The 72,089-nt window shown below is 39.4% G+C and overlaps 1 protein-coding gene and 2 pseudogenes across 1 annotated transcript; 1 reads left to right on the top strand and 2 right to left on the bottom strand.

Moving 5' to 3' along the window:
* The first annotated feature begins 11,937 nt into the window (after positions 1-11,937).
* RSL1D1 (ribosomal L1 domain containing 1) lies at positions 11,938-26,258 on the top strand. The gene is given in 10 exon segments (XM_069086318.1): positions 11,938-12,092; positions 13,629-13,768; positions 16,719-16,857; positions 19,215-19,363; positions 19,458-19,559; positions 22,883-22,976; positions 23,066-23,167; positions 23,926-24,111; positions 25,120-25,300; positions 25,303-26,258. Coding segments are annotated over 10 exon segments (1,239 nt in total). The 5' UTR covers positions 11,938-12,041; the 3' UTR covers positions 25,398-26,258.
* A 39,140-nt stretch (positions 26,259-65,398) lies between these two features.
* Positions 65,399-66,458, bottom strand: LOC138160997 (cyclin-dependent kinase 11B-like; annotated as a pseudogene).
* On the bottom strand, positions 66,455-67,186 carry LOC138161006 (cyclin-dependent kinase 11B-like; annotated as a pseudogene).
* Between the last annotated feature and the right edge of the window lie 4,903 nt (positions 67,187-72,089).

Raw genomic sequence — 72,089 nt, forward strand, 5'->3', positions numbered from 1 at the left:
TGAGAAGCTAATCAATTTTATATACGTTGAACATATGCAGTCATGCAAAATATGCTTCCATATTAATTACATTGTGAAAGAAAACAGACAAAATCTACCCCAAGAAAAATGAAATTTTTAAAATTATGCTTTCGGGTGGCTAGGTGACACAGTGAGTAAAGCTGCCAGCCCCAGTCAGGAGGACCTGAGTTCGGTTCTGGCCTCAGACACTTAACACCCACACAAAAAAACTAGCCATGTAACCTTGGGCAAGTTACTTAACCCCAGTTGCCCTCCAAAAGCAAAAGCAAAAAAAATAAAATTATGCTTTGGTCCACATTCAGACTCAAACAGTTTTTTCTCTGGAGTTCGATAGCATTTTTCATCATAAATCCATCAGAACTGTTTTGGATCATTGTATTGCTGAGAATAGCTAAGTCATTCACAATTGATTATTGTACAGTATAGCAATGCTATTACTGTGTATTGCTATTATTCACTTTGCATCCATTCCTGTAAGTCTTTCCAGGCTTTTCTGAGAGCATCCTGCTCATCAATTTTTTTTTTTGGCTTTTTGAAGTTAAAGTTTTGGGGTTAAGTGACTTGCCCAAAGTCACATGGCTAGTATGTGTGTCAAGTGTCTGAGGCCGCATTTGAACTCAGGTCCTCCTGACTCCAGGGCCAGTGATCTATTCACTGTGCCTAGCCACCCCTCATCATTTCTTATAGTAGAGTATTATTCCATCATAGTCATATATCAGAACTGGTTCAGCCTTTTCCCATTTGATAGGCATCCCCTCAATTTCCAATTCTCAGCTACCACTAAAAGAGTTGCTACAAATATTTGTGTACATATAGGTCACATATATATATATATATATGGATACATAGATCTGTCTTTGGGATACAGACCTAAGCAGTGGTATTCTGGGACAAATGACATGCATGGTTTTTAGTGCTTTGGGCATAGTTCTAAGTTGTTCTCTACAATGGTTGAATCAGTTCACAACTCCCCAGACAATGCATCAGTATCTCAATTTTCCCACATCCCTTCCAATATCTGTCATTTTCCTTCTTGGTCATATTAAGTCTGCCTGAGAGGTGTGGGGTGGTACCTCAGATTTGTTTTAATTTGCATTTCTCAATAATTATTTGGAGCATTTTTTCATATGACTATAGATAACTTTGATTACTTTATCTGAAAACTGTCTGTTCATATCCTTTGACCATAGGTCAACTGGGGAATGGCTCTTATTTGACTCAATTCCCTGTATAATTGAGAAATGATACCTTTGTAAGAGGAACTTTATGTAAATTTTTTTTCAGTTATTATAACTGTGTATTTACCTCCATCCTGTTTTCCTCATTTGTCCTACTCTTTCACCCTATCGATCCTTAAAAGTGTTTTCCTTCTGACTTACCTCCTCCCCCAATCTGCCTTCTCTTCTATCAGTTCCAACCTCCCTTCTATTCTATTTTCCCCTTACTTTCCTGTAGGGCAATACAGATTTATATACCAACTGAGAGTGTATGCTGTTCCTTCTTTGAGCCAATTCCGATGCCTCCCCCACCTTCCCTTTCACTATAAAAGCTTTTTTGTGCCTCTTTTATGTAAGATAATTTACCACAATCTACCTCTCCTTTTCCCCTTCTCCTAGTGCATTCCTCTTTCTTATCCCTTAATTTTATTTTTTTAGATATCATTCCATCATATTCAACTCACACCTGTGTCCTCTGTCTACATATACTCCTAATTGTTCTAGTAATGATACAATTTTTAGGAATTACATGTCTCATTTAAATGTAAACCATTTACTGAATCCTTATTGAATCCCTTATGAGTTCTTTTCCCTGTTAACCTTTTTATGCTTCTCTTGTATCTGAAAGTCAAATTTTATATTCAGCTCTGGTCTTTTCATCAGGAATGCTTAAAAGTCCTCTGTTTCATTGGATATCCATTTTTTCCACTTACGGATTATGCTCAATTTTGCTGGGTAGGTTATTTTTTGTTATAATCCTAGTTCATTTGCTTTCTGCGATATCAAATTCTAAGCTCTCTACTCCTTCAATGTGAATCCACTAATTCTGTGATCCTGAATGTGGATCCACGATATATGAATTATTTCTTTCTGGTGGCTTGCAATATTTTCTTCTTGACCTGGGAGCTCTATAATTTGGCTACAATATTCCTGGAAGTTTTTATTTTGGGATCTGTTTCAGGAGGTGATTCGTAGAGTCTTTCAATTTCTATTTTATACTCTGGTACTAGAATATCAGGGCAGTTTTCCTTGATAATTTCTTGAAAAAAGGTATCTGGGCTCTTTTTTTTTTTATCATGACTTTTAGGTAATTGAATAATTTTAAAATTATCTCTCCTGGATCTATTTTCCAGGTTAGTTGTTTTTCCAATGAGATAGTTTACACTTTTTTTCATTCTTTTGACTCTGTTTTATTGGGTTTTTGTTTTTTTTTTTGACATCTCATGGAATCATTAGCTTCCACCTGCCCAATTCTAATTTTTAAGTAATTATTTTCTTCAGTGAGCTTTTGTACCTCTTTTTCCATACAGCCAATTCTGCTTTTTAAGAAGTTCTTCTCTTCAGTCAATTTGTATATATCTTTTTCCATTTGGCCAATTCTGCTTTTTAAGGAGTTATTCTCTTCAGTGTACTATGTAAGTTGTGTGTATTGTTGATATATTTTAGTATGAATGCAACCTTAAGGTTCCTGGGACACTGGGTTAAACATCCTTGTTTAAGAAGTGCAGATATTTATTTTAATCTTGTGATGTGTAATTCTAGGTGTCAAGTCTACTACAACTGCAAAATTCCAAACAATGAGAAGGAATGACACCAGGCTCTGAGGCCAACAGACCTCCCAGCACACAGAAAGAGGCTTCCAGGCCTGCATAGACTTCTGAGAATCACTGCCAAAAGAGACAATGGAAGTTCCTTCTACCTGGAGCAGATGGGACGTAAGAACTTCCAAAGGAAAGGCTCAGTATGGTAGATTCTGTTTTGATTTTAGAGAAAGGCAAGCACAGTGACAGCAGTGCAATGGCAGTCAGACAAAGAAGTCCTTGTGGTTATTTTGTGATCAGAGTTCAGAGACTAGACTCTGGGTAAGGTAGGTTTAATTCCAGTACCCATGACCTACATGTATTAGGGAAAAAAACTGATGAGTATGGCTGGAATGACTGAAGTTGTTGACTGTTGTCAATCTTTGAAGGTAAAGATTTCAACAAAGAAGTACAGAAATTTGAATATGAAACAATGAACTTGTTATGTAGGTTTTTAAAAAAATATGAACAAAATTTCCCTTTTTGTGAACCTTTTGTTTTATTCTGTGTATTTTTAAATGTTTTGCTGATGCTTTTGTTCTTTTTAAAATCTGTCACTATCCACTAACACTTCCCACCTCAAAGTAGAAACCCTCTTTTATTGTAATTATTGTCAAGCAATGAATTGGCTATATCTAAAAATGTATATCTCTTCTGTATCTCTGGATAACTAGGTAGTGTAGTAGATACAATTCTGGGCTTGGAGTCAGGAAGACTTCTCCTGAGTTCAAATTTAGCCTCAGACACTTACTAGCTATATGACTGTAATGCCAAGCAAAGACAACTTCCCAAGGTTCAAAATACCAGCATAGCTGCTCTCCATTTTATTCAGTGAAAAATTAAGAACAGAGAAGATCAAAATATAGCATCATTCAAAATACAGCATTCACCAAGTATAATTCAATAATCTCCAAGTACTACTCCACCCCTGGACATTATAATTCATTTAGTCAATCCCAAAGACCCTCTTCTAAGTACTACTCCACCCCTAGGCTGTAATTCATTTAGTAAACCACAAAGCCCCTCTTCTCAAATGGAGATTAGTTTCCAATCATAAGTAAAGTACATTCATTTGTTCAATCACAGAGCACAAAAAGTCAAAAGTTCCCCACTCTTGGATTACAACTGAATAGGCCATCTACCCCAGAGTTACAACAAGCTTAAGCACAGCATTTAATACCCAAAGAGAGGTCTTTTCTTCATCTTGACCCGAGGCAAGTTCTCAGCAATCTTTGTTCCTGGGGAGACAAAGCCTAGCAAGCCACAAGATACATTGCCAGTATCTTCATTAATTCATTCTCTGTCTGCAGAACAGTCTCAGGAGCTCTGAACCAACAGCAAGGTTCCAGGACCTCTGGAACAACAGCACTGTCCTTCACCAGTGGACAGAATTCACTGTCTGCAGAACAGTCTCAGGAGCTCTGAACCAACAGCAAGGATCCAGGACCTCTGCAACAACAGGACTGTCTTTCACCAGTGGACAAATCTGGCAAAACAACATCAAAACAGATAGACAAAGTACCAGCATAACAGCCATGTCTTCTCAGTCCTTGGCAGCTCTGGGTGGCAGCTCTCAAAAGTCCCGGGCAATTGAAACTGGCTCTCAGCAATCCTCTCAGTCTTTCTCTGCCTCCAAGATGCTGCTTCCAAAAAGTTCTTCTGCCTCTCTCTTTTCTTGTGTCTCTCTAAATTTATGTCACCAGCTCCTCCCAGTTCAGCACTCTCTTTTCACATCAACAAATCTATCCCACAAGTGGGATTCACAAGCTCTGGATTTTAACACAATCAATCCAAAAACCAAGCCAATACAGGGGGATCTTTAAATTCCATTACTATTACATTGACCCTGGGCAAGTAATTTCACCCTGTTTGCCTCAGTTTCTCATCTGTAAAAAGAGCTAGAGAAGGAAATGGCAAACTACTCTAGTATCTTTGCAAGAAAATCCCAAATGGAGTCATGAAGAATTGAACACTACTGAAAAACAACTTAACAACAATGGTATATTGCTGCCATCACTTCTTTGCCAAAAAACGAGAGGCATATTCCATTCATTATCAGATTTTTAAAGTCATGACTGATTACTGCATTGATGAGAGTCCTTAAATCTTTCATCGTTGTTTTCCTTTTTATTATTTTGATTCGGTGACATTATGGTTCTGCTCACTTCTCTCTATATGAGTTCATTCATATCTTCACAAGTTTCTCTAAGTCCTTCATATTCATAAATTCTTTTTTTTTTTCTGAAGACCATTTGGTATTCTTTATTTCATGGGTTTTTATGGCCAGATAATATATTACCAAATGGCCAAATGGTTGATGATTAATCAATCCATCCTTAAGTAGGCTTCTCCTTAAAAAACATATGTGGTCTCTTTCCAAAGCCTTTCCAACATGGTAGCATATTCCACAGTTGCTTTCTGTAGGCATAGTATTTGAGAATTAAGGGTCACCTCTGTGACACCATGAGACATCCAAGTAGGAATTTATAAAGCCTTCCATCGTTGCAACGTCATGCCAAATTTTAGAAAGACATTAATCATAGCTGGATGATTGAAACATTCTCTTTATCAAGGAGAATGTGATGATGGCACAGGAACAACTGCTTGACCTTTCTAACTTCTCTGAGTCGCAGGTTCCTGAGGGTCATCATAAAATGATGAGGTTTAGGTGTGTGAGACCCCAAAATACCAACACACTTGGTCCTGCTGAATGAATTAGATTCAAGTCTTCTCTCAGCCAAAGAAAAGCGAAGTTTATTAAAAGTTTGCCATATTGGGTAGACTCTTAAGGAGCCTTGGTATCTGTGACACTTACATTGGGCAAGCAGGCCAGAATCATCTGACACAGAGTGAGTATGAGCTAAATCATTCTCTGGCCTTCCTCCCATATTCATAATTTCTTAAGGGCTAATAATATTTCACTATATTCACATATCACAATTTATTCAGCTCTTTTCGAGGCATCCACTTTTTACCCCCAGTTCTTTGCTACCATAAAAAGTGATGCTATAAACAAATTTCTGCATGTGGATCCTTTCAGTTTTTTATTTTTTTAGCATATATTATTAGGACTGGGTCAAAGGGTATATACAGTTTAGTTACTCAAGATATAGTTCCATATTGTTTTCCACAATGGTTGGGCCAGTTCATATCTACAGCTGTGAATTAATGTTCTTGACTTCCCACAGCTCCTGCAATAAATTCCATTGTCATATTTTGTTATCTTTTGCCATCTTCCTCCTTGGCTTCTTGCATGCGGATGAACTAAGCTATAAGAAATCATGTAGCTGAGCTGAGAGAGTCTACTACAAATTTCTGTTATCTAATCTCCACTTGGTTTTCACTATAACAAAGCAAATCTTTTACTCTGCCTTGATCCTCTATCACACTCCCTACAGACACTGTTCTAAACAGTCTCTTCTGTCAAGTCTCCCAGATCAAACCTCTTTGTGCTCTCTCAGTTGAAGACTTCAACTTGAACTTTAGTGGAAAAAAAATTGGAAACCATTTTCTTGGAGCTCCATTTTCTCTTCTCTATATCTCAAAACTTCCTGATGCCATCTTCCATTTTCTCCTATTTTACTCCAATCTATAATAAATAGGTCCCCTTCTCCTCACCAAGATCAGCTCTTCTGTGTGTACCTTTGATCCTACTCGCCTTATCTTCTTTAGCAGATTGCCCCTAGAGTCACCTGTTCTCTCTTCTTAAACTTCAAACTCTCCCTATCTACTGGTTCCTTCCTTCCTATCAGCACCATCATCTTTACAGTCTTAAAAAAAAAACTTTACTAGACCCTACCATTCTCTCAGGCTATTGTGCTGTTTCTCCTCCCTTTCACAGCCAAACTCCTAGAAAAAGCTGTCAACATTTCTTGTCTTCTCATTTGCTTTTCAACTCTCTGCAATCTGGTTTCATCACTGAACTGAAACTGCCCTCACCAAAGTTTCTAATGATCTCTTAACTGCCAGCTGTGATAGCTTTTTTTTTTTTCAATCCTCATCCTTCTGCTAGTCAAGTCAATAAACATTTATTGAGAATCTACTATGTGCCAGCCCCTCTGCCAAGGGCTGGGGATGCAAAAGGCAAAAGATAGTCTTTGTCCTTGAGAAACTCAGTCTAATAGGAAAGACAGCAGATACACATGAGCTGTATTTGAGATAATTATGAAATAAGTAAAAAAGGAAAAGCACTAGAATAAAGAGGGGTTAGGAAAGGCTTCTTACAGAATGGAGGTGCTCAAAACACACCCTGCATCACAAGTGTGGCCTGAATCATTCTAAAATGTAATTGGGATGTTTAACAAAATAAAAGTACAATAAAATGTAAAAAATGTTCTTATGTGGTTTTCTAAGTCAATATGCACCTGTAAGGATCTTTATGTAGGGCTTCCTGGCCATATCTGACTGTTTCTATTTGACTTTAACACCACTGCTTTAGAATACAAGTTTTGGTTGCGAATTAAAGGAAGCCAGAGAAGCTAAGAGGCAGAGATGGCAAAGAACATGGCATACAGGAGAGCCAGAGAAAACTACCAGAGCTGACATATGGAGTGTCTTGTTCATGTAACAATAAGGAAGCCATCATCACCAGATTGAAGAGAACATGTCAGAGAGTGAGGTGTAAAGAGGCTGGAAAGGTAGGAGGGATATAGGTTATGAAGAGCTTTGAACATCAAACAGAGGATTTTATATTTGACACTGGATGCAACTTAATTGCTAGAAAATTTTGTTTGATCCTGTAGGAAATAGAGAGCTGCTGGAGTTTATTGAGTGGGGGGGGGGGGGGGTGATCTGGTTAGACCTACACTTACTCAAGAATTGTTTACAGCCGGGATCCTGGGAAATTATATCTAGGATCCTTAACACTACAATCTAAAAAGAATAACAGGGGGCGGCTAGGTGGCACAGTGAATAAAGCACCAGCCCTGGAGTCAGGAGGACCTGAGTTCAAATCCGGCCTCAGACACTTAACACAAAAACTAGCCGTGTGACCTTGGGCAAGTCTCTTAACCCCAATTGCCCTGCCTTCCCCCCTCCAAAAACCAAAAAAAAAACCAAAAAAACCAAAATCCTCCATACTTACTTCTCTCCCTTTATGTAAACGTTTTCTACCTAGCCAATGCTGTGAAAGTATTTTGTTCCTTTCTTCTCTAATTCTCATTATGTGACTTTTTATATTTACTCCTCATATTCATTTCTTCCTTTCCCTTCTTGAGTGCTCCTGATCCTTAATAACCTCACACTTCCAATCAGCACCTGATATGTCATTTTTATGGTTCCTTATGGCCAGGCAAGCTCATGCCTTCTAGCATGAAGGCACATCGATTCACTACTGGTGAAGTTGTGAATTGGGCCAACTATCTCAGAAAATGATTTTAATTATGGGAAAAAAAAATTGCAAAAGTTTTCAAACTCTTTGGTCCAGCAATCTCACTATTTGGCTTATGCTCCAAGGAAATTCCTTACAATATGAAAAGCCCATTTGGTACAAAATATTCATGGTACTATGTGCCCAACAACAGTGGAATCCCTGAACAAACTGTGATTTATGAATGTAAAAAAGGAACATTCCTTTGCCTTAAGGAATGAAATATGGGGGCGACTATGTGGCGCAGTGAATAGAGCACCAGCCCTGGAGTCAGGAGGACCTGAGTTCAAATTCAGCCTCAGACACTTAACACTTACTAGCCATGTGACCTTGGGCAAGTCACTTAACTCCAAATGCCCCGCCTTCCCCCCTCCAAAAAGGAATGAAATATGGGAAGAACTGTATGAAGTGAACAAAGAAGAACCAGAAAAACAATATACAATTATTGCATCAATGCAATTGCATTTTTAAATGGCAAAAATCTTCAATCAAAATCATTGGTTAGTATTGGTAATAACTTGTAAAGCGCACACTTCTTTTTTTTTTAACAGAGAAAAATAGTAATGTTAGGGACATAACATTATCAGCCACAATCATTCTCTTATTGTTTTGGGGAGAGAAGACTGTAGTAGCCACAAAGAATGTAAAATAAAGCATCCAAATTATGAACATTTTTTTTTCCAGATTCCCTCCTGTCCCTGACTTTTCTTTCACTATCTAAGTATAGGATATGTTCCCTCTAATGTACTCCTACCCTTAAAGTCTCCCTGTGCCACTAGGCTTTTAATTGCATATTTTGTTTTCTAGCATACTTGTTATATTTCTGTTATTTATTACTATATTTCAACTACAACCTTAATTTTTTTTTGACATCCCTTTGCCTCAGGTAACAAAACTTGTGGGAACTTATTTTAGAATTCTTATCAAAGTAGCGAAAAATGACTTCAAGAGATTGATGATGAAACATACCTCCCACCTTTTGACAGTGAAGATGGAAAAGAGATGCACAAGAAGATAGGCATTTTCAGACATGGCCAATGTGTTGACTTGCTTTTTTTCTGGACTATTTATATTTGTTATAAGGGAGGGATTCTACTGAGGGGACAAGGTAAGATAGTAGGTAGCACTATTTACACTCAAAAAAAGTATCCCAAAACATTTTTAAATGTATGGAAGAAAAACTGCAGAAGGGGGATACAAATAGAGCAACTATGTTATTAATTTGTTAAATTATATATTTTCTTAGTATGTGTGGATATTTTCATATATATAAATATGCATATACATATATATGTGTGTGTGTATATGTATATATGATACCCTACTCAAATGGATCTGATTTCATCAATTTGGGAGTTCTTTACAATAATGAAAATTGCATCCCATCGATGCCTGTTCATCCTGTGCAAATTATCCATATCTTCCCATAGGTTCCCCACAAGGTCCACCCAATGTACAGGAGCCTTTCTTGTCCTTTGCCTGATACTGCAAAGATATCAGTGGAATAATTTGTTCCTTCACATGACCAGTGTATTTGTTCTTCCCATCTAATTCCTTGATGGTATTTTTTACTCCAGTTCTTTAGAGTTCCTCATTGCTTACATAGCATATCCTGCTCACACCCACCATTATTCTCTCCAATTCCCTCTATGTTCAGTTCTTGAAAGGCAGTTGTATTCCGTGTCTTGCTACCATATAGTAATACCCTGAGCCTCTGGGGTGAAAGGAAAGGACAATACCCCAAACAACTATGATAAAGTGAGAACAAGATGAATGCAAAGGAAATATCCAGGCAAAAATGCGAAGAAAAATTTGAAGGGGGCTCGATTGGTTGCACTTATTATTATTACTAAGGATAGTAATATTTTCATAGTAGCATTCCTTCAGTCAGGTGGAGTGATTTTATTTCTTCATGGAAGAATCTGAGTTGAGTCTTCCCCAAATAGGAGGCCAAAAGGAATATATTCATGCACAGGAAAAGCATAAGCAAAGGCATAAAGATCCAGATGGCAGGACAGGAATTAATAATGAGTCATCCAGTTTGACTAAAATAAGGAATATGTGAAGGTGACTGTGAATATGTGAAGTCAATACTCCTTGAGGTCAGGTTTTCACTTTGCTTGTGTTATCCTTTATCCCTAGTTCAGTGCTTTTTTTTTTTTTAAGCAATTGGGGTTAAGTAACTTGCTCAAGGTTAAACGGCCAGTTATTTCTGGGTGTGGTGCTAAGTATCTGAGCCTGGATTCGATCCCAGGTCATCCCGACTCTGGGGCCAGTGCTCTTACTCACTGTGCCACCTGCCCCCTCCCCCCCTCAGTGCTTTCAATACAGTAGGTGCTTAATAAATGCCTGCTGGATTGAATTGATTGGGTATAGTGTGAATTAAGGTTAGACAGATAGAAAGTGGACTTGGATTGTGAAAAGCCTTAAAACATCAGGCAGCTCATACTTTATTTTGGAGACAAATGAGGAGTCATTGACAAGATTAGTGCCACTTCATAGCTGTATACTGGCTATGGGGCTCTAGGCAAGTCACTTAGCTTCTCAGTGCTCTAGGTAACTCTGGAAGGCTATAAACTATGAAGGTGCTAAGCTAAATATAGGGAGCTTCCTCAAAAGGAATTCCTTACACCAGTGAAATCACAGGTCCAATCCTTATTCTTATCTGTGGCAGAAGTGTCAAGGACACATTCAGGTTGCTTCAGGGGCAGCAAAACCTGTAAGGAGGCTATTTCAACAGTCCAGGTGAAAAGTTTTGAGGTTTTGTACCCGAATGATTTCAAGGGGAGTGAAATGACGGGATGGTTGCAAGACACTTTAAGAGTACTAAGAGGCTGGCAATTGTTTGGATGTATAGAGTGAGAGAGGAATCAGGGGTGTCTCCAAGATTAGGAGCCTGAGATTCTGGGATGCTGGTATTGCCCTTAACAGAAATAACAGGGAGGGATCGCCTTTGGTCGTTTCGAAGAAACCTAGAACCACTTCAGTTCATGCTGCACTTAGCCAGTATGGCTCTCCACTCCTCCCGCCCCCAATTTAAGAGGAAAATGCAATTACAACAGAGCCACAGTCCCAACATCACCAGAAGGGAGAAGAAAAACTTCATATTAAGCCTTGTTAGCATCCCAAGATGACAGAGTCGTGACGAGGCTAGCGAACACGAGACATAGTCGGAAGAGAGCTTAAAAGCCCTCTTGTGCAGTACCTTAACCGCCTTCCCTAAGGCCCCACAGACACTAAGCGTAAGATCTGAGATCGGGCCCACGTCTGGGCAGGATCACGTGGCCGATAGGGCCCAGGACTCGGAAGCTGGAAGACGGGTTCCAACCCTCTCCCAGAACATGGCGTGACCCTAAACGAGTCACTTAATGTCCCTGGACCACAGTTTCGCCTTTAAATGAAGGCAGTTAGCCTCGATAACCTAAAGGCCAGCTCTAAATCTTTGACCAGTTACCGTTCTTTCCCAACGGTCCCAGGGAGAAAGAAAAGCCCGAAGAGATGAGATGACGGCCCCCTCTCCGCCCTCGGGGTGAGGCTTCGGCCTTCTTTTGGGCTAAAGGATAAGTGCCGCGTAAGCAGAGCTCAACAACTAAACGGCTGAAGACCTAAGACCATAGGCCGGGGTGCGGGATACCAATTTTGGCGAGTGCCGGACTCATAACCTGAAGAAAACTAAGTGAACTCTTGCGCAAGCGCAGGCAACGGGAAGCAACGTCGCGTGGCGCGGCGTGTGACCTCATTTCCGGCGCTCTTTGGGAAAACGGAAGTCAGGCGTTGCTCCTGCGCATAGGGGCATTTCCGCCTCCCTCTTGCACTTCTCTTTCCTGCACCTTCCGACACGTGCCCCCGGAGAAAATGGGTGTTGTGACTGAGGAGAAGGAGCCTCAGATCGTGTCGCACGAGCGGGTAGGACTGGGACGGGCGGCCCAGGACGTGTGTGCTTCTGGGCGCGCGGTTGGGCGACCACGGGGTGGGCGTGGATTCCGGGTCTGATCACAGCCGCCGGGCCAGGCTGGCGGGGCCGGCCCGGGCCTGGACTCAGGGAGGGTGGGAGCCCGCGTTGCTCTCTCGAGTTCCCTCTGTAAGAAGCTCGTTTCCCGGAAACTCCCCCCCGGGCGGGCGGGCGTCCCTCGTGGGCCCCCGAGATTGTCGCTCGTCCTCTTCACCGTCTTCGCTGCGGCAACACCGGGCCCGGAGCGCCGGCCTGCGACTTGCTCTCTGCCCACGCGTGTTGTCCGTGGCCTGAGTAAAGCTGTCTCTCACTCCGCGGAGGTAGCAGGGTTAGGGTAGAGTTTGGGGCCGGGGCTGACTGGCCCGGCCCGAATATGCACATTTGACGCTTTTTTTTCCCTTTATGTGTTCCCCTTCCCCCCACTAAATGACGCCCCCCACGTAGAAGGTGCAGGAGGCTGTTAGCTGGCGCCTCGGATAAGAGCATTTGTCTTGGAATCCAGAAAACCTGAGTACAGATCCTGCCTCAGACAGCGCAGTAGCTGTGTGACCTTGGGCACGTCACTTAAGCTTGCTACCTCAGTTTCCTCATCAGTAGAATAAACTGGAGAGGGAAACGGTAAACCCCTCCAATGCCTCTGCCAAGAAAACCCCAAGTGGGGTCTTGACTGAATAGCAAACGTGGATGATGTTCAACTGTATCTGTATTCATTCTCCCTGAGTTCTACTCTTGGACCTCCCAGCTGCTTGATAGACATTTCTGTCTGGGGACAGATCAAGTTCTGTAGTGACAGAGACTACGTATGCCATTATGTATGATCCCTTCCCAGATCAGTTTTTTTTAGTCTTTGCCTTTTCCAAATTCTACTTCATATTTGCTTATTTTGCATATTTATCAGTATGATATAATTTTTCATTATTGTACCTGTGTGCCTGGTATTGAGCTTGCCAGAGACTTCGTAAATATTGGGTTAAACTTGTTAGTTGGTGTTACTATTTAGTTACTACCTTATTGTGGTGGTGTTGGGGAGAATTACTATTGTAAGCTACATTTAAAGACTTGCTGAGTGGAAGGTTTCACTATTTTAACAGTCATTCATTGGTAGATTGCTTTTACATGCAGTTAGCCAGGGCTGTGCATATCTGAACAGATGCAGTCCATAAGTTTTCTTCTATACAGGATTTATAGAAGGGCATGGACAAAAATTGCTAAGTATGAGAGGATATGGATGAGTTGTATGTTGTCTGTGGTAATTAAGGAATACTTAATGCTAAATGCTTAGGTGCTTTGGGGATGTAAAATGGGTGCTTACTATTAATTGAACTGAGTAAAATGGCTATAAGGTTTTTGTCAATTCTCAGATTATACAACAAACGTTAAAATGTAGGACCTACCCCGAAGAAAAGGCATATATATTGGAAGAAAAATTAATCTGATGCTGAATCATATAAGTGGACAAAATTTAAGCTTTTTTCTCCTTTGCTTTGTAGATTAAAAAGGCTATAGAAGCTTTGTTGGGATACAGAAAGAACAAAGAAACTGCTAATACACTTCTTTTGAATGAGAATGAGAATTTATTTTTAATGGTGACATTATGGAAAATTCCCCCAAATGGAAAAGAAATCAGAATGTAAGTTATTTTAAAGTAATGATAATAATAGCTTATACATATATAGTGCTTTATAGTTAACAGAGATATTTCTATCTGGGGACAGATAGAAACAGATATTTACATTATCTCACTTGTTCCTCACATCATTTCTGTCCCATTGTGGAAACTTTATGACAAAGAGGTTAAGTGACTGACTCAAGTTCATTCTTCTTTTACTTGACCAAGCCAGAACTTCACAGTCCAGTTTGCTTTATTTTAACCATTCAGTCTTCATTGCAGTGAATTTTCTTAGGCTTCCAGTAGCCTCATCCCACTTCTACTTAAAATCCAAGATTTTATGTATATCTGAGTGATAGGAAGGGCGAGTGTTAGAGGAAGGGGCCCTCTTCTCTTTTCTGTTCTGTCTCACTTGGTGAACTCATCACCTCCCTTGGGTTCAGGTATCCTCTCTATATAGGTGATTCTCAGATATAGTCTCCTAAATGTCTCTTGTGTCACCAACATCAACTTTGATCATCTGAGTTGTGTTTTAGGCATTTCAGAATCAACATGTGCAAAACAGAATCTTCTCTTTCCCCTCAACCCACCTGTCTTTTGAGTTACCCTGTTACAGTCAGTTCTGCTGTAATGCTTGTTTTGAAAACATGAATTTGTTCCAATGGGATTGCTATATTAAGGAAACAAGTTGAGGATAATTCACATTTTATTGGCTCATACCCAATTTCATCTGGGAGCAACAATGAGAAAACAGAAATTGGTACTACTTCACAGTAACTCACCAGCTGGAACCCCCCCTTACATCCTGGCATTGTGGCTGCCTGCTGAGATACCCTTTTACCGGTAGCTCTTGACTTTTCCCTGGGGTATCCAAATCCCTTTTTCTCTTAATAAATGAACTCAGGTAAGATAGATGGGATGTCAAGATTCAAGCAAGGAGGTACTTAGTGGACCCCCAAGATGGAGAGGACAAGCTGCACATCACAGAGTCAGAGGCAGTACCAAAGCTCCTGGATCATTTCCCCAGTGGTTGTGAAGAAGCTTCTCACCATGATGCATCCCACTTTTGACACCAGAAATGTCAATTGGGTGAAGCCCACCCAACAAAATGCAGAGAAGTCCAAGTTGGGTTGAAAGCACAAAAGTTTTATTAGGAGGAAAATCAGACAATAGTCCTGAGGCACAAAGTACAAAGGAGCCCAGGAGAGTCAGGGGAGATTTTGCTTGAAAACCACAAAAGGGAGGTTGAGGGAGGGGTAGAAAAAGAATAGTCTTTTTTTTTTTTAAATAAGCAATCTTAAGTTAAGTAACTTGCTCAAGGTTATACAGCCAGTTATTTCTGGGTGTGGTACTGAGTGTCTGAGCCTGGGATTCGATCTCCAGGTCATCCCAACACTGGAGCCGATGCTCTTACTCGCTGAGCCACCTGGCCGCCCCAAGAATAGACAATCTTACCCTGGGGAAGCAAGATTTTTTGCAGGGACAGTTGACTTCAAGCTTGGATTGGGCCACTTTTGGGGGCATAGCTCAGCAAGATCAGCTAGCAAACACTAACAACGGCATCTGGGAATAAGCAAGACTTTGGTTTACTGCAGGCTCTTGATTGGCTCCTTTCAGCAAACAGGCTTACTCTGTATGTCCAGTGGTTCTGCCTGGTAAGGTAACTCATAGAAAACAGACTTTAATCTCAGGATGCTTCCACAACCGCAACAAGTAGACTTTTTTTTTTTTTTTTGGTAATCTTAAAACATAGGTTTATATGTCTCTATTGGGTATTGCCTTTTTCTAGCTAAGACTTTCTAAGCAGATATCCAGATCATTAATTCTGAGAGAAATAATATGTCTGGTCACTTAAGTCAAGAATTCTTAACCTGGACTCTGTGAAATTGTTTTTGTCTTCTTTTTTTTTGTTGTTGTTGTTTATTTTTTAAATTTTTTTTTTTTGGAGGGCAGTTGGGGTTAAGCAACTTGCCCAAGGTCACACGGCTAGTTTTTGTATTGTGTCTGAGTCCGAATTTGAACTCAGGTCTTCCTGATGCCAGGGCTAGTGCTCTATTCACTCTGCCACCCTTTGTTGTCTTTTTTCAAGAATGTTTTTATTTTTTCTCAATTACATGTAAAAATAATTTTTTTAACACTTTTTTAAGTTCCTAATTCCCTCCTTCTCTTTTCCCTTTCCCCTCCTTGAGAAGGGTAAGCAGTTTTGATATAAATCATACATGAGCAGTCATGCAAAATATATTTCCATTTTAGCCTTGTTGCAAAAGAATACAGAACCCCCTCAAAAAAAAACCCAAGAAAAATAAAAGAAAGTTTAAAAAGTATGCTTCATTCTGAGTTCAGACCATTTATCAATTTTTCTCCCTAGGTAGATAACATTTTTCATAAGTCCTTCAGAATTGTGTTATATCATTGTATTGCTGGGAATAGCTAGTTATTCACAATCATTGTGTGTTATTGTTACTGTGTACAAATGTTAATGTTTTCCTAGTTCTGCTCACTTAACTTTATGTCAGTTCATTCATCACTGATTTCCAAATTGCTCTCCAGAATGGTTAGATCAATTCATAATTCTGTCAGGATGTATTAGTGTGCCAATTTTTTAAACTTGTTTTAAATTTTTGATAACTGATTACAATAACCACGACCAAAAAAAATTTAAGAAGCCCCACTTTATGCTATATGTTATAATTACATGAATTTTAAACAAGTTTGGTTGTGTGCTCTGTTTACCCCCAGACTTGTTGATGTCTATTTGTTCTTGTCTTGAATTTTGTTTTCTTATATCAATGAGAAAGGTACTTTTTCAGTAATGAATTGACAGTATCTGCTTAGTGAAATAGCTTATGAATGAAAAATTTTCTTGAATAAATTTCGTTTTGCATTCTTTCAGACACAAAGGTTTATCAGCTGACCTATCATTTATTGGTGAGATGCTGAATTTTTCACCAGGGCTCTTTTATTTTTACAGACCTTTGCCTCATGGTATTAGACCTGATACAAAAGAAGTTTGTTTATTTACTAAGGATGAATCCAATTTAACTTCAGAACAGACAGAAAATTTCTATAAGCAGCTTTTGAAAAAGAACGGGATTACAAACATCACTGAGGTAAGGGAAAGTTAATGGTTTTTAGGTCTTCAGAAGTGGGGATATTTGTGTGTGTGTGAGAGAGAGAGAGTGAGAAACCTGTTAATTCCTCTGTAAAAATTTCTAATATAGTTGAAATGATAATTATTTTTCTTGATTCCTTTTTTTGGGACATTCTGTTGAGCAGTTATAAAGTATAGATAAGATAATTCTACTTTCATAAATAGAGAGAATAAACCCAGTACTGTTTCTTGGGGAAGTTCACAAATTAAAAAAATTAGTGTGTTACATAATGTATATTTATACTTCTAGTTGGTTCACATCTTGCCTTCCATTATTTTGGTTTTGGACTCTTGGTTTCTTTACATTATGAAGCTTAATAGGATTTATTGAAGTAGTTTTTGTTTTGTTTTGTTGCTTTTTTTTTTGGAGGGCAATTAGGGTTAAGTGACTTGCCCAAAGTCACACGGCTAGTAAGTGTGTCAAGTGTCTAAGACTGGATTTGAACTCAGGTCGTTCTGACTTCAGGGCCAGTACTCTACTCACTGCGCTGCCTAGCCACCCCCGTAGTAGTTTTGTTTTTTAAAAATATTTTCTTCTTTCTCCAATTACATGTAAAAATATTTTAAACATGGTTTTTTCAAATTTTGAGTTCCAAATTCTTTCCATTCTTCCTGTCATTGGCCCGTTATTGAGAAGGCAAGCAATTTGATACAGGTTCAGTGTGTGCAGTCATACAAAACAAATTTGCATAGTACTTATGTGATAAATGAAAACACAGACAATCTCCCAAGAAAAATTAGGTTTAAAAAAGTATGCTTTTATCTGCATTCACACTTCATCTGTTCTTTCTCTGGAGGCAGATAGTATTTTTTATCATAAATCCTTTGGAATTGTCTTGGATTATATTATTACTGAGAATAGCTAGGTCACACAGCTGAAAATCATATATCACTGTTGTTACTGTATGCACTGTTCTCATATTCTGCTTGCTTTCCGTTGCATCAGTTCATATAACCCTCCCTCCTACCCCCTCAAAGCAGTCAGGGTTAAATGACTTTCCCCTTATCACACAGCTATTAAATGTCAGGTGTCTGAGTCCAGATTTGTACTTAGGTCCTCTTGACTCCAGGACCAGTGCTCTGTCTTCTGTGCCACCTCACTGCCCCATACAAGTCTTGATGTAAGTTTTGTCAGGTTTTCTTTAAAGCATCTTCCTCATCACTTATTGAATAATAATGTTCTATCACAATCATATACCACAGCTTGTTCAACCATTCCCAAATGATAGGCATCCTCTCAGTTTCCACAAAAAGAGCTGCTATCAATATTTTTGTACATATAGATCCTTTTTTTAAAAAAAATTTATTTGGGATAAAGACCTAGTGATTTTGCTGGGTCAAAGGTTATGCACAGTTTTATAGTTCTTTGGTCATAATTCCACATTGCTCTCCAGAATGGTTGGATCAATTCACAACTCCACCAAGAGTGCTTTAATTTCCCAATTTTCCCATATCCCTTCCAATATTTGTCACTTAACTTTTCTGTTATATTAGCTAGTCTCGTAGGTATGAGGTGTGGTACCTCAGAGTTTTAATTTACCTTTATTTTTTTTTTTTTAAGCAATCAGGGTTAAGTAACTTGCTCAAGGTTACACGGCCAGTTATTATTTCTGGGTGTGGTGCTGAGTATCTAAGCCCGGATTTGATCCAGGTCATCCCGACACTGGAGCTGGTGCTCTTACTCGCTGAGCCACCTGGCCGCCCCTAAGCAATTGGGGTTAAGTAACTTGCTCAAGGTTACACGGCCAGGTGTTTCTGGGTGGGTGCTAAGTGTCTGAGCCTGGGATTCGATCTCCAGGTCTTCTCAACACTGGAGCCGGTGCTCTTACTCGCTGTGCTACCTGGCCGCCCCAATTTACCTTTCTTTAATCAGTACTGGCAGTGGAACTGCATCTTGTACCAGTGCCAGCCAAGGGTCTCCTGTTATTGCCTGATTAGTTGTCAGACCCCTTACAATCTGTGACTGAGATCTAAGCATTCCTGAACCTGTTGATGGCTTGCCTGGGAGTAGCATGTCCTGGAACTGTCTCCATCCACCCTCATTCTAGTGAGATAGACCTTTCTTGCTGACTTTCTAAGTTGTCTTCAGCTGAAACATTGTTTCACCCTGTTCTTTTATTGGCTCTGCCGCTCCAGAATTCATTTTGAGGCATTATTTTAAAGTTGTTTGGAAGGGAATTTGTGAGAGCTCAGGTGAGTCCTTGCCTTTATTCTGCCATCTTGGCATGCTCCAGCTAATGAAGTTTCTCACAATATTTTGACATCTTCTGAATCTTCATCGATACATAAATGTATTTTTTTTTTTGTACTTTCTAGGTCATCCCTTACACAAGATTGAAACATGAATATAAACCTTATGAAGCTAAGCGGCGCCTTTTGAGCAGTTACGATCTTTTCCTTGCTGATGAAAGAATTAGACGACTTTTACCCTCACACATAGGAAAGCATTTCTATCGTAGAAAGAAGTAAGTTGTTTTTCTTTAGTGAACTGTTGAATTATGCTGACCTTCCTCAAACGATTTCATGATGGTGGATGGTTTGGTTTTGTTTTCTTTATAGGGTACCTTTGTCAGTAGACCTCACGACTAAGAATTTATCAGAACACATCAATAAAATTGTCCAGGGAACTTCATTAACTGTCACTAATCATGGTTGTTGCAAGTAAGTAAAAGTGTGTTTGTTTATCTATCTTTAAATAATCTTGTGAATTTTTTAGGATATTTTGTAGATTGAATTATTTCTCCACATTGGCCATAGAATCTACTCCTTTGAGTTTTTGTTCCATTTTTAACTGATTAGAGTTTTTGCTTAGTGTAACTTAAGCGTTCATTAAAAATGTTCATTTGTGTCACTTTGTAAAGAATGCTTAATATTTCTGTGACTTTTTAATTTCTTCTTTTGAATTCATGAATGCAATCATTTCCCAGTAATCCAGCTTTCCATTATATTCAAGGAAAATCTTATCATTTCTGTTGACACTGTCACCTATTGCTTCCTGAAGCATCTAGCAAGTGCCTCTGTCGTGCTAGGAATTAGGGATGTGAATGAGGGGGAAGAAGTTAAAGAGCTAAAATATGTAGAAAATGGCTAGATAGATAGATTTTTAAAAAAAATAACTTTTAAAAAATGTCTTGGTGACTTCTTCTCTTTGACCTTTTAAGTCAAGTTGTTTTCTCCCTGTGCAGATAGAAACAAGGTCCAGGTAATAAGGCCAAAGAGAGTACTTTTGGCTGACTTTAATGCTACCAACGAAGCAAGAAACAAAAAAGTCACCAGGTTGTCTTCACGGTGTGGTGGTGTTGGTTACTTTGATGTCCATGATATGGGGGAAAGGGCCCTGACTTTGCCTCTTGCTGCCTGAAAGACCTTAATCAGAGCTCTTAACTATTCTGGCCATTGATCTCTTCCTCTGTAAAATGAGAGCAGTGGATTAGGTAACCCCTGAAGTTTCTTTTAGGTCTAAATCAATGATCCTAAGAGCCTAAGAATATGCTGCTTTGGAGATAAAGAGTTCATTCAGATTGACCTTGCCAGTGTTTTCTTCTGTTAGTATATCTGGTTAGGCTTTGACTATTCTTTGGATGGTTAAATGATTTGGTTGATTGTAGCAGGCTGGGATACAGTGGTATGAGAGTTATCTTGGACAGAACAAAATTAAATTCATTGGCTTATATGTTAGAATTTACTACTTTTTACATCTTAAAAAGTTTTAAATGCATTTTGTTTTACTGCATTCTTTTTAGATATTTTTGCACGGGTTCACAATTTTTAATCACATATTCTTTAATTTTTTGAGCATGAAATCACATTCTCATCACTTTTGAAGTTCAGGAAAACTTTGAAAAATAATCCATTTTTCCAAGTCTAGCTGTTACTGTGAACCCGTAGTTTCTTTCTCCTTTTTTGGGGGGGGGGGTGGTAGTAGGGATTACAAACAGGCAAAGTATTAAGACTTTAATAGAACCACTTAAAGACTTTATCCAATTATATTTTCTGACCATTGATGATGAAGAGGTTTAGAGGAGACACATACCGTGTTTTCCCGATAATAAGCCCTCCCCTTACTGTGCAAGATTCCTCTAAAATAAGCCCTCCCCCGAAAATAAGCCCCATTGAGATTGCTACTGTAGTGAAGGTGATCCCCTGCGCTACACGCTACATTATGGTACCCTCTGTATGCACTGCCCCACCCCACCCCCCCGAAACGCACGCCGCGCTCCGAGCTGCATCCAATCAGAGCTGCAGCAGTGAGCGCGTCATCCTGTTCTTCCCCAGTGATTTGCTTATTGAATAAAGGTACATTTTTTTGTTCACATTTACCTGTTTATTAAAATTGCTGTCCATGTTAATTAAAATAAGCCCTCTGGTGTTTTTCTGTCCAAAAAAAATAATAAAACAGTGTCTTATTGGGGAAACACGGTAGATCATTTCACCATATTAGAATATAAGTAGTTTATCCTTATTCATATTTACCTTTTTATGCTTCTCTTCACTCTTGTGTTTGAACTTGAGAGTTTTATGCAGCTTTTAGTCTTTGTATCAGGAATGCTTGGAAATCCTGTTTCATTAGAGGTCCAGTTTTTACCATGTGGTTATACTTAGTTTTGTTGGGTGAGTTATTTTTTTCTGTTCTACATTACACTGTTCCAGGCTCTCAACTCCTTTATAGTGGTGACTGCTTAAACCAGGTGATCCTGACCATATCTAACTCTTTCTGGTTCTTGGCAACATTTTTTTCTTGGACCTGGAATCTCTGGATTTTGGCTATAACATTGCTGACACTTTTCATTTTAGGGTTTCTTTCAGGAGGTGATTAATGGATTTCCACTTTGCCTTCTAGTTATGAGGAGATTTTGACAGTAAAGATTTCTTGAAATAGGATTTTAAAGTTCTTTTAGTTCATGATTTTCAGGAAGGGTAGTGATTCTTAAATTTTTTCTCCATGATTTGTTTTCTAGGTCTGTTTTGCTGTGAGATACTTTATATTTTCCTGTATTTTTTGAGTCTTTAGACTTTACTCGAGGCAGCAGCATGATGTAATGGATAGGGCTCTGGGCCTGGAGTAAAGGAAAAACAGAGTTCGAGTCTGTGTTCAGATCCTTGTTAGCTGTGTGACCCTGGGAAGTCATTTAACATGTTTGCCTCCATTTCCTTGTGTGTAAGATGGGAGTAGTAATAGCACCCACCTCCCAGCATTTTTGTGAGCATCAAATTAGATCATAAAGTGCTTAGCAGTAGTACCAGGCCCATAGTAAGTGCTATATAAATACCAGTTACTGTTATTTTTTTATTCTTACTTCATGTCTTAAAGAGTCATTGGCATCTTTTTTTGTACATTCAGGTTTTCAAGGAGTTTGTTGCTTGGGTAAGGTTTTATCTCTTATGCCAGCAAGTTGTTAATTCCCTTTCCATTTCTTTCTTTCATAGTTCTCATTTTGTTTCCTTATTTTCCTTTAGTGATCTCATTTCATTTATAAAAACATTCTTGAACTCTTTTTTCTTTTAAACTCCTGCTCTACCTCTTCCAGAAATTCTAGCTGTGTTTTCCTTAGAGGCTTTTCTTACAGATATTTTGGAGTCACTCTTTTCTGAATTTATTTCTTGAGCGTTCCTGTGACTATGATAGCTTTTTTATAGTAGGGTTTCTTTTTTAAAAATTTGCTCATTCCTCTAGAGCAAGGAAATATGTACTGTGCAAAAATCCAGCGTTCAGTTGATAAAGAGCTAACTAAAAGTTGAGAAACCAGCTAAATATGATTTTAACTGGTCAAGGTAAGACATAAGTCAGCCTACTATTAGTAGAAGTATACATGCCTGAACATTTCTTTACAAAGTGGAACCATATCAAAAATACATCCTGTCCCAAGTAATTAATACCCCATTGTATTTAGTTTGTGTCTTTACCATCTAATGGTTTCCTTTTTCTATTAAAATGGGAGGAAAATTTTTATTTTAATGCATAATTAATATCTCTTTAATTTCAGTACAGCACGTGTGGGTCACACAGGAATGCCTGTAGATCATCTGGTGGACAACGTTGTTGCTGCGGTAGATGTGCTTTCGGAAAAGTTGCCCGAGGTACTGTGCACTGGCCCTGCTGATTCTTACTGGGTTGGAGGATGTTCTTTAGATGGCTTTTACTATTCTGAATTTTTCTTCATTTGCAGAAGTGGGAGAGTGTAAAACTTCTACACCTGAAAACAGAAAAATCTCTTTCCCTTCCAGTCTTTTCTTCATTTGTCTCCCATTTGGATTCTCAGAAAAGTAAGGTAAGGAGTAGATCCAGGAGTTAGCCTTACATACAGGTGATAGAAACTGCCAAATGCTGAGCTCCTCTAACTGTAGGAAGCAGCCAGTACAGCCCGATGTTGTAGCTAAGATTGAAATTAATTAAAAGTGTTTTTGGATGGCATTAAGATGTTTCTGTACATCTGTGTGAGAGATTTGTTTTTCTACCAGGATCAATTGGGTCTGGAAGTTGATCGCTACTTAAAGGCCACATTAGACTGGGGAAATGGTAGCTTTCCACTTTGGGTTGTCGGAGCCCCATGTGGAGGCAGCCTGGGCTGAGCATACGTCCTGGCATCAGAAGAAACCTTACTGAGCTTAGACACTTGAGTCTCACTGGGCATGGGTCTGTAGCAGGTCACTGACTCACCCTGGGTTGGTTTTTTCATCTTCAAAATAGGTCTGTTAGTGAGCATCCTTGACCAGGGTGTTGTGAGGAAAGAGATAGATGTGTGAATGATGGTAGTTGTTGTTCCGTGAGCTCATTGGTATTTGCACACAATGATACAGGGAAATAATTCGTTTTATTGTTTCTGGCAGAGGATGACTTTGAAATTATTGGGGAAGGTTTGGGAAGAGAATCTAAATGATTCATAAACCACTGATTCAACTATAGATACTGTTACAAGCAGCAACTGAAGGGCTTTGTAGTAAAGATTTCTGGAGTGGCACTTTAGGATAAGATGCATTTTTAAATGGAAATGCTCAAAACTAAAACTTTGCTCATTTTCACTGATAGAAGCAAAAGCAAGACAAAAAAGTGGCCCCCAAGCCTGCCCAGACTGCAGTGAAGCCTGAAAGTGAGTGTGCTTCAGATGGTCATGGACAAGAGGCAGAAAGGGGGGGCAAAGCAGAGCCCGACTCTGATGATGAGATCCCACAGCTCGTTCCAATTCAAGCAGCAGCTCCTCAGAAGTGCCCAAAGGTAATTAGCACATGTGCTTACTTAAAGAAACCTTTCTCTATGAGATTTTAAAGTAAAAAGTACTATGGTAAGAAAGGCCCAAGGCATTGGAAAGCTTGCCTTATTTCGTTTTAGGTTTTTACACCTATGGCTTTAGCTAATGAAATATATATCTGGAAAAATAGTCCAGTGGTTTTTTTAACTTTTACAATGTCCAGTTGTAGTGAAAAATTGTCAGTAGAGAAGTTTTCATTGGCTGTGAGTTCATATTTCTGTATTATAGTTCTGTGAAACACTAACCGTAGTTCAGAACTTTGAGTATTAGCAGTGAAATCACAAAAATTTCACATACCATTTCCAAAAATGATTGGTTGAGATCTTCCCTTAGATGTCTTCCGTCCCTGTTAGAGCACTTCTGAAGCCATGGAATTTAGGCTGTGTAGTGATTTCCACAGTATAGATTAAACTATGCTACATAGTACAGGTTCCTTAGCCACCTTTGTGACAGCTCTGTGTCCCTCATTATATAACTTTCTTTCCTCCTACCTGAGGTTTCAAGTGGGCTCATTGAAAGAGACTAAGGCCCTTGTTCTTCAGTATGAATTGGCTCTTTCTTCAGGAGGCCTTCCTGTGCTTTATAATCTTACTTCATTTATGTACATAGCATCCATTGGTGTATGAGGAGGTTCAGTTTGAAGGATGAGGAAAGTGAGACAGGCTGCTAAAGGACTAGCCAAGTAGAGAGTCAGAATTGATGTCTAAATATTCCGACCGTCCATTTATCCAGTATGACCCTCTATCTGCTTCCTGTGGTAAATGAAAGGGCATACATACTTGGAGAGGACACGAGGTATCTTTTGTGATTAATTATGGAAACATGGCTGGGTGGGCAGGGGGGAGATGTTCTGTGTGTTCATCTGAGTTTCATGTGTTAATGTGCTGGAATTCACATTCTATCTTATTGAGGAATGGGAGCTACTGTTTATTTCATAGGCTTAATTAGATGGTCTTTCTCTTTATCAACTTCAGAAAGCAGCCCTAACAAAGCAATCTACAGAAGAGAGCCTCAGACCTGAAACACCAAAAGTGAAAACTCCTGGTAAAAAGAGGAAGGCCTCCACAGCCCTGGAGACTCCAAAACAGATTACCAAAGGTTCCACAAAGCTGAAGAAGACTCCAGCTACTGGCACATCTAAGAAGCTGAGGATACAAACCCCGAGAAACCTGAGAAAGAAAGTCAAATCTCCTTAGAGGTTAAGAGGTCATTTACGACTCATAATAAAGTAGGGAAAATTGAATGGCTTTAAAAGAAAATCTTTTTTTACTTGCTTTTCTAGTTACTTCACACAGTGAAAAAAATAAATGGATTTCATTGCCATATCTGTATGCTTCAATTCCCTTTATATGCTGTAGCATTTGTTCCTGAGCCAGTCTTCCTTATGTGTTTGAAACATGTTTGCTCTACTGGTTTTTTTTTACAAATGTTAACTTAAGCCTCAGGATAAGTCTTAAACCGTTTCTTGTCAGATTTAATGCATTTGTTTACTAGTAACTTAAAATAAGACTGGTTATTCCTGAAGGCACTCTTGATAGACAGTTTTGATGCACTCAGTTGGTACACAATTAATGAAGGCAAGAAGAATTACTATTTGCATCTGTTAGACTTTTCCCCTTTCTCCTTTCCCTTATTCCTTCTTTACAGACAAAAGGTCTAAAGTAGTTATAAGTAGGTTAGCTATAGAATTAGTATATTTAGAATAGACTAGGTCTAATGGCTGAAAATACCGTTTTTGTTTTTACCTGTAAAAATGCATTATGTTTGCATTTTTTGTGCTTTCACTAAGACAGAAACAAAATTTATGTGCATTCATTTCAGTCCTCTACCTTTTAGTTTGACAATCCCAAAAACTAATAGTCATTTTAAAGAATTTCCATCCAAGAACCATTTCAGTTAGGCAAAGTTTAAAATAAAAGTAGCAAAATTAAAAAAAAAATTAAAATAATGAAGAAACCACTATGAAGTTTGGACAGTTGCTATAATCTCTGGACTACCAGAAGACTTTTGGGTATGGCAGTATGTTTCTAGTCAATATAATATGCTCATACTTTGCTTTTTTGTCTTAAACTTTCCTACTTCTAAATAAACATAGTTGACAGTGTGTTTTAAATTGTATGTGGGTGTTGCTTCCTATTATGACTAACACATAAGCATAGGATTTTTAATCTTATCTAAGATTGTGGAATGGGCTTATTCTCTATTCTTTTGCTATGGAAGTGTCATAGCAGGTATTGTACCTAGCCTGGGGCACCTTCTCTTCACTTTGAGGTCTCCCAGTAGTCAATTTGGGTTAGGGTCTCTGTACCCCACACACACTTATGGGCACACTTAAGTTAACTCAATCAGTCACTTATTCAGCAATCATTACTAAGTATCATTAATCAGTAAATACAATAGAAAATATAGACCCTCCACCCCTAGGTCACTAGTAACTGAATTCTATAATTACTCAGTCTTTTCATCTTGACTTGGGGCCTCTTCTCATATTCCCTGGATCCCCTTCCACAGTCCCAGATTCTACCTGGATTCACCAGACTGTCACCTGGGTTCAATGGCAGACAGCTCCCAGTCCTTGTCCAGCTGTCTGGGCAGGTCCTGCTCCACACTGAAGTTCACAGACTCTGTTCCATGTCAGCTCCTTCACAATTTCTGCTCCAGGGAATTCAAGGCTCAACCAAGCCACAAACAAAGGCTCAGCATCCCAGTCATGCTTCCTCAGTCACCTGGGCTCTGGGCTCCTGGCTCCTGACTCCAGGCTCCTGGGCTCCAGATTCCAGGCTCAGGCTCCTGGCTCCTGGCTCTGGGCTCCTGACTCCAGGCTTCTAGGCTCCTGGGCTCCTGGGCTCCTGTTCAGAAGAAGCTCCACCACCACAATTTCTCAGGAAATCCTGGCTCAGTTCTCCATCTCTCTTCTGTAGCTGCTCTGCCACCAGATGCTGGTCCCAAGAAATTCTGCCTGTGCCCCTCTGGGCTTTTCCTTATATACACAGTATTAGCTACTTACTGTTTCAGCCAACCCCTTCCTATTACATCAGCAACAGGAGACAGGAGTCCATACCTTCTGTTTCCCCAACAGAGGCTTGATCATTTTCTAAGTGCGAAGTACCTGCTATCTTTGCCAATACAAAAAGAGGTCTTCAAATTCAAATTATATTACCATTACAGTTACACATGTACAATCATGTTAAATACCTCCAAAATTTTCTAGTGGGCATAGCATTCACTGTGGCTTCCCATATCCCCCAGCAGGTAAAGTTCAGAATAAATTGAAACCTATGACATTAGGGAGGGAGGCCGCTAGGGGGCACAGTGGCTTAGAGGCAGGAAGACCAAAATGTTCAAATCCATCCTCAGACACTCCCTCTACAGCTATGCACAAGTCACTTAAACCTCTGCCTCAGTTTCCTTTTCTTATTTTAATATTTTGTTTTTACTCTGATTACAGGTAAAAACAATTTTAACATTTCTTTTTTCACATTTTGAGTTGCAAATTCTCTTCCCTCCCCCATTTGACAAGCAATTTGACAACAGATTTACATGTACAATTATGAAAAACACATTTCCATGTAAACGTGCTGTGAAAGAAAATACAGACAAAAAAAAGAGCAAGAAAAAATAAAGACAAAGCATCTTTGATTTGCCTTCAGGCTCCACCAGTTCTTTATCTGGAGATGGACAGGACTAAGACATCAAATAGAGATTAATTACTGAGAGATAATTACATTCATAAATGGTGTCATAACACTTGCCTTTATAGAAAGCACTTTACTACTTTATAGAAAACTACTTTTTAATTTATTTTTTTAATTTTTCAAATGCTTTATTAACTTCTGATTTACATCATTCATTTGTTCAGCTGTTTCAGTTGTGTCCAACTCTTTGTGACCACATTCGGGGTTTTATTGGCCAAGATTCTAGAGTGGTTTGCCATCTCCTTCTGCAGTTCATTTTATAGATTAGGCCTTCTGCAGTTCATTTTATAGATTAGGAAACTGTAGCAAACTATGTTAAGTGACTTGCCCAAGGTCACACAGTTGGTAAGTATCCAAGGCTAGATTTGGACTCCCATATCTTCCTGTCTTCCCTCCTATCAATTAGCTATCCAACAGTGGAATGGAACCCCTAAGGAGGTAGTGGGTGTCCTACTTCAAGCTTAGGCTGGTTTATCATTTGTCCAGTATGCTACAGAGAAGATTTTTGTTCAGGTCCTGTTTTGATTAGGTGATCTTTAGCTTCCCTTCCACCTTCTGAGACTTTGTGAGTCAAAAGTGTGACGTATTCATTAGAAAGATAACACAACTTTAGAGAGAAGCAGAGAAGAAAACAACACAACTTTGAAGAGAACTAGTGTTGATAGTGACGGAGTGGATCACATATCCACATATCTTTATGTGTATTTATGTATAGGTATTACTATTTAGGAAAGATATTGACGAATGGGTTTGCACCCTCAGGAGAATGACCAGACTCTACCTGGATCTGGTTAAAGCAGCTGGGAAGGTGAGAATCTTGTTTTACTTCAGTCCACCTATGCAGTACTCTGTCACTTTCTTCCTTCTTTCCTCTTTCCTTGCCTTTCTTCCCCTCTCTCTTCCTTCCTCCCTGTTTCTGCCTCTATCTCCTTCCCTTCTTTTCCTTTTTCTTCCTCTGTATCCTTCCCTATCTGGAAGTACATCATTCATTCACTAGCTGGCATGGAGGCTCTACCTCTCTCCTGAGGCAGCCTACTGGCCCTCAGCTCCTGGACGTGCCGGGCTTAGTAAGGACCACCACTTGGCTTCAGACCTACTGCAGTTTAGATCTCCCAAACTCAAATAACCTGCCAGCTTTGTTTTCCCCGCAGGTGGGCCTACAAACATAGACCTCCATTCTTAGCTAAAGTGTGTTTCTACGTGCAACGTTTAGGAAGGGTTTTGACAAATAGGTAGCAAAGCAACCAGGATATAGGATGATGAACTCAAAGAAACCAGAGATGTTTAGCCTAGAGAAAGGAAGCCTTGAGGTGAAATGATAGCAGGGCCAGTCACATGAAAGGCCTTATTTTTCTTGTCTTCAAAGCATCATTAGTATGCTACATCATCTATGTATAAGGAGTGGATGGTGGAGAAAGGGAGCTTTCTTTTCCACACAAAGAACAGCTTCCTAACAATTAGAGTTGACCCCAGGTGGAATTGGCTGCCCCAGGAGAGGTGGGTAGCCTGGGAGTGAAGAACATCAAGAAGAGACTAGGGGATCCTTTGCTGGGGCTATTTAGAGAGGATTCCTGGTCTGGTATGGGATGAGGGGGTTAGATTAGAGGATCCTTCCAGCTGTGAGATTTCTGTGAGGATGAGTGCCTGAGGGTAAAGAGCCCAGAGTGAGAATGAAAGGTAATAGTGAAAGAATATAGACACCATAAGAATATACTATCTTGGGGCGGCTAGGTGGCTCAGTGAATAGAGCACCAGCCCTGGAGTCAGGAGGACCTGAGTTGAAATCTGGCCTCAGACACTTAACAGAAAACTAGCCGTGTGACCTTGGGCAAGTCACTTAACCCCAATTGGCCTGCCTTCCCCCCTCCAAAGAGCAAAAAAAGAGAACAGACTATCATTAGTGATCAGAGGTATCCAGACTGAGAAAAATCTTCCATAATATTTTTAAGTGTGGGTAAAACTGGATCTGGATCTATTCTATGAAGGGAAGCAACCGCTATGGTGGTTTAACACTTCTGGCTCTGGTGGGTGTAGGGTGATTCCCTTCTTACCCATGCCTAGGCTAGGCTTCCTTGGGGGGGCTGCTCTGTAACAGCAAGCACCCTAGCATACCCAGGATGGCCTGCTAGCACAGATTCTCTGATTTAGGAAAGACTGCTCAAAAAGGGGTTACCAATCCTACTTTTAATTACATTCACTAGTTCAGGGGAAAGGTCTGAACAAAAACAGACAGGGCTGCAGCTGTCTGAGTAAAACCATATTGCTGTACACTTTACACACATCACTGGGTTGAGGGAGCACAGACACCTAAGCAGGGGGGGAGGGATCCTTAACAAATGGCCACTCAGAGTTTGACCAGGAAATCAAAAGATCCTTTTCATGAGCAAACCCCCAGAGCAAAATGGGAACCTCCCAGAATATAGAACAAAGACTTGGCCCCTGATTGGCTTAGAGCCAGAAGGCATGAAACCTACTTGACTCAGCACAGCTGTGAATTATCAGGGTTCAAAGGAGATTAATCCTCCAGATGTTTGCAATTTAGCCTGAGCCTGGCAAACTAAACTCCTGAAAGAAAACAACAAAAATCCCACCTTGCTTGCACTTACATGCACTAACACTGGAGCTTGTGAGATTTCGATCCAGCGGACTGGCATTGGAATTCCAGCTCTGTGGCCTCAGTCAAATTCCCAAACCTCTCTGAGCCTCAATTTCCTCAAAATAGAGCTAATCCTATCTGTACTCCTTACCTCACACTGCTGTGGTCTTCACAACAAATGAAGCTTAAGGTAGAATGTGAATTTGTAAACCCTAAAGTCCCTCTAAGTATCTGCCGTCCATCTGTCGGTGTGGTTTATATTCTTTTCTAGCGTCCCTGCCTGGCCTAGAGCAATATTATGCCCCACAAGAAGACTGACCCAAGTGTGAACTGCTTCCCTGATTATTCTGCAAGAGCAGAGATGATCTTTCTGCCTTTCTTGGCATCCCTAGTACTTAGCATAGCGTCTGGCGAAAGTCCCACAATTAACCACTTGCACGTCCTAATCCTAATCCCTTTAATTCTCTCAATTTCCTCAGCACAAAGTAGGTGCTTAATAAATGGTTATTGACTGATCTGAGAAAGAAATAGAGGAGATGAGGTAGGGCCTTAAGAGCCCTCAAGTAAATGTCAACAAAGTCAAGTGGTATGTGAATTTTAACTTTGTTCTCTTAAAGGCAGTCAACCAGGGTTTCTCCAAACTCCCCTTCACTCTATACAGGCAATCCCTTGATTGTCTGGGGATTCATTTCTTAAAAATCTACAAAATATTTTTTGTGCACTGATTTCTATATCTTGAAAATTTCCACTAGACCACAGAAAATGCTAAGCTGTATCTTAATTGAGGTTTAAATTCAGAATTTTTTAAATGGAGGTGAAAACCCCCCCAACAATAACAAAAAAGAAAGGTCTGAACTAAATTTAAAGACATCTAGAGAGGCATGTTCTTATCAAATACTTCAATTTTTAAAAGGAACTTCCATGTGAGAGAGGCTTAAAGTATACAACTCTTACTTCTCTTAGTATTGATTGAGCACCTTCTGTATGCAGAATTATTAGGCACTGGAAAAGGTATAATTAATAAATAAGACAATGTCCCTGCTCTCAGGGAGTTTTCTGTGGATAAGAACTGTAGTTTAGTGGATAAGAACCATACATAAATTACCATAATACAATTTGAACCATGAAAAATACCTAAAAGAGGTCCTAATCAAGAAAGGCAGGAAGGACCATTACAGTAGTTTTTTTTTTTCTTAAGCAGTACATTTTAAAAAGTCAGTTTTGCAATTGATGTCTTTTTTATATCACCCTAATTTTGCTCAGTAAAACTCAGCCTAACTGATCATTACTTTGAAAAAGTCTGAAAATATGTGCCATGTACACTTGTGGATCTCTCACCTCTGCAAAGGGCTGGAGCAGACATGTCTTCTCACATCTCTTCCTTTGAGTCCTGCTTGTTTTTTTCATAATTTTGAAATGCTAACTTTTGATTTTTTTATTGTTGCTCTGTTCATATTCTTGTAGTCATTGTATATATTGTTTTCTTGACTGTTCCCTTCTCTTTGTATAATGTTATATAGGTCTTTCCAACCTTCTCCCCAATTGAAGGACATCAACTTTGTTTCCAATTCTTTGTGAGCATCAAAAGGGCTTTTAACAGCACTTTTAAAATAAAAAAATTAATATATTTTATTTCCCCCCCAATTACATGTTAAAACAGTTTTTTAACATTTTAAAAAAAGTGTTGAGTTCCAAATTCTATCCTTCCCTTCCTCACTCTCCTCCCCCCTAACTGAGATAGTAAGCAATCAGATACATGTTATACATATGCAACCATATAAACATCACATAAATCATAAAATCATATGATATACAACATATAAAACATTTTGTATGAGAAGACTTGAATAAAAGAAAAAGAAAATTAAAAATAGCATGCTTCAGTCTGTATTCAAACAATACCAATTCTTTCTCTGGGGTGGATAGCATGCTTTCTCATTAGTCCTTTGGGATTGCCTTGGATCATCGTATTGCTGAGAATAGCTAAGTCATTCACGGTTCTTCCTTGTACAGTATTGCTGTTACTGTGTACAATGTTCTCCTTCATTTTGCATCAATTCATGTAAATCTTTCCAGGTTTTTCTGAAATCATCCCACTTGGCATTTTTTTAATAGCACAGTAATTAATACTCTATCACAATCACATGCTTCAACTTGTTTAGCCGTTCCCCAATTGGTGGGCATCCCTTCTATTTCCAGTCCTTAGGCAGCACTTTTAATGAAAGGATTACCTGTAGTCTTGACTGAAAGCCAGCATAGGTGTTAAGCATATTTATCATTCCCTAATAGTATATTTAGGTTCCCAACAGTTACTTTATAGTCTTTAGGTGAGCATTTATCCCAGTGATTTAACTGGGCTATTGCCTAAGATGTGAACCCATCTGCAGCTGAGCCTCCATGCTATTCTACTTAACTAATCAGGATTCCATCTCCTATAAATGATCCAGGAAAAAGGGCACTTTCACACTGGTCACTTTCCTTCAAGTGGTTTGAGAAGACTCTCAAGGACTGTCTCAAGCTTCTGCTTTGTTTTGTTTTGTTTTATTTCTCTACCTCTCTACAACAAGTAAGTGGAAGTGAGCTTTTCTCATAAAGTTAACACCTTAAATAGATTTGTTTTTTTTCCATAAGTGATATTAAAATGCTATCGCTTTTTAATATTAATTTATTTGTAGTCTCTTCTGCAGTAGCCTTCATGAGGATACTTATTGTGTCTCCCAAGTAGTTTGTGCTTTACAATAGCATTTTCTTAAAAGCATTATTTCAAAATGAAGATAATACTGTGGCCTCCTTCCCCCCTCTTCCCTCCTTTGCTCAGCAGGGTCTACTTATCAGAAAATGGACTACAGAATGACTCAATTTTTCCTTTTATGGTTCAGATAATAGTAGCTTCTTCTCTGACTTTCAATTAATTGAGAAATGTAGCTTCTGTTAGGATTCTATGGTGTCAGAAATTTCTCTGTAGCCAACTAGGCCAGTGTGGCATGCCATTAGCTTGAATGCTTTGCAGATAGCATTGCCAGGTATAAACTATTTCTATATCACTGTCCAGAAAGAACACTAGGTAGAGTGCAATACTGGTCTGTCCAGTGCCGTTCATGCTGAATGGGAGCAAATGAAACTGGAATCTTCATCCAAGCCAAGACCCCAAGTTGGTTCAATAATAGAAGTTTTCTCCTTCCCAAGGCAAACCCCTCAGCATGAACTCTGCATCACATCCTCTCTCTTTGCCAAAAGGTTGCACTGACCCCTCCATAATCCTCACTTTCTCGCTAATCTTTCTCCATATTTGCTGGCTACAAATACTTATGCTTCTCCTTTCCTCTTAAAAAATAAAACTATAAACAAAACAAAACATTCTTCATTTGGTCTGATTATCCCTGCAAGTTACTGCTGTCTATCTCTCCTCACTCTCTTAGTGAAACTATTTGAGGGTGCCTCTATTTAGCTGCTTTCACTTCTAAACTCTCTGATCTGGCTTTGGAATTCTTTCTTTCACTGAAACTCGTCTCTCGAGGATCTCTTTCCAGTATTTGATGCTGTCAATACTTCTCTTCTTCTGGCTATTCTCTCCTATCCTCTTTGGGATTTTTTTTATACTGCCCTCTCTTGGTCCCAGTGTCTGCCTGACTGCTCCCTTCTTCCTTCTTTGATGCGTCTTCATCCAGGAAAATTCCACTGACCCAGGGTACCCCCAGGAGCCTGCCCTGAGTCCTCTTTCTATTCTCAATACTCACTGACTTGGTGATCTCATCAACTCCCATGGGTTCAATTATCTTTCTGCAGGTGATTCCTAGATCCATATATCCATTGCTGCTCTCTCCCGAGTTCCAGTTTTTGAATCACCAGGCTGCCTTTTGGACACATCAAATGATGTCACATAGGCATCTCAAATTCCAAAATGGAACTCCTTTATCTTTGCTCTCAAACTTTCCTCTTCCCAACTCTCCCCTTACAGTTTAAGGGAGCCACTATTATCCCAGTCAGCCAAGCTTGCAACTTCTGCCAGCCCCAGCTTCTGTCATATAGCCAGATCCCATGAGTTGTTCTGTTGTTCAATCTCCTTTTCCTCTTCCTGATCTCATTATTGAGCTTTCTTGGCAAAGACGCTGGATTGGTCTGCCATTTTCTTCTTCTTCAGTGGAAAGCTCAGGTCTTCCTGAGTCTAACCCTGGTGTTCTATTCACTGAACCACCTTAGCTGCCTCCTAATTCCTGATTCCCTAGCATCTTCCAATGATGTACCTTTCTCTCCATTCACATATAAAATGCCACCCTGGCATAGTCCTTATCACAACCTGGATTATTGCCATAGTCTCCTTGTTGGTTCCCTTGCCTCAAGCTTTCTCTCTTCTGCAATCTAGCTTTCATTCACCTACAAAAGCGACTCTCCTAATGCAAAGGGTCCAAGTCACTCCCCCACAAAGTCTAGTGGTTCTCTCTGATCTCCAACATCAAATATAAAATCCTCTGTTGGGCATTTAGAGCCCTTCACAACCTGACACCTTTTCCCACCTTTCCAGTCTTACATTTTATTCTCTTCTATCAGTTTTATGAAGGCAGCTAGGTGGTGAAGTGGATAGAGCACCAGCCTTAGAGTCAGGAGGGCCCAAGTTCAAATCTGGTCTTAGATACTAACTAGCTGTGCGACCCTGGGGGAAGTCATTTAACTTCTGTTCATCTCTGTTTCCTCATCTGTAAAATGAGCTGGAGAAGGAAATGGCAAACTATTCTATAATCTCTTCTCCCAAAAACACCTAAATCGGGTCATGGAGTGTCTGTCACAACCAAAACAACTCAAAGACATCCCCAACGATGGTCCAATGACAGCAGGCTACTTGTTTCCCCCACAAGAAGACACTGCCTTGTGTTTTTGCTTTGGCGGTCTCCTGTGTGTGGAATGCTCTCCTTTCTAGATTAGTTTGACTCCAGGCTTCTTTCAAGTTCAGTTCAAATCTGACTTTCCACAAGACCTTTCCCAATCCCTTTGTTCGTGTTACATAGAATTTCTTATGCACATAGTTATTTTACATGTTCTCTCTCTCATTAGAATGTTCTTGCCCTCGAGGGCAAGGATTATATTTGCCTTTCTTCCTTTTCCTTGGAGATAAGGATAACAAGAAATGCCTGTTGACTGATTTCCATTTAGTCTTGTCACAGCACTCTTTCCCTCTTATCTCCTATGCCAGGCCAAAACTCCTCTCCTTAAGACAAGAAATCGCCATAGATGGAAGACTTTGGTGCTACTGGGATCCCTTTGACGATGAGAGAGAAAGAAGATAATCACTGGACTAAACACAAAATTGCTATTTTCCTAGTCACAATGCTAATTGCTGTGTTTCTTCGATACATTAAGATACTCATCTTTTTTCACAACAGGCAAAGCCCATTATTGCCTATGCTCAATGATCTTTCGCAGATCATCGTGGCTATGGGATGTCTCAATTTTTTATATAAGTGAATTCTAACAATACAACACGGATGGCAGGCAGATTTGGAGGAATGCAGCCCAGAATCTTTACAATTAGCACTTGCTGTTGCCAACGGGTCCCATCACCCACATGCAAACTTGTTTGTTGAATGATTTTATTTTAATTTTCTTCAGTATGAATTTTAAACTTTAAAACAGTTTTAATAAACATGTATGCCTTTGACAGTATTTTGGACTTCTACCTAAATGTATGCCTTCCCTATTGTTGACTTTTCTCTTTGGGCTTATTGGGGGAGGTCAAGGTACAGTAAGAACTTCAGAAATTTAAGCCCCTTTAGTCATAGGATCTTACATCTAGAGCTAAAAGAAACATAAGGAGCCATCTAATTTAGTTGCCCACATCTTACAAATGGGCAAACTGAGGGCTAGGAAGTTCATTTATCTTGACCTTGTCCCAAACAAGTGAGACAAGCTTTGTAAAAATATAGATTTCCTTAGGTGGTTGTGGGTTTGTGTGTGGTTTTTTTTTTTGTTTGTTTGTTTGTTTTTTTTTTTTTTTTAAGCAACAGGTAGCATTTACATTGTGCAACTGGGGTTAAGTAACTTGCCCAAGGTTATATGGCCAGTTATTTTGTGTGGGTGTTAAGTATCTGAGGCTGGAACTGATCCCGGGTCCTCCTGACTCCAGGGCTGGCGCTCTTACTCACTGTGCCACTTAGCCGCCCCTTTGGTTTTTGTGTGTGTGTTTTTTTTTTTTTTAATAATAAAGATAATGCTATGAATACCCAGTAAGCTGATTTCCTCAGCAGAAATGGACTCCTGGCCCAATTTCCAGTTTTCTTTCTGACAGTCTTCTTTTACTTCTCTGGTTCAGACAAAAGTGAGCTATTTCTTACTTCACCTGGAGCGAATGGCAGCTTCAGGGCAGAATGGGACATTCCTAGAGGGCAGAGACTTTGTTGTCTCCAGTTTGTCCCCAGGACTTCACACAATTCCTGGTGCTTCTCTGCTAGAGGAGATCATCTCCAGGAACTGTGTAAGCATTACATTATTTATTAAATGGTAAAGAGCATGTTTCTGAAACAGTGCCTAATCTATTGAGAATTACCTCATGAAGAGTACTTCTTAGGCTCTCCTCTGTATAAAATAACCCTCCATACTACTGCCTAGAAATAATACTAGATGACATGGACAGCTGGTGTCAGATGAGTGGCAGCAATACTGAAACAAATAAAATTTGACTTCATGTTCAAATAAGGAAAAGTTCATGGCTCTAGAGATAGAAGGGACCTCAGAAGTCAACTAGTCCAAAGCCTTCATTTTTCTTTTAAAATCAACCCATTGAATTTTATTGGCCATGCAGTTAGGTTTGTGCATAGAAAAGTTGACAAAAACATTGAAGAGCCATCTAGTTTCAGTGGAAAGGAGTGAGAACCCTTGTTGCCTTGGACCCCACTGACTTTGTAGATGAGGAAACGAAAGTCCAAGAAAGTTGAGGGCTTGCCTGAGGTCACACAGGTTGTGAGTGGCAAGAGGTGGGCATTTAACCTTGGGTCCCTGACCCTAGGGAGTATTTTCTCCACTATACCATTCCTACCTCTGAACTATACTTACTTTTGCCTTCAGATGTATTTAATATTCTTTTGTTCCTCACCCCAGGCAAACATTCCTCCACACTTTAGTAACTCTAGGTGCTTACACTGAGATTATAGGTGTTGCTGATGGCAGGGGGTCACTTTTCCAAGGAAAAATGTCTCTTTTAACAGAAATTTCCCTGGGCTCTGCTATTCTTTGCTGGACCTGCTTGGTTTTTTGCAGGCCTCCTTATTAAAGCTTTCAGATTCCTATTGCTCATCATTCCAAACGAGCTCCAACTGTAAGAGGCATATTACTTTGAGAAATGTATGTCAAAATCTTTAAATCTTGGTTTGTTGGCCCCAAAACTCAGTTGTAAAAATTCATCTTTCAATGTTAACTTTCCTCATCATGAAGTTTAAACTTTAAAGCTGTTAATTAAAAAAAAAAAAACAACAGAAACTAATAGTTAAGTATTGAAGGGACTCACAAAAATGTTCCGGGCTCTCTGGCCTCAGCACAACAGCTCTGGGGCCTTGCTGATCAGTCATATAGTAAACACTTACTTTGTACTAGGCACTTGGGGAAGTCCTGACCAATACAAATAGCAGCAAAAAGAAAGTCCCTACCCTCAAGGAGCTTACATCTTAAGGGGGGAAGACAATCCAAACACATAATTGTCAGCATAAGGTCACAGATTTGGAGCTAAAAGAGACTTTAGAGGCCAGTGAATCCAATGCCTTCATTTTACAGAAGAGGAAACTGAGGCACAGGCTGAAAGAAATGTGGCTTCCTTTAAGTCCCAGCTAAAACTCCATCTTCTACAGAAAGCCTCTCCTGAGCCCTCTTAGTTCTAGTGCCTTCCTTTTTTTTTTTTTGCTTTTTTTTGGAGGGCAGTTGGGGTCAAGTGACTTGCCCAAGGTCTCATTTGAACTCAGGTCCTCCTGACTCCAGGGCCGGTGCTCTATTCACTGTGCCACCTCGCCTCCCCTAGTGCCTTCCTTCTGTTGATTATTTCTAATTTATCCTGTATGTAGTTGCTTGCATGTTGTTTCATTCATGAGATGGTGAGCTCCTTGAGGTCAGGGACTGCCTTTTCCCCTTCTTTGTACCGCCAGCATTTTGTATAGTGCCTGGGTCACAGTAGCCACTAAATAAATATTTATTGACTATCGGAATTGTTTCCAAACATGAATAAGACTGGGTCTATATGTATTTCACTTAAAGAGACAACATGCTACCTAGTAGAAAGAGCACAGGACTTTAATTCAAGAGAGACCAGAGTTGGAATGCTCTTTCTGTGGTATTCACAAAGTTCACCTCGCCTTTCTGAGACTCAGTTTCTTTCATCTCTAAAATGTGGGTAACAGTATAGCCCTCCACAGTTTTTACCTTGAAGGGTTTTAGTTATTGTGAGGACCTAATGAAGTGTATTGTATGAATAACAGTCTGCTGGCCCCTCCAAAGTTGACACCTACCTAACCAGAAGATGGAAGAGGCAAAAACAGACTTTAAAATGCAAAGGGCAAGCCCTTTCAGATGTAGAAGAAAAGTTCTACACCTAGAAAGTGTCTGAAGCTTGAACATCTCAAAGCATATGGAAAGGTCATTGATACTATGAACTTGTCTCTAGGGCACGCATTGCACAAGTCACACATCAGTGTTATGGAGATCTGAGGACCATAACTGGCTGAATTGGGACTGAGCACCATAAAAGCAAAAAGGTAGAGAGAGGGTCTTACTGAGGGAATTTGCTTAAATCCATAGAGGATGGTCAAACAGGGGTTGTTAGATCTCTTCTATCCCTTGTCTGGAGGTGACAAACAGAGGCTCTGAATGAAAGAGAGAACAGAAGATACCTATCAGATTGACTACTGTGACAAAAAAGGAAAATGATAAATGTTGGAGAGGATGTGGGAAAATTGGGACACTAGTGTACTGTTGATGGAGTTGTGAACTGATCCAACCATTCTGGAGAGCAATTTGGAACTATGTCCAAAGGGCAACCAAACTGCACATTCCCTTTGATCTAGCCATACCACTACCAGGTCTGTATCCCAAAGAGATCATAAAAAAGGGAAAAGGATCTACATGTGCAAAAAAATATTTATACCACTTTTCATGGTGGCAAAATATTAGAAATTGAGGGGATGCCCATCAATAAGGGAATGGCTGAACAAGTTGTGGTATATGAATGCAATGTAATACTGTTGTCCAATAAGAAATGATGAACATGCAGATTTCAAAAACGCCTGGAAAGACTTGTATGAACTGATGCAAAGTGAAATTGAGCAGAACCAGAAAAACTTTGTACACAGTTATCAGCAACATTGTATGATGATCAGCTGTGAATGACTTAGCTCTTCTCAACAACACAGGGATCCAAGACAAATTCAAAGGACTCATGATGGAAAATGCTATCCATAGTCAGATAAAGAATTGATGGACTCTGAATGCAGAAAAAAAGCATCCTTTTTTTTTCACTTTATTTTTTTGAGTCCTTTTCCCCCCTTTTGATCTGTTTCTTCTTTCATAGCCATGACTAATGTGGAAATATGTTTTGCATAACTGCACATATATAACCTATATCATATTGCCTACCATTTTAGGAAGGTGGAAGGGGAGAAAAGGAGGGAGGACAATTTGGGACTCAAAATCTTGTAAAAATGAATGCTAAAAATTGTTTTTTACATGTAATTGACCAAAAATACTATTAAAAATAAAAAATGAACAGAAGAGAACAGAAGGAAGCTCAGAAAGAAATATAGACAAGCCGGATAACTCTGAAAATTTTATATTGAATTGATTAAAAAAAAGCAAATAAAATAATATACATAGGATTACAATGAAAACCAAACACTGAAATACATTTATCAAGATATATTTTTACAAAACCAAGTTTATGAACTCCAGGTTAATGACTCTTGTCCTAGACACTTTCAGATTTTATGAACTACAATCCGAGGTCTATAGAAACCACACATTCTGATTATGTCCTTCTGCTTCTAAAATCAACAGTCACATGGAGACAAAGTTTAAAATTACAACTTCCACCCACATTTATTAAGCATATTCCATGTGTAGGGGACCATATGAGGTTCTGGTGAGGGTCCAAAAAGTGCCTTCATGTAACAGTCTAATTAACTCAAATATGTTTTTTTAGTTTTTTTTGGGTAAGCAATCAGGGTTAAGTAACTTGCTTAAGGTTACACGGCCAGTTATTTCTGGGTGTGGTGCTAAGTATCTGAGCCTGGATTTGATCCCCAGGTCATCCTGGCACTGGAGCCGGTGCTCTTACTCGCTGAGCCACCTGGCCACCCTAATATGTTTTTTTTTTTTAAAAGGGTAACATTTATATAGCACTTACTACACTAAGCAATTTTCAATTATTGTCTCATTTGATTCTTACATCAACCCTGGGAGATAGGTGCAATTATTATCCCCATTTTATACATGAAGAAAACTAGGGCAAAGAGAAGTTAGTTACTTGACCAGCATCTCTCAGCTATTAAATATCTGAGACTGGATTTGAGCTCAGGTCTTCCTGAATTCAGGCCTGACACTCCACCCATGCTAGTAATCACAGATTGAGATCTATTACAAGTGCTGAAGAGAAGGTAAGACAGAATCTAATCAATGAAGTCAGGAAAGACCATTGTAGTAGTTTTGTTTAGCCAAGTATTTAATGATAAACTCAATATAAATGTTAAAGGGGTTAAGCAATCCTATGTTCCTTCAACTTAGTCAACTTCTGTAAAGTCCACTGTACATTTGCTTAGAACTACTTCTTATAAGAATCCCTTAATAATCCTTAGATGAACACTTAAAATCAGTCTTAATTGGGAAAGAAATATTTGGGTAAAGATGGTTGACTGAATGTGGGCAGACCACCTACCTCCCTGACATTTATTCTAGGAAACATCTGAAATTTGTATCAGATTAAATAATGATTGAGAAACCCAATGAGAAACTACATTAAAGTACTGCTTCTGCCACAAAAGAGCACAAAAATTCAGCAAGAAGCCCAAAGGCAATAGGAAATGGGGCAGGCAGCAAAGTCAGTCCAAGTTCTTCCAAATAAATCAGCAGGCTTCCCAACAAGAGAAGATGGGCCAGGCACATGCATGACTGCAAGGGTCTGAGTCTGAAGGAAGCAACAACAGATTCCTGGACTAAAAAAAAGAAGTCCCAGGAACGTCAGGGAACCCCCAGAGTGAGGAGGACCTTGGACACCCAAGAGAGGAATTATGTAAATTTTTTTTTACCTTTTTTTCTTCCCTCCCCCCTCCCCCAGCCATGGAGATGGCTACTATTAGACACAATTATGCATATATATATATATATATATACACACACACACACACATATACATGCACATACACACACATATATGTAAAAATATTCCAGATATACTTCTATTTATCTGTTCTTTCTCTGGCGGCAGATAGCATTTTTCTTCTTTTATCCTTTGTAGTTACTTATGTTGCTTCACTCAAAGTTGTTCTGAAACAATATTGCTGTTCCTGCATGCAATATTCTCTTGGTTCTGCTCATTTAGCTCCTCATTATTTTGTGTAAGTCTATCCAGGTTTTTCTAAGATCACTGAGCTCATCATTTCTTACAGCACAGTAGCATTCCATCACAGTCATTTGCCACAATTTGTTCAGCCATTTCCCAGCTGATGGGCACCCTCACAATTTTCAGTTCTTTGGGACCACAGAAAGAGCTGCTGTAAGTATTTTAGAACATAGAGGTTCTTTTCCTTTTTTCCCTAATCATCTTTGGAAATAGATCTAGCAGTGGTATTGCTGGGTCAAAGGCTATAGGTAGTTGACATAATTCTAGATTGTTCTTCAAAATGGTTGAATTAGTTCACAATTCCAACAATGAATTAGTCCCGGTTTTTCCACATCCCCTCCAACATTTGTCATTTTCCCCTTCATTCATTTTAGCTAGACTGATAGATGTAAAATGATATCTCAAGGTTGTTTTAATTTGCATTTCTTCAGAGCTACATAGGCTGGGAGGCCCACTGCTCAGGTCATTTCAGCCTAGTTGTCCAGGGGTGATGAGAGCTCTACCACTCTGTCCTGAGAAGCCATAGAGGGCCCTAAAGATCTATGACCTCAAAGGTACAAGGAGGGGACTAACCCTGGGAGAATCCAGGTAATCCAGGCTCAGAGCAAGAAGGCAAAGCCAATCACCCCACCTAGAAGTGCAGAAGGGAGTAGGACCTGGGAGCTGTACAACACCTCTATCCAGGAACAACAACTGGATAGATGATGAGTAAGTCACAGAAAATATTCTCCATTATCAAAAGCTATTACAAATTACTCTATAACAATTACAAACAGAGACTCAAAGAAAAAAAGAGAATTTTCCACAAGGATTATATGAATAACTAGCTTAGAAGAAATGAAACAAATGGGAAAGAAAGGAAGAAGGAAAGGAAGGAAGGAAGAAAAAAGGAAGAAAGAGAAAGAGAGAAAAAATAAGAGAAAAATTATTGAGGAAAGAAATAGGAGAATAAGTAGCTTAGAATTGAAAGTGGTAAGCCTTACCCAGGAAACGAAATACCTAAAAACTAATACACAATAGAAATCAATAACTCCATGAGACAGCAAGATAGAATAAAATTAAAAGATTGAAAAATATGTAAGTTATCTGATATTATAAACAGCTGAATTGGAAAATAGGTCAAAGAGAGCTATTTTAAGGATTATTGGACTTTCTGAAAATGACTTTTTACTTTTTTCCCTCCTTTTTGGAGGGGGGAAGGTAGGGCAACTGGGGTTAAGTGACTTGCCAGAGGTCACACAGCTAGTTTTCATAGTAAGTGTCTGAGGCTGGATTTGAACTCAGATCCTCTTGACTCCAGGGCCGGTGATCTATTCACTGGGCCACCTAGCCGCCCCTGAAAATGACTTTTTAAAAAACCTAGACACAACAGTTCAAGAAATCACAAATGATCCCAGATCTATTAGAACTGGAAGAAAGAGGAAGAACCAGAGGGCAAAGTGAAGATAGAAATGTATTTGTGTGATCCTGACACATAGTCAGGATCACACAAGACCTGGCAGCTTCTGCTAAAAACTAAGATATTAAGATACAATATTCCAAAAGGCAAATGCTATAGGCTCATAGCCAAGAATAACTTACTCTGTAAAGCTGTGCATTATCCAACAGGGGGAAAAAAGTGCTAATGACTTGGCTATGAGAATAAGATGCAGGAGTTAAAGTGAGGCTACCATACCCTCAAATGGTCTTGAGTCCTCAAGTTTTGGCAGCAAAATCAAGGAATAACAATAATAATAGCTAGCGTTTATATAGCGCCTTAAAATCCGCAAAGAGCTTTATTTGTGTCCCTTCATTTGATCTTCACAATAACTCTCTGTGGGGTAAGTGTAATTATTATACTCATTTCACAGATGAGGAAACTGAGGCTGAGCAAGGTGACTTGCCCAGCATCCCAGAGCTAGTAAGTGCTAGAAGACAGAATTCAAAAGGAGTTCTTCCTGTCTCCAAATCTAACACTCCATCTACTGTGTCAGCTCATCGATAAGGCAGTTGGACAATCACCAAAGCTGGTGAATGAATTTTAATAATCTTCTCTCAGGGGCCTCTAGTTATCTAAAACGTTTTTCTCTAAGCTTTCCTAACCCTATGTTATAATAGCATCAGTCCATGACTCTTTGGGGATATTTATCATTAAACAAATCTCCAAAAAAGTGTCCTGTGTGCTAGTTTCTCTGTCTCTGAAATGGATTTCCCAATGAATTATCCGAAGTGCTATAGTGATAGCATTTAAAAAGCTAGCACTTTACAAATATTATTTCATCATATCCTTACGATAACACTGGGAAGTCGGTGCCATTATTGTTCTCATTTTATAGATGAGGAAACTGGGGCTAAGTGAAGTTAGGTGACTTGCCCAGGGTCCTACAGCTTACTGTATGTAAGTGTCTGAGGCAGGATTTGACTTCAGATCTTTCTGATTCCAAGATCAGTGGTCTTCCCTACTCCATCATCCAGTGGCTATGAGCTGAGATCAAAAGGTTACAGAAATCACTAAGTACTTCATTTTTAAAAGTGAACAGTTGTATGAGAAAGGCTCAGTTCTAACCCATCCACATTTATTAAGCACCTTCCATTACAGACCAGTCTACACAGGGACCTCACAACCTAATGAAAGGATATAATCCAGTCATAAATGAACACAGTAGAAAATAGATCTATGATCAGTGTCTAGGAGAGGTTTAGAACAGCTGCTAATCAAGGAAGGTATCAAAGACCATTACAGTAGTTTAACTTCGCAGGAGCCTGCCTTCGTTCAACACCGGCACATTTAATGCAAGAGTAACGATAGCTCTTAATTGAAAGCCAACGTATGTGTAACATGAGTTTATAAATACCCTAATTTTATTCGTAGGTTCCTCGAGTCAGTCAGTCACTGAAAAGTTAATAAGTCTATATCCTGCTTTTCAGAATTCTTTCATTATCCCTAGCTGAGCCCTTAAGTTCTTGTTTTAATTGGGAAAAATTGTGACTCCTGAGCCCCTCTCTACCCAAGAACCCATGCTATTCCAATTACCTAATCATGTTTCTAGTATCAGATACATAAGAAAGAAAGAGAAGTTTCACAAAGTTTGTAATTTGCCTTAGGTGGTTGTGGTGGGTTACTGTGTAAGGTATCTATTTGGTTACACAAAACCTGTGTTTACTTTCTGCTTCCATGTTTTTCCTGTTTGCTAGATAAGTGATACCTGAGTCTTTTCGTAAAGCAAATGCTTTATTTCTCTTAGATTTTTTTGTTTTCTTTTTTAGGAAGCTGTTGAAGTGCTAATTTATTTCCATCTTTGTCTTGCTTTGGTGTAAAGTTTACTATTTCTCAGAAACTATCAGCATTTTCTTATATTGTTAAAACAAAATAAAACACATGGCATTATTTTTCCTTGACACCCCACTCCTTGTGCCAGCTCTATGGGGTAACAATGGTATAATGAGCACTTCTCTGCTCTTCTGCCTGGATGACACAACCTTTTTCCTGCTCTTTTGACTCAGTCTCCCTTATCTTAGGCTATTTAACAGAAGTTGCTGAGGCTCCTGCTACTATACCATGGCATTAGAAATCTTTACATAGCAACTACTATGCAAGTCTAGGGTTACATTAGCTTGAATACTTGCTGGAGGGAGACTTGTTAAAAAATTATTAATGTTTTGTTTTTATGTTGCCTAAATCTCCCCTGCATCCCTTTCGCTTCCTCTTCCTGGAGAACCACCTCATAGAACAGATTTTTTAAAAAGGAAGCTCCCACCCCCCTCCCCAGCAAAGTCACTCTTCTTCAACATTGGAAGAGAAAAGAGATCTGTTCTGCTTTGTCCCAGTCAATGAATACCCACTTATCTAAAAAGCAGCATCAGAAGCAATGGGTAGAAGTAGGTAGGTACACTTGGGCTGGATGTGTAAGGAAAAATTTTTTATTACAGTACTATTCCTATTCTAGATCTTAGATTATATTATAAATTACATAATATGTTATAATATTCTATTCTATTCTGTCCAGATTTGCCATAGCTTTCCTTCCAAGGAGCAAGCCTTAATCTCATGGCTGCAGTTGCCATCTGCAGTGATCTTTGAGCCCAAGAATATAAAATCTGGTACTGCTTCCATTTCTTCTCCCTCTATTTGCAAGAAAGTGATGGGACTGGTTGCCAAGATCTTAGTTTTTTGATGGTAAGTTTCAAGTCACCTTTTATGAGAAGCTCTCGTCTTTCACCTTCATGCAGAGGCTTCTTCATCCCTCTTTACTTTCTGCCATCGGTGTATCATCAGCATATCTCAGATTGTTGATACTTCTCCACAGCAACCTTAATTCCAGCTTTTGATTCCAGATTTTTGCCTTATTTTTGTTCATTTTAAGGGGAAAAAGTCCTAATCACTAGAGAGGTCCAAAAGTAAAATAGGACAACAGGAATATGGGTCAGGAATCTCCCCTCCTGGAGCTCTTCAAGAGAAAAGTAGGTGACCATTTGTTTGGGATGTTATTGGAGAGATTCCTTTTTTGGTAGGAATTATATATACTACATGACCCAACTCTGAATTCCATCAGAATGAACTGCCGAGGGGAAACAGATAAAAAAAGAATGGGAAGGGAAAGAGAGAGAGAGAGCAGAGGGAGTGAATACTGCCATGACAAAACTAAACACTAAGGGGACAGTCAGACTTCAAATCCAAGGTTCAAACCCAGTGACACTCAGCCCAAACCAAAGCACGGTGCTGCTATTTATTTATTATTGTGGTAGTTGTGAGAAACAAAGAGATACTATGTATAAAACACCCTTCATCAGCCTTCAAGTTAAGAGCCAGTTGTCTATTTAAATGGTCTTTACTTGAGAAAGACTGCCTTTATTGTCTTACTGTATGCTGCTTCCAAGACTATGAGAAAGGGGTATAGCAGATAGGCTGAGTTCAGAGTCTCCAATGGTTGGAATAGAAACCTCAAATCAAAGACTTTTAATTTGGAGTCCAGAGGGCCTGTGCATAGATTTTAGGGGGTTCTTGGGACTTGGAGGGAAAAGTAATTTTCACTAACCCATTCACTAACTTTTTGCTAATCTCTAAAATAAGGTTTACCTTATTTTCGCTAACCTTTAATTGACATTTAACATTTCCTTCAATTATTTAAAAATATTACTGAGAAGAGTTCTATAGGCTTCACCAGCCTGCCAGAGGGTCCATCACACACACAAAAAAGTGAAGAACTGGTTCAAAGCCCTCGAATAATCACAGCAAAGTCATGAGCGAACAAATCATCTGGGCAATCAGCACATTTGGTTTGTGAAGCTTGGTTATTTCCTCTTAGCTGCCTCTGAAGACATCCAAAGTATTTCTTGAAGCCTCCCCAATTCTGTAATAGGCAATTTTTTTATTTCCTTGGGGGTATTTATAATGTACAAAAAAAGGTTTTTTGAAGTTTTTTTCTAAATCAATTTATCTATCTTTGAAATAGTAGCACTCACCAATAGATCTTTTAAAAGCATAATGAACAATGATTGAAGGCATATGGAAATCACATATTCTCTTTACATTCTTCATTTTCTTTTCTTTTTTTTTTTTTTTTAAGCCATCGGGGTTAAGTAACTTGCTGAAGGTTACACGGCCAGGTGTTTCTGGGTGGGTGCTAAGTGTCTGAGCCCGGATTCGATCCCCAGGTCGTCCCGACACTGGATTCAGTGCTGTTACTCACTGTGCTACCTGGCCACCCCTACATTCTTCATTTTCTAAAAGGAACTGGCAGGTGATGGAGACAAAATTTATAAACTCAATTTAAACTGACATTTATTAATGTTCTTTTTAATACCCGTTCCATGTGCAGAGCAATGTACTAGTCGATGTGAAGGTACAGAGAATAAATAAGTTATCTTCCCTGCCTTCAGGGAAGTCACAGTCCATTTTAGCTATATAATCTGTACACAAATGACAATAGAAAGTAATTTATGATCATTATCTCACAGGGGTATAAAACAGAAATTCATCAAGGAAAGACCATTACGTTAGTTTAGTTTAGCTAGCTACACACTTCATGAAAGGGCAACTCTGGCAATTAATTGAAAGCCAACACAAGGACGAGAAGGATTTATCAGTCCCCACTTTTATTCATTGGTTCTTTCGAATCCATCTACTGTTGTAAAGTTAACAAGCATTTGCTTATAACTCCTGCCTCTAAAAAGAGTTCCTTCCTGGTTTCTAAATGGTCACTTAAATAACTGGTTTCATTGGGAAAAATATTGACATGTTATTACTTGAGATGTGAGCTTATTTCCACTTGGGAATTCATGTTCTTCTAATGATCTAACCATAATTCAGACTTCCCTAAAGAACAGAAAGGAGAAAGGCTTTGTAAGCTTGTACCTTTCCTTATGTGGTCGTAGTTGGTTGCCATGTAAGCCACTTGGCACATCTCTTAAAATGATTTGCTTTTCATTATCCAATTATCAGTCCAGGTAACAGTTTTCAATTTTTTATTTCTTCATTTTTATAATTTTAATTTTTATTTCATTAAGATTTTAAAATATATTTTTCTAATGGTTTAATAATAATGATAATGTTAATACTAACCAGCATTTATATGGCATTTTAGAATTTGCAGAGCTCTTTTCATATTTTAACTGATTTAATTCCCCCCAATACAATTATTGACCTGATTATAAAGATGAGGAAATTGAGACACAGAGAAATTAAGTGACTTATTAGCTGGTGTCAGAAGCAGGGTTTGAATTCAGATCTTCCAGACTCCAAATCATACTCTCCCCTGTAACACCTTGCTGACTTATATATAGTTGCATGCCCAGCTCATCAATTACTCTTTCTCTTTCGCTGATGAAAGTGTTTAGAGCTATAAATTTGCTGCAAGAACTGGTCTGGCTGCATCCGAAATGTTCTGGTATACCAATTCATTGTCATTTTCTTTGATGAAATTACCAATTTTTTTCCTATGGTTTATTCTTTGACCCTGATTAAATTACTTAGTCTCCACTGAAATATGAATCCTTTATTCAAAGGTCCTTTATTAATGTCAAGATATTAGGAAACACCCTGTTTTCCAGAGCCAAGGTCCAGCAAGCAGGCTGTGCCCCGAATCTGGCATAACAACAGTCCTTTGAACTCGTCCTCTGGATGATCTCAGCCACAGCAAAATCCCAGAACTGTTTTATGTAATTATTGTATTTCTTTGACCAGTACCAGGTATTCTCTGAGCCAAGACAAGGCCCTGCTGTATTGATGTTTTGGTCATGAAGCCCTACTATGAATCAAACTTGTCACATTACCCCTCATTGTCAGGGCTACAGCTCACTGCATAGCCATTAGTGTAAGTATTGAAATCTGCCTACACAAAATCCCATTAGAGGTGGGGCTCTGACACATGTGTTCTTGCTTGTAAGCCTTTTCCCTCACTTCGAAATTAAACGTCTGTTTGATTCCCTGACTCTTCTATCTCTAGGCTGCTCTGTTGATCTCCAGTCACTCACAGGTCAGAGGCTGGCTCCATCTGGTTGACATTAATTTTATTTTTATTGTATCATGGTAAGCAAAGGAACTGTTTAATAGTTCTGGTTTGTTGTACTTGTTTGTAATGTTTTTATGCCCCTATGTAATGGGAATGTAAATTTGGAAGATCTTCCCTGCCCCTAGGCTAAAGTGCACCTGGAGCCTGGGGTGGGAGGCTTGTTTTTCAATAGATACTTTTTGATTGGCCAGTGAGTCCAGAAGGTTGTTACATTCTCTGAGCCAGGAGAAGGCTATATAAGCTCTGATGTGTAGCTTTGTTTTGGGGCTCACTTTGAGAAATGTTCTGTGATTTGATCATATGAGACTCTGGGAAGCCGTTGGTTGTTGAGAGCCCTCTCCCTCCCCCCGCTTTGAAAAACCCAGATGTTGATTTGGTATGGATGTAATGGTTGGACAGTTTGGAACTCTGTCTACTTGATCTGTTTTAAACAGAAAAAGGTTGGGGGGGGTTTAATCCAAGAAAGAGGTATCTTCTCATATCTCATCAATGGGGTCAAATTAATTCCTTGATATTCTTGACCTTTTGTTCTTCCAGATATATTTTGCTATGATTTTTTCTAGCTCTAGAAAATGATTTTTTGGTAGTTTGATTGGCATGGTACTGTCCCAGGCTTTTTGTGCTGGGGCCTTAGTTATTGACCTGTTATACTGGGGTTTCTGGACCTGGCAGCTTGCTTGCTGCTGTTAACTTAGTGCACTGCAGCCTCTTGGCCTGGCCACTCACTGGCTGCACTAGGGGCTGGAGGCCTCACAGCTGGTCTGCTCTGCAGAGGGCCTGCTGCACAGGGGCTGCAGGGCCTTGGTTGCTGATGTGCTGGGCCTCCCTCTGGCTTGCTCACACATGGCCTGCACTGAACTATGCACCTCTTTTTCCCGAATGAGATAGACCTTTCCTAACGAATGTCTAAGTTGTCTTGGGCTAGAAAATTGTTTGACCATCCTTTTGTGAGTTCTGCCACTCCAGGATTCATTTTGAGGTGATATTTAAAGTTGTTTGGAGGGTAATTTGGGAGAGCTCAGGCAAGTCCCTGTATTTTCTCCATTATCTTGGCTCTACCTCCTCTCCAGTGATTCTTAAATTTTCATTATTCAACCTTTTTTCATCCAGAAAAAGTTGTTTGTAATGTTTTTGACCTTACGTTAAAACTATCCCCAAATCTTTTGATTTTGCTTTAAATTTCTTGTTGTCTCATAGTCATCCAATTCTGATTGCTCCATTCTCTTTTTCGTAAAGCCCATTTCTTGTGAAAAGTTTTCCACCTTTGGGTAAGCTCTATTCCTGAGGAAGTCAATGTCTTCTGGGCCTGTTTGCTCTGAATATGGACAGCTTGAATTGTTTGAGTTTTTCCTTATTGGACTCAATTCTACTTCTCTACAAATTCTACTCCTTCCAAGACAAATCCCTTCCTTTAAATATCTTCCCTAAGTCTTCCCTTACACAGTTGCTTTAATTGAAATTGCATAATGTGGCTTCCTAGTTCCCTACTGACCTGAGCCAGCTCCAGGTTCTAAATATAATAATCCAGATTTGGTATAACCAGGAAGAGAATATAGTAGAGTTATTACCTCCTTCTTTAAAAAATCCTATCCATTCTCTAAAATGATTTCTAAATGTTTTCTTAAATACTTCTTTTTTTTTGGACCTGTAATTTAATTGGTTAGAGAACTCCTAGTGAGGAAACTCTGTTTACTAAGGCATATCAGCAACTACTCTACCACCTAAAGTCTAAGAGAACTGCCTGTGACACTAACAGGTAAAGTGACTTGCCCAGGGTTACAAATCCAGGGCATCTCAGAGGCAGGACTTGAACCCAAATCTTCCTACCCCCAAGGCCAGATCTATAGCCACTGTGTGATGACACCATTCAGCTGTTTTCTCTTCCAGTTTTTATATTATACATTAAAAAAATATAACCTCCTGGGGCTGCTAGGTGACACAGTGAATAGACCAACCGGCCCTGGAGTCAGGAGAACTGAGTTCATATCTGACTTCAGACACTTAACACCTAATAGCCATGTGACCTTGGGCAAGTCACTTTACCTCAATTGCCCTGCCTTCCCCCCCCCCCCCCCCAAAAATATATATATATATACACCTTCTTCACCACCTTCCCCTGTTCTTCCTGTCACTAAGGAACGCTGTCTGGTAACACAGAATGGACTATACTAAATTGTATATCTCTTTCAGTCAGCACTATCACCACTAGACCTATACTCAAGAAAGATAAAAGAGTCAAAGAACCCCATATGTACAAAAATATTTATAGTATAACTTTTGTGTGGTGGCAAAGAAATGGAAACTGAGGGGTTGCCCATCAATTGGAGAAGAGTATATCAATGTAACGGTACTACTGTGCTATAAGAAATGAAGAGATAGTTTCAGAGAAGATGTATATGAACTGATGTAAATTAAAGTAGATCACAGAGAATAATTTATACTATAACATCAGTAGTATAAAAAATGGGCAATTCTGAAAGACTTGAGAACTGTGATAATGCAATAATCAATGAGGATTTCAGAAGATTCGTGATGAAGAATGTTGCCCGGCTCATAACAGAGAGGATGGACTAATCTGTACAATAAAAAACACATTTTTGGGTATGGCCAATGTGGGAATTTGATTCGCTTGATTATGTTTATATAGCACAAGAGTTTCTTTTTTTTTTCCAATAAATTAAGAGATGTAGGAGGAAAAAAAGGCTATTTAAAGGAAGGAAGGAAAGCATTTATTAACAGCTTACAATGTGCCAAACACTGAACTAAGTACCAGGGATAAAAATACAAACAAGACAGTCCCGGACCTAATAAAGAGGGTTATTACATTCTAATAGGGCAAGGCAACACACAGAGCTAAAAAGTGTGAAAGGGGCTTAAAGGAGAATTGTGTCACTGGCACAGAGATATAGTTTTGAAGTCTGACAGCCAGGAATTCTTTTTCTGGGGGAGGAATGAAATAAAATAATGAATATAAGAAACTTTTACTTTAAAAAAGAATAGAATTTCAGGTCTGTCTCCAACAGCTAGGCCAACAACAACAAACTGATGTGTTTGTTGTGATTCTAAAAGCAAGCACAGACACTGGTATCTGCTCCCTGTCCACAAAGACCTCCTCTGGCAGTAACCCAGGTGATCCAAGCACCTGGCACCATGCTGTAATAATTCCACCACTGCCCACCTAAAGAATACAGTTTCTAGGTGCCTTCCATTATGACTCACCTTCAACTTGTGGGCCAGAACCTCCTGCCTCCTGATCTGGTTCCCCAAATCCCTGTGTCCTACCTCTTCCTTCCCTGGTCCCTAGTGAGCCTGGTGACTGTGACCTCCTCCTGCCACAAGGTTGAGACTTAAAGGAGGAACAATCACCTGCTTCCCTTAAAAGACTTAACTCCATTTTATTATGCCTTCTATATGCATTTCTCAATGAAGTCATGTATTGTCAGCCACTTTTACTGTCCTCATCCCCTTAGTACTGACTCCCTGGCTACCAATGAACAACTCTAGCTGTCCCCTCCCTTATTCCAGTCTACTTCAGTCCTACCACACAAGATTCTACCTCAGACCTGCCTGCCCCTTTCACTGTGCCCTCTGGAATGCCTGCCTGTTCCATAATGAATGCATTTCCTTTCATCATAAATAGCTTGTTTTTGTCCTTCTTCCATTTTTTTTTCTGATATTCACTGAGACATGGATACTTCCTGAAGGGATTGCTTCCCTAGGTACCCTTTGCTGTATCGGATGTATTTTCTTTATACCTCTCACTCCCCAATCACTAGTGTATGGGAGTGGGGGGCAGGGTCAGAATACTCCTTGTTCCCCATTGCCAAATCCAGACTTTGCCTTTACTTCTCCTTCAGCGTCACGATATACAAATTTTCACCAAATCAAGCTCCTGGTGCTCATTATCTGCTGACCCCAGGACTTTCTCCCTCCTTCTTCAATGAGTTCAATGTCTGGCTCATTGTCTTTCCACCCTACTTCCTTTATGCTAGGGGACTTCCACATAGATACCCATGTTCCCTTGAATACCCTAACTCCCTAAATCCTCAATCTGTTTGATTCCCATGATCACCTCTTCCACTTGTTTTAATCCTCACATAGAGAGAAGCCTACTCTCAATCTTGCCAGCACTCACAAATAATCCGCTTGGATGTTCATAAATTCTAAATTTTACTTTTCTTTATGAAGTGCCTTCTATGTTCCAGGCGCTGTGATAAGTGTTGCAAATTCCAAAAGAATGTCCCTGCCCTCAAGGAGTTTACAATACGATGGGAGAGACAACCAACAAATAAATACATGCAAATAAGCATATAAATATATACATATAAATATACAGCATAAAGAGGAAATAATTGAGAGGTGAGGTACTAGAATTCAGAAATGTTGGGAAAGGCTTCCTGTGGAAGGAATTTTAATTGGAACTTAGAGAAAGCCAGGGAAGCCAGGAGGTGCAGATGAGAAGGGAGGAAGTTCTAGTCCTGGGGGAAAGTCAGAGAAAATGTCCAGAACTGAGATATGGAGTTTCTTGTTGGTGCAGCATCAAGGAGGCCAATGTCACTAAATTGGAGAGTACATTGTTAGGACTATATTGTATAAATTGTTCTCCTGTTTGGCCCTAAAATTTGTCATTTTACAAATCTCTACAGAAAGTTTCTGAATTTGTTCCTCGGTGTTTGAAATGGAAAAAAAAATATTCAACAGATAGTTTAAAGTGCTGTGAACTGAGGCTGAAGTCCTACAAAAATCAACTATTCTTGTTATACAGTTAAGTTTCTAAAGCAAACAGCTCTGTGAGGGAGGCTTAATGTATGCAGTTTGAACTTCCACCAAAAATTATAAGCACCTTCCAGATGCAGAGGATGGTAGGCACTGGGAAAGATAGAAAATACAACAAAGTCCTTGACCTCAGAGAGCTAAGAATACATCAAGGAAAGAGGACACATACATAAATAAATGTAATATGGATAGTGGAAGAGATCATGACTAAATGAGAGATAGAGAAATTCACTGGAGATAACATGAACAATTTTGATGATGTAAATTTTTTTTTTAATTTACATACAAAAGCAATACATGTAAAATTAGAAGAGAAGCCAGAAGTTGGGGTTGGGGAATCTTTGTAACAAGTTTCTTTGATAAAAGTATCATTTCTAAGATCTAAAGAGAATTAAGTCAAATTTATAAGAATAAAAGCCATTTCCCAATTGATAAATCATCAAAGGATATGAATAGGCAGTTTTCAGAGGAAGAAACCCAACTTTTTTTTCAAATTTTTATTTTTTAAAGCAATCGGGGTTAAGTAACTTGCTCAAGGTTACACAGCCAGTTATTTCTGGGTGTGGTGCTAAGTATCTGAGCCCAGATTTGATTCCCAGGTCATCCTGACACTGGAGCCGATGCTCTTACTCCCTGTGCTACCTGGCCACCCCTGAAACCCAATTTTCAATAGTCATTTGAAAAAAAGTTCAAATGTAACAATTACAGAAATTCACATGAAAACAACTTAGAGGTAATACCAAAACCCATGAGATTAAGTTGACAAAAAAGAAAAATAGCAACAATGGAAGGGCTGTGAGGAAACAAGTACATTAATGCACTGTTGGCACAGCTGTAAACTGACTTAACCATTCTGAAAAGTAATTCTGAACTGCCCCAAAAGGTATTAAACTGTGGATATCCTTTGACTCAGTGATACAGCTACCAGATCTGTACCCTAAAGAGAAGAAAGAAAAACAAAAAGGATCCAGATGTGTGTATTTACAGCAGCTCTTTCTGAGGTGGATTAGAATTGAAAATAGATGGACTGCTTTTTAACTGGAGAATGGCTAAACAAATTATAGTATATCAATGTAATGAAATGGCAGTGTGCTTTAAGATATGATGAGGGGAATGGTTTCAGAAAAACCTTAGAAGACTCCTATGAATAGATGCACGGTGAAGTGAGCAGAACAAGAACAATTTATACATTAACCACAATATTGTAAAGATAATGAACACTGGAAGATTTTAAGAACTTTGACCAACAAATGGCCAACCAAAACTTCAAAGGACTCATCATGAAGCTTGCCATTCACCAGCAGGTAAAGACAAAATGCACTGTGAAGCTCTCTTCCTTCACTTTCTTCCTTTCCTCTTTCCTTCCTTCCTTGAGGTGACTAATGCAGGAATTTATTTTGCATATATAGAAATATTTGCAACAGGTTTAGATTCCTCCCTTCCCCTTTAAATGGAGAGGGATAGAATTCAGAATTGAAAGAAAATGAAATTGAATTTTAAAAATAAAAAGTCATGCATGATAAGTGCCAAAAAGAGGTACAATATGGGTGCTAATCTTGGGAGTTAGGAAATACCATTGGCATCTTCTTTCAGTCCTGCCCCCAAATTCATTTTTTTCTTTTAACTATTGTTTTCTTTTCTTTTAAAAAAAAATTTATTTATTTAATTTTAATTCACAACATTCAGTTCCACAAGCTTTTGTGTTTCAAATTTTCTCTTTCTCCTTCGCTTCCCCCCTCCCCAAGACATCTGATATAGGCTCTAATTATACATTCATATTAAACACATCTTCGCATTAGTCATGTTGTAAAGAATGATAACCAATGGAATGAACCATGAGAAAGAAGAAACAGAACAAAACAAAAAAGAGAGAGAGAGTAAATAGTATACTTTGATCTGCATTCAGACTCTGTAATTCTTTCTCTGGATGAAGACAGCATTTTCTATCATGAACCTTTTGGAGTTGACTTCGAACCTTGCTTTGCTGAAAAAAGTCAAGTCTATCAAAGTTAGTCATCATACAATGTGGCTATAACTGTTTATAATGTTTTCCTGGTTCTGCTCCCCTCACTCAGCATCATAAAAGTCATTCCAGGTTTTTCTGAAGTCTGCCTGCTCATCATTTCTTATAGCACAATAGTAATCCATTACATTCATATACCACAATTTGTTCAGCCATTCCCCAGTCGACAGGCATCACCTCAATTATCAATTCTTTGCCACCAGAAAAAGAGCTGCTATAAATATTTTTTGTATATGTGTGTCCTTTTCCCATTTGTATGATCTCTTTGAGATACAGCCATAGAAGTGGTATTGCTGCTATGCACATTTTTATAGCCCTTTGGTGCCCCCAACATTTAACCTCTTTAGTTAACTGAAAGCCAATGCAACTACAAAAGGGGTTTATCAATTTTTCATTTTATGCATGAGTTCTTTCACAATCCGTTGCCAGCTAGAAGATTCATAGATATTTGCCTATAATTGCTCTAGAGAAGAGTTCCTTCATCAGTTGCCAGTTGAATAATTAACTCATTGGCTTAATTCAAGAAAATATTCCCTTTTTTTTTCCAGAGATACATAATTCCACCTGAGAATCCATGCTATTCTAGTTATCTAATCAGGATTCTGCCTTCTATCAATGAAGTTGGAAAATGCAAGCTCTAGTAAAGAGAGAAGCCTTCCTTGGTTTGGAAAGGGTGGTTTTCACAAGACACCTAGCTGCTCTCTCAGATCCCTGACTTTTTGTGACCTGGTCACCTCCAGAAAATAAGCCAGGTGAGTGAAACTTGAAATTCTTTCATAAATGAACACCTTGTTTCATCTACTATTTCCTGTCCTCTCTGTCACAACTCTTAAAATGTTGCTGCTTTTAATTTGAACTTACTTGCAACTTTCTTTGTATGTCCTGAATGATGATAGTTGCTCTCCCTCAGAAACTGTACTTCTCCTGGGCAGCAGTTTCCTGCTGATGTTTAAAAAGAAGACAAGGTCCAACCAGTTTTGTTCTCTCCTTCTCCTAGCCCTCATCTATTCCCTACCATGTCCTAGGTCTACCTTGTAAAAAATGGGCTATGGTACCAATGTCTTGTTTTCTGCTCAGATGATAATTTTTCCATTTTTGTAAACGATTCAGACAAAAATTAATTGCTCCCTAACTCGCTTTAAATTAACGGGGAATAACTATATTATTTAGTTATTTAAAATATTCTCCAGTTACATGTAAAAACAACTTTTAACATTCATTTTTAAAACTTTGAGTTCCAAATTCTCTCCTTACCCCAAACCTCCTCATTGAGAAGGCAAGTGTTTTGATATAGCTTATATATATGTAGTCATGCAAGACATATCCATAATAGTCATGTAGTAAAAAAAAAAAGGCAAAAAAAAGTTCAAGAAAAATAAAGAAAGTGAAAAAGGGTGTATCAATCTGTATTCAGACACCATCAATTATTTCTCTGGAAATGGATAGCATTTTCATTGTAAGTCCTTCAGAACTGTGTTGGATCATTATATTGCTGAGAAGAGCTAAGTCATTCATAGCTGATCATCTTACAATAATGCAGTTATTTTGTACACAGTACATTTCACTTTGCATCAGCTCATACAAGTCTTTCTAGATTTTTCTGAGACTTATCTTCCTCATCATTTCTTACAGTATAATAGTATTCTGTCATAATCACACACCACAACTTGTTCAGTCATTCCTAATTGATGAGCATTCTCTTAATTTCTATTTCTTTGCCCCCAGAAATGAGATGCTATAAGTATTTTCATACATATAGATCTTTTCCTTTTTTTTTCACCTCTTTTGGGAAACAGGCCTAGTAGTGGTATTGCTAAATTAAATGGTATGCATGGTTTTATAACCCTTCAAGTATAGTTCCAAATTGTTCTATAGAGTGGTTCAATCATTTCACAACTCTACCAACAGTGCATTAATGTCTTATTTTTCTCACATCCCCTCCAACATTTTCATTTACCATTTTTGTTCTATTAGTCAATCTTAGCTCCTTTAATTATCTTCAAGATATTATGATGTCAAAAAGTTTTTTTGTAGCAACTAGCAAAATCATTGGGATACTATGATCTTAAAAATTATTTTGTAGCAACTGGCAAAATCGGGAGTCCCTTTTAGCAAGAATGCTTTACAAAGGGAGCATTCTGTTTCCTTCTAGGAGCTGGTCCCCAGATCAGGGGCCACAGTCTTGTCACTACTGTATGACAGTGTATTCATTCAAGTACCTGGGTAGTTTAAGACTCGAATGCTTAATTTATTTCTATCATTATAAGCATTACCTATAAATGGTACTTAAAGACAAAATGAATTTTCTACTTGTAGCCTGGGCTTCAGCAGAGTTGGGCTTCAGTTTGACTTCTCTGAGCAGTGCTAAATCAGTTCAATAAACATTAAGCACCTATTGTATGCAAATACCTGGGAAGAGAGTGATAAATAAAGCAACTCTGGTCTTTGGTAGTCTATACAGTAAAAGAGGAAAGCATAGACACAACTCCATCAGACAGAAGAGTGGGGAGGAAAATTACAAAGGAAAGGGTCAGGCAAAATACCGTAGTATGACAAACTTGAAGTATAAATACTTTGATTTAGGGAAAGCTTCTTCAAGGAAGAAATAACTAAGTTCCCCTTGGAAGAAGGGAAGAGACTTTAATAGAGTGGGGGAGAGAGGAAAATGCATTCTAGGCTTGGGAATAATGAGGGAAGGCATTGAGACAAGTCAAGGTAATATGGAAAAGACTATCCAAATCCAGAGAAAGAGAGATGCGGCCTGAATGCAGATGAAAGCATACCATTTTCAGTATTTTTTGGTTTTTGTCTTTCATGGTTTTCCCTTTTTGTTCTGATTTTTTTTTCACAACATGACTAAAGTGGAAATATGTTTAACATGAATGCAAATGTATTACCTATATTAGACTGTTTCCCTTCTTAGGGAGGAGTGAGGGGAGGTAGGGAGGCAGAAAATTCTGGAAGTCAAAATCTTGTAGAAAATGAATGTTGAAATCCATCTTTATATGTAACTGAAAAATTAAAATACTATTTACTATCTCCCCCCTAGAAAGGATCTGTTGGTTACCAAAAGTACAGCTGGTTTTAGTAACTAGCAAGTTTCTGTTCTGTGACTTTCCTCTCCCCACTTCTCATCCCACTGCTTCTCAAATCCACAAGGCTGGAAACTTGGTTCCAGGACTATTAAATGTTGATCTTGGGGTCTGTTAAAATTCTGGGGTTCAAAGTATCCTTTGCTGCTGCCTCCACACACACACTTCTAACAGGTCTTTTGGACAGATTAGCTTGTGAATGATTTTAGGTTGGAGTAACAGACTGCTTCATCTTGACTAAGGGAAACCATTTGATCACCTGTGCTGCAACCAAGGTGTCTTTGATATCAATTTCCCAACCTTGGTTTGGTGTTCAGAAGTTTAAAGTCCTGACTTTAAGAGAATTTCAAGTTATATAAGGCAGTGGAAAATCTAAAGCTTCCTCCCTTCTTAGTATCCAAGAATGGTTTTTGTATGTTCGTTTTTGAACTTCTGTGATAAGCTGAGGCCAGCTCTGTCCCAGGTGAATAAAAAGCCAACTTCAGGGTATTAAAGGCAACCTTTTTTTCTCCAGCAGTGCTTAAACAGAGGGAGAAGTGTTTCCTGCCCAGTTTGCCTCCACCTCCTAATTAATATCCTAGATCCTATTTTTGTTTTTCTACCAGTTCTATCATTAATTTGTTAGTAATCTTCATTATGTCTACCTCAACTCATTTATTATACCTTCCTTTAAGTGCATTTCCCTCATGATTAGAAATTTACAAGCTTAGGGATTCTTTGGGTGTGGGGAGTCTTAGCTATGGTCCTGAGATAGCATCACCACTGATTTTAGCAGAATCTGACCCTATGGGGACCATCAACTGGGAAGAGGTTACAGATTTCCATGCCCCTCCTACCCATCCTTTTTCATTATGGTTATCTGTCTAATTCCCAAGATGTTAAATAGTTAAGCTGACTTCTGACAAACTTAAAATGATCTCTAATAGAAGAAACTATTGAGTGATTATACACTGTCCACCAATTTTTCCTACACATCATTTATACTATGTTGGTTCAAAAGCCAAGAAGTGACATTTATTGATCATAAGAGTATTTGAAATCCCTGGACAAAAATCATAGATGGGATTGATGAGGATGTGTTAAACTGTAAAAAAAAAAATGCAGCCATGCAAAGTGATCAGTTTTGGAGGTGAGATTTTAAGCCCCTTGAGAGAATTAGAAAGAGCAGTTAGATCAGTCAAGAAGGGACCCTCACTTGAAATACAGCCTAGCTCCTTAGGAGACTAACTGGACTGGATCTTTTAAATGTCATTCTGGGAATACAGTCAATCTTTTTTTGTCCAATTATGTTGCTTTCCTTCTTCATCAACAAGGGAGGGATGACCAAGCATTAGAATAGACTGAACACCTAATCTGTGGTTATATTTTTTAATTACATTAATTAAGATAGGAGGATCAAATCCTCCCATCTCGTCCAACAATATTTGTATGCACTAATTAAATTGTCACCATTTTTATAAAAGCTTCAAACTTTCTGAGAATGACTTTATTGCCAGTGGTTCACCCCAAAAAATTAGTGGGAAAAAATGGTTAGTGAAGTAGGTATTCATCAGTGTGCAACTTCCTGTCTATTCTTACGGCTAAAATCCCCATATATACTCTGAAAACAATTTCTCAGTGCCACAGTTCAGAAAAAAATTACAGATGGGATGTAACAGTCTGACTAACTGCATTCATGTTGGATAATAGTGAAATCAAATGTGTTCCAGCTGAAAACATAATGATTACCAAATATAGGAAAATTGTCCTCTCCTTCTAGACAAAAAAATCATGACTTCTTTCACTTTCTTCCCCCAGGCATAAAATTCATTCTCTCCTTAGGAAGACAAGGTCCAAAGGAAGATATGGAAATCAGTGATGCTCCACTGGTCACTTCTCAACAGAGATCACAAGAAGAAACTTTCTGGACCACATACAAAAAACCCCTCTTCATTATCTTTATGGGAGGAAACATGTTTTTAATTGGATTCCTTATTTCAGTATTTGCTGTCAGTGGCTATATTCCTAATGAGTTCATGTTGGCATCACCTTGTATTTGTGTTGGCCTCTCTACTATAGCTATTGGAAATATACTGATGATACTCACAGAGGCAAGGAAGTCACTGAAAACTTCTAAGAGTTGCTGGGCAAAATACAACCTGACACACTATCATCATGTGGAATAGAGCCTGAAATTCTACCAGAAGGCAGAGTACAACCCAAGTCCCTGTCATGATACAATAGGACCCAAGGTACTATTACAATCCAAAATACAACCCAAGATTTTGCTGTGGTTTAAACTTCTTTATATTTTAAAATTCACAATCATCCAATATATAAAAACCTCACTCTGGCTAAGCTCCCAGGAATCTCCAACACCGTATACAGAATCTTGCTCAAAGCAAAGGTCTTTCTCCCATTCTGAGGGAGAGGGCCTATTTGGCCACTTAGAAAACCAAGGCTTGAGAGAACAGAACACATGAAGAGGATTCCTGATGATGTCTAGGTTGGGGCAACAGACTGGAACCATACTACAGCAGGTAATGCCCTGGGGAAAGGGAGGTGGAGAAACAAACAGAATTGATAAGGGGTTGGGAGCCCCAGTAGATAATACATGCACTTTCATCCCCTCCAGACCCTCCAAACTCAAGTGTCCACACCTGTTCATCCTATGGTTGTGCTGCAGCTCAGTCAGGATTTACTCTGCTCTGTGTCCTTGTGTGGAATTTAAAACCTGAGGATAAAGCCTGGGCCAGCCCCAGATAGTCCCTCACTGATGGTAGTGAGATGGAAGCAGGTATCTTTGAGGTCATCTTCCCTTAGCTATTTGCAAGCAAGTCTTCCCTGTGGAGAGTGGAGTGGGAGGCTGGAAGGGGGGAGCTGATGCTGGTGCTGCTCTTAACCCTCTGTTGCTCACTCTTGGCTGGCTACCTGTGGAACACGGAATGGTCAAAGGGAGGAGGGGTTTCTCAGAAGTTCTATTTCAGGCCATCTTCTGCATTGCTCAGGAAGAACGTCAAGAGTTTTTCTTGGTCAGAGAGGAGGGCCCCCAACCTTTTCTAAAAGTTCTTATAGAGATAGTCTGTAAAGTTCATTTTCATCATTGCTGGGAGGTCATTGGGACCAGGCCAGTTCATTTCTTTTTTTTTTTTTTTCATTTTTCAAATGCTTTATTAACTTCTGATTTACATCATTCATTTCCACCAGATTTTGAGTTACACATTTTCTCCCCATTTTTCCCCTACCCACCTCCCCAAAATAGCAGTCCCACAGGATATCCCCTCCTCCAATCTGCTCTCTCCCATATCTTCTCTCATATCCCCTTTGACTTTTCCAGTGGACCTCTATGCCTCAGTGCCTGTATATCTTATTTCCCAATTACATGTAAAATATTATTAATAATAGTATGTGTGTGTATACACACACACACACACACACACACACACACATATATATATATATATAATTTTAAACATTTGATTTTAAAACTTTGAATTCCAGATTCATTCCCTTCCTCTCTTGTCACCCACCCTTACTGGAAAGATAAGCAATTCAGTATAAGTTGTGCATGTGTAACTTATGCAAAACATTAACATAGTTGATATATTGTAAAAGACTAACTATATTTCCCTCCCTCCTATCCCATCTCCCACTAGTTCTATTCTCTACTTTGATCCCGTCCCTTTTCAAAGGTGGGTGCTTCTAACTTCCCTCCCCCCCAGCCTACCTTCCTTTCCATCATCCCCCTCTCATCCCCTTCCCCCTCTACTCTCCTGTAGGGTGAGATATTCCTATTTAGTGTGTATTTCATTCCCTCCTCAAGCCAAATTCAATGAGAATAAGGTTGACCCATTCCCTTTTGCCTTCCTATTCTTCCCCTTCATTGTAACCATTTTCCCTTGCCTCTTCTATATGAGATAGTTTACCCCATTCTGTCTGTCCCCATCTCCTCTCATTATATTACCTCTCTCGCCTCTTAATTTCACCTTTTAAGTATCATCACTTCCTATTAAATTGGTACAGAGCCCTCTATGTCTACCTGTAAACATATATACACACATTCACATATGTATTCATACACCCATATACCCTCCGATATACACACACACACACACACATATATATATATATATATATATTCCCTTCAACTATTTTCATACTGAGAAAAGTTTCATCAGTTACAATGACCATTTTTCCATGTAGGAAAATTAATAGTTCCACTTTGATAAGTTCCTTATGGTTTCTTTTCCCTGTTTACCTTCTCATGCTTCTCTTGCTTCTTTTATCTCAATGTCAAATTTTCTATTCAACTCTGTTTTTTTTTTTTATCAAGAATGCTTGAAAGTCCTCTATTCCACTGAATGACCATATTTTCCCCTGAAATATGATACTCAGTTTTTCTGGGTAGGTGATTCTTGGTTTTAATCCCAGCTCCTTTGACCTCCAGAATATCATATTCCAAGCCCTTTGATCCCTTAGTATAGAAGCTGCCAGATCCTGTGTTATCCTGATTGTGTTTCCACAATATTTAAATTGTTTCTTCCTGGCTGCTTGTAATATTCTCTCCTTGATCTGTGAATTTTGGAAACTGGATGTAATATTCCTAGGAGTCTTCTTTTTGGGATCTTTTTCAGGAGGTGATTGGTGGATTCTTTCAAGCTCTATTTTGCCCTCTGGTTCTAAAACATCAGGTCAATTTTCCTTGAGAATTTCTTGGAGGATGATTTCTAGGTTTTTCTTTGATCATGGCTTTCAGGTAGTCCAATAATTTTTAAATTATCTCTCCTGGATCTATTTTCCAGGTCAGTGGTTTTTCCCATGAGATATTTCACATTGCCTTCTATTCTTTCATTTGTTTGGATCTGTTTAATAGCATCTTGATTTCTTATAAAGTCATTACTTTCCATTTGCTCCAATATAATTCTGAAGGAATGATTCTCCTTATTGAGCTTTTGAGATTCTTTTTCCATCTGGCAAATTCGGCTTTTTAAGGCATTCTTCTCCTCATTGCCTTTTTGAGCCTCTTTTGCCATTTGAGTTGTCTGTTTTTTAAGGTGTTATTTTCCTCAGTCAGGCTGTTGACTCTCATTTCATAATTTTCTTGCATCGTTCTCATTTCTCTTCCCAATTTTTCCTCCACTTCTCTTATTTGCTTCTTAAGGTCCTCTATGGCCTGTAACCAGCTCATATTTTCCTTTGAAGCTTTTGGTGCAGGAGTTCTGACTTCACTGTCTTCCTCCTGTTCCATGCTTTGATCCTTTTTGTCCCCAAAATAGGAGTCTAATGTTGGAATCATCTTTCTGCTTTATTTCCTTTGCCTGGTCATGTTGCCCCTCAGTCACTTGACCCCTGGGCTTTTTGCCACAGTAGGACTCTGCCACCAGACAGGGGAGCTTTCGTCCCAAACGCTGGGGTTTTCTCAGCTGTCAGAGGTATTAGATGGGTGCCCTCTCTGAGGTCTCCACACGCTCTGGCAAGCTGCAGGACACACACCCCAGGACCTCCACCCTAGACTGCAATCCAGATCCAAGTAGATTAAAGCAAGAGCGATTACCCCTCAGACTGGTGCTTGGTCCCCCTACACTGCAGGCCAGGAGCTGAAGCTGCCACGTGGTGCTGGCTGGCTGTGCTGGCATCTCAGAGGCTTCTCACCTGGGGGCAAAAGCCATGAACTCCCACTTACTGGATCCCAAAGTCCAGACTGCACTGACCTCTCACTTTGTCCTTAGCATATATGTGTTGATAAATCTGGAAAGGGCCACAGCTGCTGCTGATCTGGAGTCCCTCTGGCAGGCGGCTGGTCAGGCCCACCCTGCGGCTAAAGCCTCGGTGTGGGGCTGGGCTCGGCTCCCAGAGTGCTGTGCTGGCTGGTTCCTGCCGCCCTGCCAGGCTGTCCTCAGTGGGAGGTTAGCTTCTCTGTGTCATTTTGTGGGTTCTGTAGCTTCAAAGTTTGTTTAGAGTCCTCTTTTTACATGGATTGGGGAAGGTGGAAGCCAGAGCCCTCAGGAGGGCCTGCTTCTACTCCGCCATGATTTCTCTTTTAGGCCAATTCATTTCTGTTGGAGTTTCCAGGTCCTCACAAACTTTGTTGGTCTGTTCACTTTCCAATTTCCCTGGAAACAGGGGGTTCCTAAGCTAACAGCTCTGCAAATATATGGTCCACTAACTGCATGTCTGTGGAAGTGGAATATTCCTTGGCTGCTAGTAACAGCCCTGGGGCCTGCTACCACAAGGTCACCACCAGCAGCATGTAAGCTTTTAAAGGGGAGCTATATTCTCTGACCAACCCCAGATCACCAACATTTAAAAATGCCCCCTGAGGAGCAGGTAGGAGGACTTCAGGCTCTGTGGAAAGATCTGGTTGTCAGGAAGATGCTTCACCCTTCACAGATGCTGGATCATCAGTGCCTTCACTTCCCCTGGCAGGAAGGGCTGCTTCATTGTCTCCAGGAGGCTCCTGAGGTCATCATGATAGAGATCTTGGCCATGTTGCTCCCCAGCAGGATCTCCCACACAGTGGCTGTGTTTGGGTGCTCAGGTTTTATATCCTTCAGTTTATATAGCACAGGGTATGTGCCTTCTTCATTCCTGTTCAGACTCTGGGATTCTTCCACTCTCTGGCAGCTATTTGGGGAGTTCCTGCTTCAGCTCAGTGGGAGATGGATCTGGAGAGTTGGGATGTAACCTCCTTCCACCATGGGGCTGGGTTACAGCACCCCTCTCCCACTTCTCTCTCTCCCACATCTCTGTCAGACCTTGACTGTGTAACGACTGAGCTATGGTTTCCCCTCTCCTGTTCTTCCTCTTCACTCATTTCTTCAGCAGACAGATTAGACCCTTCCTCAGAATGCCTGCCTGCAGTCTCCTCCCCTCTTGCCCTTCTGAGCCCTCCCTGCTGCCCTCTTCTTCCTCCTCTGAGCCAGATCCAGACTCTGCTGCTGAGGACTCAGCTGAGCTGCTCTTCCTCTTGCTTTCCTTCCATGCCCTTGCTCAAGCCCTGGCTGCTGCCATAAGGGGCTTTAATGTCCGTGTCTTCGTTGTACTTTGTCTCCATGATCTTTTCATACATTTCTGTCATGAGCAGAAACTTCTGGTCTTTAGCTCTCTGTGCCTCGTCTCAGAGTCTCTGCCATTCCTTCTGTTCCCTTCCTCCTTCTGTCACTCCATCATCTTTCCTTCTCATTCCCTCTTTAGCTTCAGCTCTTCAAGGTGATCCCTCTTCCTCCTGGAATGTTCTCAAGCCATCTCCCACCTTTTCTACCTTTCCCCTTCCCACCAAGCTTTATCCCGCTCCTCCCAAGGCCTTTTCCACAGCTCATGTTCTCACTCCTCTTTCACCCTGGCATGTTTCATTGTGCCAAATGACTGTGGTGCCCGCCTTTCTCTTTCTGTTTCTAAACAATCTTGTGATAAGCTTTTTCCCTTATGAGGCATTTGCTGGTAAGGTCTGATTGTCAAGGAGGCATGTTTTTTTACCTCTATCTTCCATAGAATCTTCCTTTCTATAAGATGAATTCTGGATTATTATCTCCATGGGCTGACCTCTCAGGTTCCCCTCTACGAGGAAATCCCACTTGGAATCCTCATCGGAATTTTTAATGTGTTTTACCTTTGACTTCTCTTGTTTCTTTGTTCCCTTCTTTTCCTAAAGCATTTCCTCTAACCTTTCACTTTCCAAGGATCCTTTTCATCACTGATTTGAATTGAGACGCATCTACCAAAGCCAATATCACAGCTGCTGCCCACCCAGAGACTGAGGAGAAGCATCATTGAGTGCAGGAGAGGTGTGCATTTCCCATTTGGCATGACCTGGTGATGTTATATTTTAGCTTTTCTTTTAAGTTTGTATAAATTTTCTCTCATGAAGTTTAGAACATTAAAATTGTTCATTTTTAATAAATATTATAGTATATCACATCTGAGGTGTTTTCCTTCTACCTATATGTGATTTCCTTGAATTCTACATTTTGGGGAAAGATTTTTGGGGCTTGAATGTCTGTCTACATTCTAAGATTCTAAGATTTCTTGTAGTCATATCAGGTAGAATAGAGAGGTGAACTCAGGTTGTCTGGGTATGGTATTTCCTACCTAGGGCTCAGAAGAACTTCAGAAGTCAGATCAGCTTCCCAAAGGAACAGTTTTAGATTGTTATCTAAAATTTCTCTACAAGAAGCTCAGATCTGTCCCTTTGAAACTTCCACCCATTACTCCTCTTTGTGCTTTCTAGGCCCAAACTGAACAAATTTCCCTCTTTTTGTACTGGCACTCTTTTGGTAAAGCGCCATCTCTCTGAGGCAAAAAAATGATCTCAGAAAAATAACTAAGGCAACCTGCTGACCCAGTGGAAAATGCTGGAACTGGAATCAGGAAGACCTGAGTTCAGGAGCAGCCTCAGACTCCTAGCACCTGTGTGGCCACAGAACTGCCTGTTTCAGTTTCTTTGTACTTCATTGGAAATAACAATAGCACTTCCGAGAACTGTGGTGAGAATAAAATGAGAATGTAAAGTGGTCTTGTAATTGCTAGCTGGTACCGTTGTTCATATGCAATTTAATAAACATTTATTAAGTGCCAGGCATTAAACTAAGTACTAGGATAAAAATAAAAGCAACAAGAAAGACAGTCCCTGACCTCAAGAAGGTTACATTATAATAAGAAAAGACAAAGGAAGAAGAGCTAAAAAGTGTGAAAGGAAGCTTGAGCAGAACTGTGACACTCAGTTGGAGGCAGGGTTGTGAAGTCTGACAGCCAGGAATCCCTATTGCAGGAGGGGAATGAAATAAAATAATGAATAGGAGAAATTTCTGTTAAGAAAAAAAAAAAAGATTAGGAGCAACTAGGTGATATAGTGAATAGAGCGCTGGCCCTGGAGTCAGGAGGACCTGAGTTTAAATCTGGCCTCAGACACTTGACACACTAGCTGTGTGACCTTGTGCAAGTCACTTAACCCCAACAGCCCCTGCCTTCCCCCCTCCAAAAAGACAAAAAAAAAAAAAGAATAAAAATTTCAGGTTTGGCTCCAATAGCCAGGCCACTGTTTTCTAGAAAAAGAACTCTGATGAGTTTTTGGTGATTCCAACAGGAAGCAGACAGTAGATCTCCTACCTGCCCCCAAAGACTTCTTTTGGCAGTAACCCAGACCATTCAAGTCTCTGTTAGCATGCTGTCAAAATCCCACCACTGCCCAGCTAAAGAATACAGTTTCTAGGTGCCCTCTATTCTGACACAAATGAAAACTTTCCCCTGGATCTTAAACCTGTTTCTATTTTTTCTTATACTCATTGAGACATATGTTCTCCCAAAGCCATTGTTTCCATGTATTAGATGCAATTTCTCTATACCTCCCACTCCCCAATAAGTAGTTGAGGTGAAGGAATCAGAACATTCCTCGTTCTCCATTGCCAGATCTAGACTCTGCCTTTACTTCTCCTTCAGGATCATAATACCCAAATTTATCACCCAGTCAGACTCTTGGAGGTCATTATTTACTGACTTTCTCCCTCCTTCAGTGAGATCACTGTCTGGCTCCATCCTAATTCCTTTATACTAGAGGACTTCCACAAAGATGTCCAAGTTCTCTTGAAAACCCTAACATCCCAAATCCTCAATCTATTTGATTCTCATCGTTACCTCTTCCGCTCCTTTTTATCTTCAGACAGACAGGCCTCCTCTTCGTCTTGCCAACACTTACAAACATTCCACTTGGAAGTTCATAAATTCTAAAATTTATTTCTCCTAATCAAGCAATAAACATTTATGAAGTGCCTGTTAAATTCCAGGCTCTGTGATAAGTGCAAGAGATTCCAAAAGAAGTAAAAGAAAATCCCTGACCTCAAGGAGTTCACAATATGATGGGGGAGACTACCCATAAACACATACATGCAAATGAGCTCTATACAGCATAAACAGGAAATAATTGAGAGGTGAGGTACTGGAATTCAGAAATGTTGGGAAAGGCTTCCTGTAGAAGGTGGGATTTTAGTTGGAACTTAGAGAAAGCCAGGGAAGTCAGGAAATGCCGATGAGGAGGGAGGACATTCTAGCCATGGTGGAAAGCCAGAGAAAACGTCCAGAACTGAGAAATGGAGCTTCTTGTTGGTGCAACATGAAGGCGACCAGTCACTACATCAAACAGTACACTGCAAGGACTGTCATTGTATAAACTATTCTTCCAGTACTGCCCCAACATTTTCGTTATTAGAAAAGTTTGTGAACTACTTTCTCTAGGTTGGAACTGGAAACAAACAAACATTTCAACAGATAGTTTAAAATTCTCTGAACTGAGGTTGCAGATTTACAGAAACCATATGATCTTACTAAACACTTGAGTTTGTAAACATACCTGAGTTTCTCAAGCAAACAGCTCTGTGAAGGAGGCTTGATGTAGGCAGTTCTGTCTTACACCACACTCTATAAGTAACATCTCTCTGCAGAGCAATGTAGTAGGCAATGGAAAAGGTAGAAAATGGAAATAAGACAAAGTTTTTGGCCTCAGAGACCTAAAAGAATATTAAGGGATACAGACATACATGTAAATAAACACAATATAATGTTGAAAGGGGATGATTAAATAAGAGATAGAGAAGTTCACAGGAGTTAAAATGTACAACAAAAATATGGCAGTTCTTTTAGAAGGTGCAAAGAATTGGAAATGGATAGGCGGCTGATCAACTAGGGGAATGGCTGAACAAGTTAAGGTATGTAAATGTAATATAGCATCATGCTTTAAAAAATGATGAAAGGAATAGTTTCAGAAAAACTGGGTAGACTTCTATACATTGATCCAAAGTGAAGTGAAGCAGCACCAGAAGACCAATTTATACTGTAAACACAATACTGTAATGAATTGTAAAGATTTAAGAACTCTGACCAAGAAGCGGCGAGGTGGCGCAGTGAGTAGAGCACCAGTCCTGGAATCAGGAGGACCTGAGTTCAAATCTAGCCTCAGACACTTAACACAAAAACTAGCAGTGTGACCTTGGGCAAGTCACTTAACCCCAATTGCCCTCCAAAAAAAAAAAGCAAGAACTCTTACCAACACAATGATCAACCATAATTCTGAAAGACTCATGATGAAGCATGCTATCCACCTGCAGATAGAGAAATTATGGTCTCCAAGTACACATTGAAGCTTTCTTCTTTCTCCTTTTTTTCCTTTTCTTCCTTCTATCCTTCCTATCATTCTTCTTCCATCCTTTATTTCTTTCATTTTTCCTTCCTTCCTTCCTTCCTTCCTTCCTTCCTTCCTTCCTTCCTTCCTTCCTCCTTTCCTTTCTTCCTTTTTTATTCTCTTTCCTTCCTTCCTTCTTTTATTTCTTACTTTTCTTCTTTCCTGATGTAGCCAATGCAGGAATTTGTTTTGCATAAATACATATATTTGTCAAAGGCTTAATGGATATGGGGGAGGTGGGGGTGGAGGTAGTCAATTCAGAACTGAAAATAAAAAACCCCAATAAAAAGTGATGCATGATAAGTGCCTAAGAGCAGTACCATACAAGTGCTAATCTAGGAAGTTAGGAAAGACAGTTATAATAGTTTTGTTTTAATACCTCCTTTCTTTCAGTCCTGCCCTCAACATATAAAGGAAGAACTACTTCAGTTCTTAACTGAAAGCCAGTGCAACTACAAAAGGGGTTTATCAATTTGTCATTTTATGCATAAATTCTTTCACGATCAGGTGTCAGCTAGAAAGTTGAGAGGTATTTGCTTATAATTGCTCTGGAGAAGAGTTCCTTCATCGATTGAAAGTTGAAGAATTAAATCATTGGCTTAACTCAGGAAGATATTTCCTTGATCTTTCCAGTCACCTGAGGATCCAGGCCATTCTAATTACCTAATCAGGACTCTGTCTCCTATAAATGGAGATGGAAAATGCAAGATCTGCTAAAGAGAGTTTTCCTTGGGTTGGAGTGGTTGTTTGCCTACAAGACACCTGGCTGCTCTCTCAGATCCCTGATGTTTTGTGACCCAGTCACCTTCAGAAAATAATCCAGTAAGTGAAACTTGAGATTCTTTCAGAAATGAACACCTTGTGTCTTCTACTTTTCTCTGCAACCACCTGCCCTACTCCCCTGCCCGGTCCAGAAGCACTCACAAAATGCTGCTTTTTGATTAAAAAATAATTGCAAATTTCTTTGCATTTCCAGAATGATGATGCTTGCTGTTCCTCAGGAACTACACTTCTACTGGTCAGCAGTTTCCTGTTGATATTTTAAAAGAAGACAAGTTCCAACCTGTTTTGTTCTCTTCACCTATTTTTGTAAATGATTCAGATGAAAATGACTTTATGTTAATGGGGAATAGCTGCTTTAGTAATCTTCAAGATACTATGATGTTAAAAATCTCTTGTAGCAAGTAGCAAAATCGGGAGTCCCTTGAACATGAATGCTTTCCTATGGGAGCATTCTGTTTCCTTCTAGGAGCTGGCCTCCAGATCAGGGGCCACAGTCTTTTCAATAATGTATACAGGGTATTCATTCAAGTACTTGGGTGGTTTAACATTCAGATATTTGGGGAGTTTAAGACTTATTTTAATCATCATAACCACCAGCTATAAATGACACTTAAGGATAAAGGAAATTTTCTTCTTGTAGCTGACTTGGGCTTCAATTTGGCTTCTCTTCCCTTGTCTTTGGTAGCCTGCACTGTAATGTAGGAAAGACATAGACACAAGGGTGGAGAGGAAAATTGCAAAGGGTCAGGGAAAATA

This window comes from Petaurus breviceps, unplaced genomic scaffold (genome assembly GCF_028583685.1).
Source record: "Petaurus breviceps papuanus isolate PSGF00001 unplaced genomic scaffold, PetGlider_PUasm1.0 118, whole genome shotgun sequence".
NCBI classification, from domain to species: Eukaryota; Metazoa; Chordata; class Mammalia; order Diprotodontia; family Petauridae; genus Petaurus; species Petaurus breviceps.